The sequence below is a fragment of the Stigmatopora argus genome, chromosome 22 (genome assembly GCF_051989625.1).
Source record: "Stigmatopora argus isolate UIUO_Sarg chromosome 22, RoL_Sarg_1.0, whole genome shotgun sequence".
Taxonomy (NCBI): Eukaryota; Metazoa; Chordata; class Actinopteri; order Syngnathiformes; family Syngnathidae; genus Stigmatopora; species Stigmatopora argus.
The window spans coordinates 1,287,403-1,359,491 of record NC_135408.1 but is presented as its reverse complement, the minus strand read 5'-3'; the positions used below and the strand labels follow the sequence as shown (position 1 = coordinate 1,359,491).

The window sequence follows — 72,089 nt, the reverse complement described above, 5'->3', positions numbered from 1 at the left end:
TTGATCCAACTGTGTGGAGTTTGCATGTTCTCCCCGGGCCTGCGTGGGTTTCCTTCGGGTACTCCGGTTTCCTCCCACATTCCCCCAAAAAACCCATGCATGGTAGGCTGATTGAACACTCCAAATTGCCCCTAGGTATGTGTGTGAGTGTGCATGGTTGTCTGTCTCCTTGTGCCCTCCGATCAGCTGGCCACCGATTCAGGGTGTCCGCCGCCTCTGGCCCGGAGACAGCTGGGATATGCTCAAGCACCCCCTCCGACCCTAATAAGGATAAAGCGGTTCGGAAAATGAGATGAGATGAGAAGATGGTTATTGGGCCAGTCAGGTCTACTGATGAGGTGTACTTTATGTTCCTCATTTTTACTAGTTCTTACTAGTTTTCAGATCCTACCTAGTTAATCATTTAGAAGGGCCACCTCTGGTGTAGTTGTCCTGAATAATGAAGAAGGGCAAATACTTTAACATTCTCCGACTCTGTGGCCTCGCATCCCAAGTACGTCGGAGCAGATGTTATGTAGCTAGCAAAGTCAACTGCATACTCGTTAATCACGCTTCCATGACGCCCTGAAAAAACGGTCCACATTCCTTGGCTTCATCATGGTCCCACGTGATGAAGCGAACTGAGGTCTGTGATCTCCCTCCAATTTAATGATAAGCATCACTTGTTGTTTGAGTGCTTTGTGAGTAATTGGTCTGTGCCTTTTGCTTGATTAATCTGATTGCTGCATTTTCACTGCCCCCCACCCTCCTGCTTCCCCCTTGCCTGATGATTATGCCTGTGCTACAGGTGCCCAATTTCTTTAATTACCTAGCTAATTACTTTGGAAACATGCTTCGCACAACTTTGTTCTGCTGACAACTCACCATAATTGTGGCTAAGGAAATCTTTCTTTCTTGTTAAAAGTTGATGCTCTTTTTATAAAACAAAAGGTCTACCAGTCTGACCATTGAGTTTTCACGTATGCAGCATCATTTTAATGATTTGATTTAATGATTCTTAATTATGCCATATACTTTGCTTTGCTTTGTACTTTGTGCTTTTGCTTTGTTGTTCTGCGGCCTTTGCGACTGTATTGCCTAACTTGTAACTATGTGTAACTATGCCTTTCCTGTATCTGCATTCTCACCCTCTTGCTACTGTAACAATGAAATTTCCCGAATACCGGAAGGAATAAAGTTATCCAATCCAATCCAAAACTCACTTTTGTGTTGTCAACTGTTTAGACGGCAACGGCAAAGTGTGCATTGACAAGATTTTCACTCTGAAAGTTTTCAAATGTTTGCGTTTTCAGCCACCCATCGTTGCCATGTAAACGATAGGGCTCGGTGGAAAGGCCTTTCCATTTTCTTCCACATTAGCGTTGTCGTGTGAACTGTCCCTTATTCTCTTTTCAGACCTGCTTTCCAGTTGACAAAGCAAATATATTACATAGCCTCATTGTTTGACATGTAGCTTTGAAATAATCTGTGGCATATATATATATATATATATATATATATATATATATATATATATATATATATATATATATATATATATATATATATATATATATATATATATATATATATATATATATATATATATATATATATATATAACCCTGCCATTAAAAAGGTTCCCAATACAAATGGTTGCCTTTTGCCACAATTGCCAGCCAGAAACAAAATTATCAGTTTTCTACACTTCAGTCATTGATTACAGAACCCGAGCCTTTCAAGCATAGTCGAAGGCACCGCGGTGGGGAAGGGGGAAGGGTGGGGCTAGCGCTTGACTTCAGTCTGTCACAAACTATTTAGAAGGCGATGGATAGCACCAGCCCCTAATGAGATTTGAGGTCACGCTTGGATTAGTCACGACCCATTCGCACAGGCAGTCCAATTGGTTGTAATGGACATCAGAGGAGTGGCAAGGCCGTTGTTGACTTTCTGGGGGTGAGGCGCTCGGGGTAATGAACGCATCCGAGTGATCTCAGACAGTTCAATCGCATTTTTCTTAATGTCTGTCAGGCTGCTTTTCCATGGATTCAGTAGCTGAATGTTAGGCCGAAGGAAACTATTTTTCAATGGTCCGAGAGATATTTATCTGTGAAATCAACTTTTTATTTGTTTCCAAAACAGTGGGTATTGCTGAGCATTTTATATGTCACGCCTTATTGAAGGTTACTGTAAAAGATAATCAAAAATTGTATCTTTAAAACTGGCTTGCAATTGGACCATTTGATTGGACCATTTGAATGAACACATTTAAGACACCCTGTGCCTAATGTTGCAAGGCAACCTTGTAAAATGATCTAATTTAAAGTGTCAAAGTGTGTCATTGCAGATTATTTCTCCTTCTAAAATGTATCAGTAACACGAAATTACGTTTTAACCTCACAAAGCTGCCAAAAGCTTTCACAGTGCATCAATCAGTGATTACCACCTTCCGCACACACAATTGCTCTCCATGATGGCCAGAAAACCCAGAGTGAGGGATTAATTGATGAGTGCCAAACTGAAACCAAGGACACATGATCATTTGCAAACAAACATATGTATGAGCAGCAGTCCAAAGCTTTCAATCATATAGCACTACCGCAGGGTCTTGACTTGATACCCTCACATTAAGGTGTCCTGATAATACAATTCCTCATGATTGTGACAGCTGGAGAGGTCAGGCACTGGGGGAAGCACCACTTTGACGGGTTTGATGATGCACAACACACCTCTTCGTAATCACTAAATCATATGTAGAGTCCTGAAATGTTGGGAATGTCACCAGGAACAATGATATCTTGACCAATCCCTCATGCGGGGTAAAATATTTGACCTCAAAGTTGTCAGTAAACCTTGGAAACATAAAAGAGTTTCTGATTGTTCAGAAGAGGTTGGTGAACAGATGAGCCATTTCACTGAAACCAGATACCTGGTTTGAAGAAATTAGAAAGAAATCTTCGTAGCTGATGATGCGAAAACAGGGTACATCATGAATTCAGTTCATCTTGAACCTCCCTGGCCTGATTGTCCTGTTTCTCACGCATCTCTTATGGAGATACAGTAGAATTATTTCAATGAACTATTCATTATATACAGTATACCCCCATATAGTCATGATCATGACCTACAACGTCACCTATTTGCAGACTTAAAAAAATGTATTTTTTTTCGTAATTTTTGAGAATAAATTTAGGGGTGTGGGGATTTATTATCTTTCCTCAATGCATTTCAGTTTTTAATATTTAATTTTCTCAGTTCGTGGTCCATCTCTATTATGTACCTATTTCTATATATCTAATTTGCTCCATCAAGATGTAATCATTTGACCACAGCAGCCTCCTATGGTAAATTACGTTGTTTTGAGGGAAAAACTTTTTTGCAATTGTTTAATAAGCCAGATGCTGATTAGATATTATCATATAATCGCACATTTTAGAAATTTAAAATCAATTACCGCATTTACTCGCATATAAGCTGCACCCTTAAAATTGCCTCAAAATGATTGAATTTGACAATTTCTCATGTATAAGCCGCCCCCTGATTCATAAATTTCACCTCCATATTTATGGTTTTAACAGGGAGTACAAATGTGTTACTTTGAAGGGAAAATCTCACACAAAATCATCAAACGTGGTGTTTCTGAGATACTGTATGAATCAAAAGCATATTATTAGGGTCAATATTATAAGTTAATATGCCTGTCTTTGTAAATGCACAATATCAAATTATTCAATTCGAAAAAATAAATAAGTCTATCCTGATGAGAACCTGATGCTTTTTAATGACATAAATTACAATTTTCTTACCAGAAGTTGTGGTGGCCAAATTGCTTCTAATGTCAAAATATCTCGATTTTTTTGATGGCTCATATTTCTGAAATAGTTTTCACTTTCGAACAAGAAATAAAAAGAAAAAAAATCAAAGCGGAATTTTGTTTTATTTCGTAACAACCAGGGGGCCCCGGCTTCGCAGAAGCACTCGTCTATTATGCTTCAACGGCTGTTTCCGGCCAATATAAAACATTTCAACTCTTTTGTTGGACGGTTTGGACAAACGTAGCGAGAGAATCTTAACATACACACACACATCCATCCATCCATAAATCACGTTTTATACGGATTATAGATCACACGTGCAATAATTTTCTTTCTGTGTTCCGAAAGGGAGGGTGTTGTCTGCAATTATAAAATACACATTACGCAGGTATCAAGGTTTATATTTTAACGATCGACCGCAAGACCATCGATCACCAATAGCAATAGCAAGAACAAGTAAGTGTACTCATGTCTGGCCAGTCAGAGCATGTCTAACTACGGTAAGATGGCGACGCCCTGAGCGAGGAGTGACTGGCACAAGTGAGCTGTTTCACGTTTTATGCAAGATTCAGTTTATCTTTTCCTTGAATTATATTCATAGACATCAAAATACATTTTGTTTAGCGTTTCATCTGTTTACCTTTTCTCTATTTTGAAATAAATGACCGTGTCGGCCTGCATGACATCATTGCGTCATGGCGTCGTCAACTTGCAGTGTCGTGCATGTCATGTTTTTATGCACATATAAGCCATACCCTTGATTCAGTCATCATTTTATGTAAAAAAAGCGGCTTATATGCGAGTAAATACTGTTTTATATTATATATATATATATTAATTATATAAGACTCAAACACACCATAATTTTGTTATTGAGGTTGTAAATGCAAAAACAATTTTTCTTAGTAATCAAGAATTATAAGGTTAACAGCAGTCACCTCGTAAATTACATGCTCCTTTAATGCATTGTCTGCTTTTGAGAGGGAAAAAAAACAAGCAAAGGCCATCAGGTTAAAAAAAATTGAGTTGTGAAGATGAGCACAAGAAGGAGGATGAAGAGGAGGTGAGGTGGCAATGGCGAAGATAATGAACAGGGTGAGCGAGAGGTCAGGTTCATGCCTTTCTGATGCATGGTGGTGTCCCAGGAACATGTGGAGAAAGATTTTTTTAAAAAAGTGTTTAAGCTATTTTTCCACTTTTTCCATTTGAATATCTTCAGTTCTATTTCACGTTATCTGAGTATATTTACTTCCATAAAATAATGCATAAGACAGTTTGCTAATTCACCTCCCAGAAAGAGTAGGTCATTATATACCTCTTCTTTTTCTCTCTCTCACAGTTTCGACTTGCAATCATGCATTGAAAAATATAGCAATTAAAATAAATGGCTCCAGCTCTTGAAGTGGGTCATGGCAAATAGGTTCACAGCGGGAACGTGTAACTGCTGGAATCAGAGACAAAAGGTAAAATTTATTTTTGTGTTCAGTAAAATGTATTCAGTTTTGGTTTTGAAAAAATATCAAAGCCACCATTTTTATCACTGTTTTAATGCTTAGTGAAAGCCGACAGAAAGAAATGATGTGGAAAGAAATGAGGCCTATTATGACCAGTTTCATAATTAGGATTGTGAGGTGGAAAAGTGAGATTGCTCACTGTACGAGGTTGTCATCAGATAATTATGTCGTAATAAATTAGCATGCAAGGTTTGTTTAGTAAAATGTTTTTCAAGTAACTATTTGTGACTGCATATTATAATTTACATAGCCAGGCATTTACTCAAATGTATTTTTGTCTTTAGATTAAAAAAAAAAGTACAATTACGTTTAAATCTTAGCTCATCTTATTTGCTTCCGCTTATCCGACGTCGGGTCATGGGGGCAGCAACTTCAGCAGGGAAGCCCAGACTTTCCTCTCCCCAGCTACTTCATCCAGCACTTCTGGGAGGACCCCAAGACGTTCCTGGGCTAGCCGGCAGACATAGTCTCCCCAGCTGGCTTCTCTCGATCCGGAGGAGCAGCAGTTCTACTCCGAGCCCCTCCCGGATGACCGAACTTCTCACCTTATCTCTAAGGGAGAGTCCGGACATCCGGAAACTCATTTCATAGCTCATGACCATAGATGAGGGTGGGAACGAAGATCAACCTGTAAATTCGCCTTTTGGCTCAGCTCCTTCTTCATCCACGATGGACTGGTGCAGAGTCCGCATCACTGAAGACGCCACCCTGATCCGCCTGTCGATCTCCTGCTCCATTCTTCCTTCACTCGTGAACAAGACCCCACAAACTCCTCCACGTGGGGAAGGACCGGATCCCTGACTCGGACAGGACATGCCACCTTTTTCCGACTGAGGACCATGGTATCAGATTTGGAGGTGCTAATTCTCATCCTAACCGCTTCACACTCGGCTGCGAATTGTTCCAGCAAGAATTAGAGATCATGGCCTGATGAAGCCAACAGAACCATCATCTGCAAATATGGGATGCAATACTGAGGCCACCAAACTGGACCCCCTCAATGCCACGGCTGTGCCTAGATATTCTGTCCATAAAAGTTATGAACAGAATCGGAGAGATAGGGCAGCCCTGGCGGAGTCAAACCCCCACTGGAAATGGATCCGACTTACTGCCGGCTACGTGCACCAGACTCTGAGGCCGGTCATACAGGGACCGGACCCCACCTATCAAGGGTTCCGTAACCCCATAATCCCTGAGGACCCCCGACAAGACTCCCTGGGGGACATGGTCGAACGCCTTCTTCAAGTCCACAAAGCACATGTAGACTGGTTGGGCGAACATGGTCCACTCGGACTCAATATACCCCGACTCTTTCCAGACACGTGAGAAGCTCTCTCGGAGGTGGGAATTGAAACTCTTTCTGACAGGGTACTCCGCCAGGCTTTCCCAGCAGACCCTCACGAAACGTTTGGGTCTCTCGGGCCGCACGGGCATCCACCCCACCATCGGAGCCAACTCACCACCAGGTGGTGATCGGTTGGCAGCTCTGCCCCTCTCTTTACCCGAGTGTCCAAGACATGCGGCCGCAGGTCCGAGGACACGGCGACAAAGTCGATCATCAAACTGCGGCCTAGGGTGTCCTGATGCCAAGTGCACATATGAACACCCTTATGCTTGAATCTGGTCATTATTGTAAGTCCACGACGAGTGCAGAAATCTAACATAAATCCCAATCACTCCCCTCCAGGTCATACTGTCGTTACCCACGTGAGCATTAAAGTCCCCAAGCAGAACAAGGACCTCCAAGGACTCCAAAGAGCGTGGATACTCTGAACTGCTGTTTGGTGCATATGGACAAACTACAGTCAGGTGCTGTCCCCTCACCCAAAGACGGTGGGATGCTACCCTCTCATCTACTGGGGTAAATCCCAACATACAGGCACTGATCAAGGGGGAAATAACTATTCCCACACCTGCTCGGCGCCTATCACCATGAGCGACTCCAAAGTGGAAGAGTGTCCAACCCCCCTCGAGAGGAGTGGTATCAGAACCCAAGCTGTGCGTGGAGGTGAGCCTGACTACATCAAGCCAGAATTTCTCGAGCTCACGCATTAGCTCAGGCTCTTTCTCAGCCAGAGACGTGACATTCCACGTCCCAAGAGCCAGTTTCTGCAGCCGGGGATCGGACCGCTAAGGATCCCTCCTTTGGCTGCCGTCCAGCTTTCAACGCACCCAACCTTACGTTTAAATGTCCTAAGAAATATTTGTTTTTTTCCTGATGTAAATTACCTAATTTTTTTCTCACAATTCCACCTTCAATCAACTTTTAATAAGTGTTAATGGAAACATGTTTCTTGAGTCAATTTAACACATTCTTCCTATTTCCATAAAAATTGCATGCTTTTTATTTCGCCTGTCAAATTAATTGTTTACAATAATCACAAATGACGTATCAAAACATAGATGAGCTACAAGCATCATAATTTCTATTCAGCACAGGAGTCGTGGAAAAATGAATAATACATTTGATGTGTTTATTTTTCTTTTTTGTGGCTTGTTCATACAAACATTTTGAAATAGGTTTTGATGATACACAGCGGCATCCCAGCAGCAGTTCCTATGTGACGGCTAATTAGCACGTTGTTTATGAAAGGCAAGTGCTTTTTCATGCTGTTACACAACAAAACAAATACAAATAAGAAATTTTCAGCTGGATTGCGAGCACAGTGAGTGGAAAGTTTTATTTTATTTTCTAAAGGTGAAGAGAAAGCCAAAAATATCTAAATGCATTGTACATTTAAGATTTTTGTACCTTAACATCAGTAGTCCTCTACTGTCAATGTGTGTCAAATTTCAATAATACAGTACAGTCATACCTTGAGATACAAGCTTAATGCGTTCCGGGACTGAGCTCCTATGTCGATTTACTCTTATCTCAAAACAATGTTTCCCATAGAAATGAACTAAATACAATTTGTTCCCTCCCTCTGAAAAAACACACCAAAAAACGGGATATTAAAATGGAAAAACATATTTTTGATTGGTTGTAATTCATCATCTACTAAGAGAGTAACAAATAACTAATGGTTATGATGTTTAATAATAAAATGAGGCATTATTCAATACAACCAGGAGTTCGCTGATTGGATTGGATTGGATTGGATAACTTTATTAATCCCGTATTCGGGAAATTTCGTTGTCACAGTAGCAAGAGGGTGAGGATGCAGGAATAGGAAAGGCATTTTAGACATAAATAGATAGGTAATAAGTAAGTTAATAAATAAATACATGAATAAATATATCAATAAATAAGCGTGTTGCTTAGCACATATATACATACATACACATAAATGTACATGCATGCATACGGTAGGTCTTAACACTCAGCCATTTTTTTGTTAAAGAGCCTGACAGCTGATGGGAGGAAGGATCTGCGGAAGCGCTCCTTCCTGCAATGAGGGTGCCGCAGTCTATTGCTAAAGGAGCTTCGGAGGGACTCCACAGACTCATGTAGGGGGTGGGAGGTGCTGTCCATGATGGACATCATCCTGGTCAGCATTCTCCGCTCTCCCACTTCCTCCACAGAGTCCAGAGGACAGCCCAGAACAGAGCTGGCCCTCCTGACCAGCTTATTCAGCCTGTTCCTGTCCCTCTCCGTGCTCCCGCATCCCCAACAGAGCACTGCATAAAACACTGTCGATGCCATCACAGTGTCGTAGAAAGTCCTCAGCAGTGTCCTGCACATTCCAAAGGACCGTAGACTCCTCAGTAGGTAGAGGCGGCTCTGCCCCCTTTTGTACAGGGTATCTATGTTTGTGGACCAATCTAGTTTGTTGTTGAGGTGAACACCCAGGTACTTAAAATTCTCCACGATTTCAATGTCTGTACCCTGGATGTTCACCTGAGTGGTCTGTTGAGGATTCCTCCGAAAATCGATGACCATTTCCTTTGTCTTACTGGTGTTGATGTAGAGGTGGTTTTGCCTACACCAGTCAACAAAGGCTGTGGTGACTCCCCTGTACTCCAGGTCGTTCCCGTCGGTCACTCGTCCAACAATAGCGGTGTCGTCAGAGAACTTCTGGAGGTGGCAGGTGTCTGTATTATGTTTGAAGTCCGATGTGTAGAGGGAGAAGAGGAGTGGAGAGAGCACTGTGCCTTGTGGGGCCCCCGTGCTGCAAGCTACCACATCAGACGTACAGTCCTGGAGTCTCACATATTGTGGTCTGTCAGTGAGGAAGTCGATGATCCATGCGGCTAGGTGGTTCCTTACTCCAGCCTCTTCCAGTTTCCCTCTCAGTAGGACCGGCTGAATGGTGTTGAACGCACTGGAGAGGTCAAAAAACATCATTCTCAGCGTGCTTCCCGTGTTCTCCAGGTGCGAAAGAGACCTGTGCATCAGGTAGGTGGCAGCATCTTCCACACCAATGCCTGGACGATAGGCGAACTGCAGAGGGTCCAGCTCTGCATTCATCAGGGGGTTGAGGTGATTGAGGATGATTCTCTTCAATGTCTTGATCAGGTGAGAGGTTAATGCTACTAGAGAGAGAGACTTGATGGATGCGATTGAAACGTAACATAAGCTTTAAATTTAACTTAAATGAACTTAGATTCTAATACACACACTTTACAAAAGTTTTAATCTTCTGTTACACTAAATTTAAACCTTCTTGTATTCCTCCATGGCTTTCGAGGCGAACATCCTGCTTCTCCATATATATTGGCAAGCCAGCTCAGTCATGCACACACTATAATGTTTTTTGATTATTTAATATCGATTGTCATCATACACCTTCTCTTTGCACTACCCTTCATTGCACCGGCTTTCTTTGGATCCATTGTTTCCCTTAATTCTGCACTGACTAACACAACCCCCCCCAGAAAAAATGCAACACTCTGCCCAGTGCTCGTAGAGATCTTTGCACGAGGTATATGCAGCGAGAAAGACAGTTCGCTAAAATCATAAGCAGCCTCTAGCGGCTGTCTCGCATGCTCGTATCTCAAAAATTGTCTTGCATCTCAAAGTAAATATTTGAATTTTACTCGTATCTCAAATTCTCCGTCTTTCGGGGCACTCGTATGTTGAGGTATTACATTATTCATTCATTTCCTGGACCACTTTATGCTCACTTGGGTCACGGGGGTTGCTGGAACCTATCCTGGCTGACTTCAGGCCGGAGGCGGGGGACATCCTGAATCGGTGGCCAGCCGATCGCGGGAGGAGACGGACAACCATTCACACTCACACCTATGGCCAATTTTAAGTGTTCAATCAGCCTACCATGCATCTTTTTGGAATGTGGGAGAAAACGGAGTACCAGGAGAAAACCCATGCAGGCCCAGGGAGAACATCCAAACACCACACAGGAGGACCGACCTGGATTTGAACCAAAGACCCCAAAGCTGTGAGGGCGATGCGCTAAACACTCAATCCCTAGGCCACTGAGTCATAATACGTACAAACAAGATAAATGGTCAATGTTGGAATAATGATTCAAACCTTTTAAATCATTATTAGTAATATTTAACTAAAAAAGGAAAAACATCTTTCAACATAGCTCCTTACAACTTGCAAGGAGTTGCCTTGTGACGTCGTCTCAGTCCACAAAGCATTCTGAATTGCAGTAACTGAATCATTGTATTTAATCGCGACATTCGAAAAACATGTTTATGTAATCAGTACAATAACACCCTAGATGTTTAGAAAAACAACAGTGTGAGGAATGCATTATAAGGTAAACAAAGTAGTATTATAATGTAAACAAAGCCGTATTTTCAAATCTGCTGCTGGAGTCTCGTCATAACAGTCTCATTGGGTCCTGCCGGAGAAGTGTCCGAAACAATGTGTCCTCGAGCTTTGGCCTTGAGGAGACGATGATGTGGAGGAAAAATGTCCATGTTCCCATGACTGTTTATAGCCTTACTACTTATTAAAAAAATGCTTACAACACATATAGAATATTCCATAATAATTCTAACAGTCAATGTGAGTGAATGCAAACATAGGGTTATATTGAAACCAGATCCCCAGAGCTGTGAGGCTGATGTGCAAACCCAGGGGTGGGCAAACTGGTCGTCGGGGGCCACTGTGGGTGTAGGTTTTTGTTCCAACCAATCCAGCACAGACACTTTGACCAATGAGATTTTTGCAAAAAACAAGAAGCACCTGATTGCAATCCACTGACTGCACTTGTAGGACACCAGATTGGTGTATAATATGCTCATTGTTTCATTTTGTAGCTTGCTAACCAAGCAAAACCAATTGCACTACATTTTCAGTGTAATTATTCTTTAACAAAGTATTATAAAGCTAAGCAATTCGTGTTAATGTATTTTTTATCTTGATGAACTTTTTTATCATCTTTTATTGCACTGACAATATTTTCAATCTAAATAAATAAATAAACAAAAAAGTTATCACAGTACATCTTTTACTCTCACTGGGTCCATTAAGCAAGGGAAGTCGTCCTTTTAAATATGACATACCCTCTACAGCAGGGGTCTCGAACTCAATTTACCTGGGGGCCGCTAGAGGCCGAGTCTGGGTGAGACTGGGCCGCATCAGGATTTCCACAAGAAAAGCACTGATAAAACTTTCCAACGTTATCAAATATCTTTATTTTTTAACAAAAAATAATGAATTAAATAAATTAACTTAAAGATGAATAAAAAATAAATCAATCAGTAATATAAAACCAAATAATACTAATGAGCATACAGTAGATATATACTGGCTGGCTAAGTAGAGAAAATGAATTATTTTTATTCCGTTTCAAATGTCTGTATTAACAGCTCTTTAACCTTTAACTTTCTGAACTTGAATGGAACATTGAACATGAAATATTCTGAACACGGCTTCTTTTGCCTACTCCTTGCTGCTAGAGACCTGGCAGCGCTTCTTCTCACATAGTCACATTTGGCTTGAGGGAGGAAGCATTGGAGACCCTCAGTAGAGCTTGAAGATGCTCATCAGTAAGTCTGGACCTGTACTTGGACTTATTGAAGTTCAAGGTGGAGAAGAGCTTCTCACACAAGTATGTGCTCCCAAAAAGGCACATGGTCCGCTTGAACCTTCGGGAAAGTTCAGGGAAGCTGGGGGTCAACTCTCTCAAAAATTGCCCAAGCTTGTCTGCTTCTCCACTCACCTCCCTGAACTTGGCTTTGAGTGCAGAGTTGCACTGCAGGTCAATGAGCTCCATTTGAAGCTCAGGAGGGTCATCTTGCACATCAAAGGAGAAGGGGTCCGCAAAAATTTGAAATGTGGCTTTGTGTGTCTTGAAGTCTGCAAATCTGTGATCAAATTCCTCCTGTAGCTTTGAAATGGCCTCAACATACTTCTCACCACTGAATGGTGTGCCTGCATCCACGAGAGCCTTGCATGCTGGGAAATGGCAAAGGTTTGTCTGAGAGAGCTGGGCTTTCCATAACACAAGTTTAGTGCAGAATGCTCTCACGTTGTCATAGGCAGCACTGACAAGTTGCCCCTGGCCTTGTAGCTTCTTGTTCAGTACATTAAGCTCATGTGTGATATCAACAAGAAAAGCCAAGTCCATGAGCCATTTGGGATCACTTAGCACAGGATCAATCAACTCACAAACGGCGTAGCTAGCTTTGACTGCTGCATTACTGTCTTTGGTAGCCTTCTTGAAGAGATCCTGTTGCCTCAGAAGACGTGTTTTAAGACTGGCAACCTGGTTGGCTCTCTCATCTCCCTGGTATTTTTCGTACTCCTCAGCATGTCTCATAGTACAATTACGTTTCAAATTGTATTCCTTGTGCACCGCAACTTTTTCAGTGTAAATGAGACACGTCGGGGTGCCCCTGTGTTCAACAAAGAAATATTGCACTCCCCACTTTTCTTGAAACTGTCTGTGCTCATCACCGACCTTTCTCTTCACGGCAGGCTTTGAAAGAGACATCTCTGGGGCTCTGTAATATGTTTTTCCACTTGGAATGAGTCTCGGGTTGATCTTTCACATTCAGTCGCGCGGGTTTGTGGCGCATGTGCACTTTCGCTCTCCGTTTCAATCGCGGAGATGGCTACAGACACTGACACAGGCTGGATCACGGATCATAGCGCCTCATTCAGTTCTATGCTGAGAGCAGCGGAGGAGTGTGCGCGCCGAGCGGAGTGATCGGCCTCACGGCTTCTCCTCCGCCCAGCTGATTGGAGGAATGAATGAGTGAGTGAGGCACTGGACAGCCCGGCCGATGTCCCGCCCCCCAGAGCCGTATACCTCACCGTGATTGGTTCATTCAGCTCCGAACCAAAGTTCCCTCTAATTTTTTGTTGGTCTGAGCAGAAAGACAACCTCCCTGAGCGCACTGAGTACCAGTGTGAGCGACATCATCGGTACTCGGATGATTCGCCTAAAGACGTTTCGCCGACGGACGTTTGACAGACGGGCAGGTCGCCGAATGGACGTTCCACCGAACGTTCATTCGGCCGAACGGAGGTTTCGCCGAAACGGGATTCGAACGCTCGCCCCGCCGGATCGTGTGTGTACAAGTTTTTCAACCTCGGCCCGCGGGCCATATACGGCCCGTTAGGATTTTTAATCCGGCCCGCCGCCGGTGTTGTCCAAATTATAGTAAAAATCAATGTTCGTCTACCTTCAATGGCAGTCCGGGAATAAGCACTCTTGGGCAGGCAGATGTAGCAGAACCGAGCCGTAAAATGACAGCAATCGGGTCAAATCCATCCTAAAACAGCATTTAATGATTAAATACAAATACTGGATGATATCGCGATGGAGGCAAAAAAACGTCTATAGACGTCCATTCGCCAAACGGCTCAAAATGCTCTCAAATTCGGTCAAATCCAGCTGAAAACAGCGTTTAATGATTAAATACAAATACTAGTATTTGTATTTAATCATTAAACTAACAAATACTAGTACGACCTGTCCGTCTGTCAAACGTCCGTCGGCGAAACGTCTTTAGGCGAATCATCCGGTCACGACATCATCATTGCTCGCTATCGGCACACCAGTATCACACCTGCCACAAGCAGGTGCATGTCAATGTTCCCTCTAATTTTTCATGTAAAACATGCTGTAAAACAAGAAAAACATGAGTGGACAGAGCTACTGCCACTGGCTGCCACTTAAACGGCGCCATCATGGGGAAAGGGGTAAAAAAAAAAAAAAAAAAAAAAAAAAAAAAAAAAAAAAAAAAAAAAAAAAAAAAAAAATCGATCTTTCATATTAAGACGGGGGCCGCAAATTATCGTCCCGCGGGCCGCAGTTGGCCCGCGGGCCGCAAGTTTGAGACCCCTGCTCTACAGTGACAAGATCAACATTTGAATTATACGGCCATCCATTTCCCTTTAGTAAATTATTTTGAGTAATGACTATAGGGTGTCGGCACCTAAACCCTCACCACTCTCGACCAATTATGACAGTCAAAATACTAAAAAGAGATCCAAATGTTATGAATGTTATGAATTATTATCAATGTTTGAATGTTATAATTCATTATTATTTAAATGTTGGGTTCTGAAGGTGACTTCATTTCATTCCAGGTTATTGCCTCATACATCAAAAATGGAGTTGGCCTGGCTTTTTTGTGTGGCTGAATGTGAAAATGATTGCTCGTCACCAGCTAATAACTAGTTTACTGCATGTGGAAATGTTACGATCGGGGATGGAGGACCCCAAAGCAAGCAAGGGCAGCAAGTCTGGATATCAAATCTTTATCAGAATCGTCCAAGAGATGGGCAAAGGCACAAAAGGGAGTAGAGTAGGCGAGTAGATAGTCGTGGAAGGGAGGTCGGTAACCGTGGAGTATGTCGTGGAGTCCAGAGTGATGAGTGAGAGCGAAGTCGTTGTCCGTGGTCCGTGGTCCGTGGTCCGTGGTCCGTGGTCCGTGGTCCGTGGTCCGTGGTCCGTGGTCCGTGGTCCGTGGTCGTGGGGCTGAGCGTGGTCGGGATCCTGGGAGCAAAAACAAGAGGTCGTAGATTAGTAGAGGCAGGCAAGGAGACAATACAAGAGGGTACTTAACAGTGAACTGATTAAGATGATCCAGTAGCGTGGTCATGTTCTTCTTGGCTTTAAATATTCTCCACTGGCTGATGAATCACACCTGGAAGCGTTTGAGTGATTAGGGGCTGGGCCTGTGATTGGGTGGCAGGGCCACCATCAGTGGCAGCCATTTTACATAAAGCCTCAACAATACAATTCTTAGCTTCTTAATAAGTGCATACATTTTTAGGCAATGCCATGACATCCAACATTTGTTAAACAATTCACGCTTGTGCTGAGAAAATGAATCCTATATGAGCTGCTGATTTACCATATTGCCCCGATTATAAGACAATGTTTTTTTGCTTTGCAATAAGACTAAAAAAGTGGGGGTCGTTTTATTTTCGGAGTCTAGACATCATACTCATTTACAACGCTAGATGGCGCTGGATATCTTTAAAGTGAATGCTGAACTTAACTCCCTAGGCCAGAGTAAACCCCTGTCACAAAGAACAAAAATAAAAAGAGCGGTAGCACAAAGAAGAAAAATATAAAATAGCAAAGATAAGAGAGGAAAAGAAGAGAAGAGATAAATGGAGAAATGTAGCGAGAATCTGAAGAGAAGTGGGTCGAAGATCTACCAGGTTAACCGGCAGCTGAGGAGAAGATATGATGCAAACTTCCAGATGATGGTGATAAATGAGGCAGAGTCTTCAAACAATTGTAAAGCGGCTGTGAAATATGGTGTCACAAAGTGTAATGTACAGAGATGGAGAGCTCAAATAGATCGCCAAAAAAATGCTCAGTTAGAGAAAAGCTTTCTGTAGTCCTCAGAGCGGCCGCTTCCAAGAGCTCGACAGGAGGGCGTGCGCGTACTTGGACGAAAAAACGAAAGGACGGGATGCCTATCAGCAGACCCGTCATTCAGCTCAAAGCCGTGGAAATAGCCAAAGAGCAAAACATACCCACCGCTGACTTCAATGCAATACTCGGCTGGTGTAAATGAATGATGCGGCGTAACGGTTGCCATTATTGTACGTGCCCAGCAATGTTCCCTCTAATTATTTGTTTGTCTGGGCAGAAAGACAACCTCCATGAGCACACTGAGTACCAGTGTTAGCAACACAATTGCTCGCTATGGGCACACACCAGTGTCACACCTGCCATAAGCAGGTGCATGTCTACTACACATAAATGATTTAGTAATAATAAAATGTAATGATTAATATCTATGAATGGGCGGCCCGGCGGATGCGTGGTTCGCGCGTCGGCCTCACAGCTCTGGGGTCCTGGGTTCAAATCCAGGTCGGTCCACCTGTGTTGAATTTGTATATTCTCCCTGGGCCTGCGTGTGTTTTCTCTGAGTACTCCGTTTTCCTCCCACATCCCCAAAAGATGCATTGTAGGCTGATTGTACACTCTAAAATTGCCCCTAGGTATGGGTCTGAGTGTACATGGCTGTCCGTCTCCTTGTGCCCTGTGATCGGCTGGCCACGATACAGGGTGTCCCCTGCCCCTGGCCCAAAGTCAGTAGGGATAGGCTCCCCGCCCAAAGTCAGCAGGGATAGGCTCCAGCACCCCCGCGAGTGATAAAGTGGATAAAGCGGTTCAGAAAATGAATGAAAACATATCTATGAATAAAACATCTTCATAAATGCCATTAGAATATGCACAAATCCGACTTAAATTTTACCTTATTTTAGACATCTGTCCTTCTCACTTCTTATTCTCGTTCAAATGACTTTTCTGCTGAACGTGTCACTTGAGATAGTCAAGTTTCCATTTATATGCAATATTTTTCCATGATTTTGCTTTGATTTATTTAATAAGGGATAGCACATATTATTTAACATATTTATATTTATGTTAATGAACATATATATGTAAGATTGTAGCCGAGGGCTAATTTCCATTTATAGTCCATTTTGTAAGTTGAAGACAAATGATCACACATACTAGACACACAGACGCGCACGCACGCACATAGCCACACACAAAGTAGATTTAGACAGTTCTCACCCGGTTTCACCGCTTGATAAAAGGGCTGTAAAACACGAAAAACATAAGAGTGGACAGAGCTACTGCCACTGGCTGTCGCGTAAATGGCGCCATCATGGGGAAAGGGGTAAAAAAAGTTTGGATTTTATTTACTGCGCGCCATATGATTGCTGCTGTGTGAAGAAGACGAGAGTAGTGCGCAATTGCGCACGCGCGCAGCTTAGAGGGAACATTGGTGCCCAGGAAAAAGGCTGGATGGAAACCAAGCCTTTAGTGGACTGGCTCAAGGTTGTGTGGAGCAGACACCTTTGGAGACTCAGTAAAAAGAGGAACATGCTGATTTTGGATGCATTTTGTGGACACTTGTTTGATCCAGTCAAAAAAACAAGTGAAGGCAATGAACGGCAACTTGGTGATCATTCTGGGGAGAATGACAAGTCAGCTGCATGTGTTGGATTTTGTGGTCAACAACCATTCAAACACAATCTGCGAAAGAAATACAGAGAGTGGCTCCTGTCTGGTGATCACCCCAACTGGACTGGAAAGATTCAGGTGCCTCCGGTACATTTGCTCTGTGAGTGGATCCTCCACGCATGGGATGCAGTTTCCTCAAAGAGCATCATCCACAGGTTTAAAAAATGTTGCATATCAAATGCCCTGAACGTCAGTGAAGTTGACGTGCTCTGGAAGGAGCCAGAGAATGGCAGTGAGGACAGTGACACTGAGCACAGCAAAGAAGACGATGTTTGTGAGGAGTAATGTTCTGACATGACAGATCTGAGCAACTCTCAAGTTGTAATCAGTTTGCCTTATTTTATTGCAATGTTTTTCCATATTCAGATTTCTTTTAAGGCTCTTGAATATATTGTTATATTTTGTGTCAGAGGTACTGTAATAATTTTCTCTATAAAAAATTAATTTAGTGTTCAAAAAATCTTTTTGCAAATTTGAGTCTTAAAAAAGAGGGGGTCATCTTATAATTGGGGTCGTCTTATATTCCGTGTCGTCTTATAGTCGGGCCAATACGGTAGTTTGAGTGATGGTGGCACTGTCTTTGTTTTATGGTTGTTTGTTTTCTAGTTTGGACTTATGGCTGCAGTCATTACTGTGAGACATATTTTTAACATCTTGATCTGAAAGTATTTCAACAATATACATATATCACAGTGAAAATGCACTGGTAAACTCACTCCTGCATTTTGAGTTTGCATCACGGAATCAGTCATAAAAACATGATTAAATAGATCATTAAAATTGCCACATTTGGCTTCAGATGTAGACATTTTATTCTGTTATGATTTCATGACGATATAGATGTCTGTGTTTGGTCATTAAAGTTTCAACAGAGCTGTTGTGGCAATAGATTTCAGTGTGTGATTCATCTAACTGTCCATCTTGCGAGTGGCGGAATATTTTCTCACTGTATCTACAAGATAGATCCACATACAAAACAGATTTTACTGTACATACACTGCTTTAAAATGTCATAAGTTAGCAGTGTTGTCCTATAACTTTGCCTCTCACTAAACATCAATCCAGAAATTCAAAAACTCCAATTACAAAACTAACCATTGTACTACAGTAATACCTTGACATACAAGTGTCCTAACATACGAGAAATTTGAGATATGAGGAACATTCTGAGCATTTTTTTTGCCTTGAGATACGAGACAAATTTGAGATTCGAGCATACGAGATGGTTCCTGATGCGGCCGTCCGGGTAGCCGAGTATGCGAGAGGCTGCTTATGAGAACAGCATCGCTCTGTCTTTCTCGCCATATCTCCCTCGCTTAAAGATATTAACGAAGCATACAAGTTGCATTTTTTACTGGAGATAGCGTGACGGAGTCGATAATCTGCGAAAAAGCCAACAGAATCTACATGGATTTGAAAGCAAAGTGAGCATTTCAAAAAGATACCAGCTGAACCCTTAAAAGCGAGTTGTGGCTGGTTCGATAATTTCAAAAAAATTAACTGGGATACACTTGGTTCTGAGGCATGGAGAAGCAGCAAGTTCCAAATAGAAAGCCACAGTGGAATACATTAACATCTCCTCGGTTATCACACGAGGTTTAAATGTAGTGTAATGTAAGAACAAAACTTATTTTTAAGTGTGTGTGTAGTAATCTAAGTTCATTTGAGTTAAATTTAAAGTTTATGTTATGTTACAAGCGCGTTGCCGTCTGTCAAGTCTCTCTCCTGTCCTTTCTCTCTCTCGTCCGCACACCCCGCGTTAAGTCTGTAATGATAGTCACATTTTAGTATTGAAGATCATAACCACTAGATAGGTATTTGTTACTTTTTGACAAGGTGGTGAATTAGAACAAATAAAAAATGTTTTTCCATTGTAATATGCTGTTTTTGGTGTTTTTTCAGAGCTAATTGGTATTCGATAAACTTTTTTATGATAGTGTCTGAAAGCAGTTAAAAATGTGCTGCCTTATACAGACATATGACTAATCATGAACATATAACGTTTAGACAAGCCCCCTGCCCCCAACACACACACACACACTCTCAACACTCGGCTGCAAAAAGGCTTGCTGATTCATGCAGAAAATTGTTCCTTCCTCCCAGCTCTACTCCAACCACTTTTTATCTGAACCATCCATTCCTTAACTGATATACTCTTCAATCCCAATGCAAACCGCTGGCCTTTATCACTCAGTGCTGCTGAGCTCTCTCAACTTGGGACTGGCAAAGACGCTTGGAGCCCTGCGAGGGGTCCAGATAGTCATGGAGGACAGAATATATTAACATTTTTGGAAAGTTGGGAGGACATTTCAACAACACAGTGAATAAGTTGACAGCAGCTAACGCTTGAAACCATCTGGCATATTATAGCTTATATAGACTCTTATAGAACATTATCTAAAGTAAAATAGGTCTATGTCCATATAGCCTGCAGAACCAGTTTGAAAAGCATTGGTGCTTTAGCCTGAGGAGCCCAACCCTCAAGGCTGTTTGGATTTGTCAGGATAGTGTACTGCTGCAAGATGTGTGTCAGAAAATGTGGTTTGTAGTGTAAATGACATAGCACTTTGAGGGGCCACAGCATGGTCAAATACTTGCATTCACAAGCACACGCAATTATGCGTCAGAAACAAAACGTGAGAGCTGTACATATTTCATTTAATCTGCAGCCAATTTATCACCCAAAAGGAACAAGGCAAGAGTAACTTTTTAAAAAGTGGATGTGACACGTAATTTAAACTCAACTGCAGGATTTGTGTGGTTCACTTTGACATGAGAGCACATACGCTGTGGGCTATAAAAAATTGAGTTTGGTTACATTACAGTCTTAAACCTCACATAACCTTAGGACAGAGTACATAGACATGGATTAAAACCTACGTGAACAAAAGCCTATATGATGCATGAACATAAGTATTTGCTCTTAAGTCAACAGAAAAATTGCAAGTACTAAAATAATTCAGCCTTCTAGAAGCATCAAAGAGAGGCCTTTGCCAAACTATTTATTTATTTCAAATGGAATTTAAAACTAAATGGCCTATAGGAAGGTATACATTTCATGTGTGAAATGCAGAACAGTTTTTTTTATATTTTTTGTTTTAAGGTGAGTACAGTAAACCATCGAATATTACGGATAATGTAGACCAGACATGGCCGCCATAATCGAGAAACCGCGAAGTAGGATCACCTCTATTATTAGTACCATAGGACGTTTTCGCGCCTATGCAAAAATACAATACAATACATTCTACCAGGGTGGAAAGCCGTCCACTTTGTAGTACTACATACATTTTAGACTTTAACGTGTGCCCTGTGTGTGTGTGTATATGTGTGAAAATATGTGCCACATTGCATTTGTGTGAAGATTCAACCAGAAGCTTGCCAGAAGTTTGTGGATGGCTACCAAAAGCGCCTAATTGAAGTGAAAATGGCCAAGGGACATGTTACCAAATATTAGCGCTTCTGTATGTATATTTTTGACCCAGCAGATTTGATCACTTTTTCTGTTAACCCATAATGAAGTCATAATAGAACCAAACTTCATGAATGTTTTTTGTGACAAAGAAGTATCTGTTCCAATCACTATCAGAGAAAAATCAGAGTTGTAGAAATAACTGGAAACTCAAGAGAGCCATGACATTATGTTCTTCACAAGTGTATGTAAACTTTTGACCACAACTGTATATATATATATATCTATATATATATATATGTATATATATATATATATATGTATATATATATATATATATATATATATATATATATATATATATGTATATATATATATATATATATATATATATATGTATATATATATATATATATATATATATGTATATATATATATATAACTTTTTTTCTGTATAGTTTTGCTGTGTAATTTAGTGAGTGACAGGTGTCCAGCCAACAATAGGATACGATGCAATTACGTCATGTACCTAATCACAGCATTGACAGTTCAGTGTGGCGGAGTTAATTGACGCTAATGCTAATTCGGCTAAAGTGACTGTGATAACGTCAACTCCTCAAACAAACGTAAAAAAGAACTGCAGTTCTTTCAAGTTGGAATGGCTGTCAGAGTATGTGCAAATAGAAAAACAAGTGGAGAACCTGGGTTTGCTCTTTTCTTTTTTCGAGTGAGTAGCATCTAATCTGCAAAACATGCAGCAAAGGTAAAGTTGTACGCGAATTTTCCGTTGGAAAAATATGGACTAAATAAAAGTTTGACTACCTTAAGCAACACATTCAGGATAAAAGTCATTTGAATGAGAATGAGAAGGGAGAGGAGACGTAAACAATAAGGTAAAATTTAAGACAGATTTGTACATATTCTAATGACTTGTTTTATTTATATTGTATTCATGAGTAGTAGAAATGCACCATCTGATGGCAGGTGTGATACTGTTGTGTGGCCATAGTGAGTAGTTCTAATGTTGCTCACAGTGGTACACACAGGGAGGTTGTCTGTATGCCCAGACATGAAAAATTAGAGGGAACATTGTTCATAATGTGGGGCGGCCCAGTGGGGTGAGTGGTTAGCGCGTCGGCCTCACAGCACTGGGGTCCTTGGTTCAAATCCAGGTCTCGTCCGTCTGTGTGGAGTTTGCATGTTCTTCCTGGGCCTGCGTGGGTTTCCTCCGGGTATTCCGGTTTCCTCCCACATGCCAAAGACATGCATTGGATTGGATAACTTTATTCATCCCGTATTCGGGAAATTTCATTGTCACAGTAGCAAGAGGTGAGAATGCAGATACAGGAAAGGAATTTTAGACATAAATTGATAGGTAATAAGTAAATAAATAAATAAATAAATACATGAATAAATATATAAGGTAGGCTGATTGGACACTCTAAATTGCCCCTAGGTATGGGTGTGAGTGTGCATGGTTGTCCTTTGTCTCCTCGTGCCCTGCAATCGGCTGGCTTTTGATTCCGCCTCTGGCCCGGAGACAGCTGGGATTGGCTCCAGCACCCCCTGCGACCTAATGAGGATAAAGCGGTTCAGAAAATGAGATGAGATGAGATAGTTCATAATGTGTAAAAAGTAGATAAAATACATCCACAAAGACAAGAAACACAATCAAGAATATTCATATTAAAATGTGTGATCATCTATTTACAAAATGCTGATGTTAGGCAAACTGTCATGTACTATATTTTCAAATAGTGGTAGCTAATTGATTAAGGTTACTTCAGCATATCAAATGACATTCAAGATTAAAACTGGCCGCACGCCTTTAGTTTGACACGTTAGACAGATGGGGCCGGCTTAATCACAGCTGCACTGTGTCAAACACGGCCATCCGACTCCTACTGCCAGGGAAGCATCTGACAGGTATTCGGGGCTTCTTAGGGGGGACTTCTCTCCTCTGATTCCTGGCTGTCGAGACGCTTCCAGGTCTTTTTCTTTTGCATCAGGTGTCCGGGGAATTGTTGGCATAGAACAGTGGTTCCCAAACTGGGGGGCGTGCCCCCCTAGGGAGGCGTAAAGAGAATTCAAGGGGGGCGTGAAGTCATCTGCTAAAACAATGTTTAAATAGATTATAAGAATAATAAAATCAAAGAACAAATATCTGCCATTAAATACATGCAAAATATGATTATAGCAGTCACTCCAATGGTCCAACCCGTTTTCTATTAACAGAGATCTGTTTTCCTGAACAATGCTAAGAAATAAATGCAATAAAACAAAATAAGTTCACATGAGCAAAAGAGGAAGTGGGAGGGGGGGCGTGCGGGTCTACTGGAAGCAAGAAGGGGGGCGTCAGGTAAGATAGTTTGGGAACCACTGGCATAGAAGGATTAAAAAAAAATGCAGGAAGGCTACAGCCACAAGAAGAGGTCTTGCCCTTTGCTGTTTTTGTTTCTTGATACATAAGCCCCCAGTGGGGACATGAAAGTATCAACAACAACAACTTCTAGGCCTCATCAGCTGGCTCCTGCAAGTTTATTCTGATTATATTGGGCAGCTTTTTAATAATGCAAGTGGAGTCCAAATAAACACAGACCTGGCTGAACAGCCAACTTTTCTGTTGATTTTGTTAAAGCCATATTTATGCTACCTGTATACACAAAAAAGTTAATAAATACAATGCAATGGACAGGTGGAAACCGTTTCACAATAATGGTGAAGGAGGGGCTAGGTTTAGGGCCAGTATATAGCCCCACATAAAGCCCAATATCCATTCAAAAATACATATTTTTTTTCTCCTGCAGCTTTGTTGTAGTCTTTTTGCTGCACCAATTAACCTCGGACAGGAAAACAACGACCCCCCAACCCCCCTTGTTATTTACCACGCAGCAAAATTTTCTAATTGTTATTTTCCTTTGGTTTGATAGAGTAACCGCGCGTCGGACGCCTCCTCCTAACTCTTTGCTGTCAGCTAATTAGCTTTTGGTCTAATGTCGTGCTTCAGAGTTAGCTTATCGTTCTTATTGCTCAGGCACCGGTGATCAAGTGCAAGGAATTGCACATTCTGATTGTCCGCTAATTAAATCTCTCACATTGTGTACTACTAATTAATTATACCGCATTCACATAGTATACTGTATGCACATGTTTTGTTGTTGTTGTCATGTTTCACTTCACACAAAGAGTGCATGTTTTAAAGGTTTTCTTGGCAACCATGTGTGACTCAACATAGTAGATCTCAAACCATGAAACCAAGAATAAAGTACAAGTACAAATTGTGGGTGGCTCCGTGGATGAGTGGTTAGCGCATCAGCCTCACCCTTCTGTGATCGAGGGTTGAATCCTAGATACAAAGCTTCCTGTGTGAGGTTTGAATGTTCCCCCTGGCCTTGTGTGTTTAGCCAGGGTACTGTAGTTTCCTACCACATGCTAAAAACATGTATGGTAGGCTGGCTGACCACTTTAAATTGCCCCGAGTTATGAGTGTGAATATGAATGTTTGTTCGTCTCCTTGTGCCCTGCAATTGGCTGGCCACCAATCCAGGGTGTGCCGTAGTTATCTGGGATAGGCTCCAGCATCCTTGTGAAGTGTTATGAAAAATCAATGGAAATAAAAGTACAGTCTCTACTTACGAAATTAATTGATTCCAGAACTTTTTTCGTACCCTAAAAATTTCGTAAGCACAACTACCAACTAAACCCTTTAAAATTGGTCAAAGTGTCTCAATTTTGTATGAAAGATGTGAGAAACACAAAAATGAGCACGTGCACTTCCCTATGACTCGATGGTGTCAGAAAGCCGTCCACTTTGTAGTACATTTTAGACGTTTACGTGTGTCCTATGTGTGTGTGTGTGAAAATATAAGCCGCGTTGCATTTGTACGGTTTTTATCGCTTAATAAGGGGAATTGCAGTTATTAAGAAGGGGAACATTTAGCCGAGGTTGACATGTATGTAAGAGAGAATCTTGAAACATGGATAGTGATGGTTGCGACACAGCCAATGAGAGCCCAGTAGAGTGTAGCGATGTTCTGAGGTGAGAATCAATGCATCCGCGACAATATTTTCAAAATAAAATAGCATAAGGAAATGCATTTTCTTTTTGGGGGTTCCTAACTTGGATCTTTTTCGTATCTCGGGGCACTCATTTGCATATAAAAAGCTTTGTAACCTGAACATTTCATTACTAGAGGCATTCGTCAGTAGAGGTATGACTGTAAAAATTGTATAGACTAACATTTTTTCCAAAAACAATGTTCAATTACGGCCCATGGGTTGAATCCATCTCCCCTGCCACTCTAGCTCTCCAACACTTGACCTCTCGGCTTAAATCTAGCTGGCTTTCATGATGTTTAAATTACGGAAACGCCGCCCTTTGTACATTTGTGTCATCTGTTTAACCATGACAAAATTACACCCGATATTTTAAGAGAAATACAATTTCAAAGAAAAAGGCAAAAACATTCTAAATGGGATCATGACAGAAGACCTTAACATTTGTAAAATTGAGCAGGTCTTTTTAAGGGCTCAATATCAAAGGCAACTTTGTTCACTGACAATATGGCAGTCGTAATCCATTTTCAAACATGTTGAACAACCCATAAAAATGCTGACCTTTATCAGACAAGCTACTCACTTGACATTTGTGGTGACGCGAGTGCCTGTGTCATTGTGCCGTTACGGCACAAGTTGTAAAAGAAAATCAATGTACTGTGGATGGTGGAGGGGGTGCAGCTGGGTATTATCACAACCTGGCAGGTCGACATAAAAATAAAAAGAGCGAGCAGAAATAAGGTGAGACAAGCTGTCAATTCCAACAATCTTTATAAGATCATGTATCACACATCAGGAGCTGCAAGCTCACATGCTGTTTTAATAAAATGCCTTTGTGAAAATGAAATTAGAGACTGCTTCATCCACTTATTTTTAGAATATAGCTGGATTTCACATGATTGCCTTGCAAGAAACATTTATAGTACGACTTGCTGAAAGCAAACACTGAGCATTAGTAAAGCATGGCAGTTTGATGATAACACAATAAAAATGCCATAACAATATTAAAATTAATGTAGCTATACTTATAAACTTTTTTTCCCAAGATGGCACCATTCACGCGGGAACCAGTGGCAGTAGCTCTGTACACTCTTATGTTTTTCGTGTTTTACAGCCCTTCTATCTTTTTTTTAATTACATTTTAATATTTCTTAATACATTCCTTTTTACTTTACTTTGTACTTTATACTTTTTACTTTAATGTTTTTACAACTTTCCTTGTTCTGTTAGCCTGGCTTCTTTCGGCTACTTCTTTTTTGGAACCATTCAGCCATGCCTACTCTGTCACACACATGGGACTAGCTGTTACAAAACAGAAGGAGCAACACCTCGGTGCCGCCGGAGTTTCGGAGCTGGACAAAAGTGCTGGGAGAAGAGGCAACGCTTCTGACCAACCATTCCATCGTGGGATAAGATGGAAGAGCTGTCGGCGCTTACCAGCAACGGAGTCGAGGTGCCCTACTCTGCTACTGTTGTCTTCAGCTCCAGACTACTGAGGAACTGTGTGGATAAGCTTGGAAGAGTGACTGCATATTCTCTACCTCGGTCACAGTCTGCAGAAGTTCCCCATCTCGTGGAAGACTTCCTGTGTGTGGTTCCAGTTTTTGTCCAAGTTTACAACGTCTTTTTGAGTCTATCCGTTTTTACTACCGAAACCAAGATGGCGCCGTTCAAGTGGCAGCCGGTGGCGGTAGCTCCGTCCACTCTTGCTCGTTTTGTGTTTTTGCTGCTTTTCTGTCTTAATGATTTGATTTGGTGATTCTTAATGATCCCATTGACTTTGATTTGCTTTGTACTTTGTGTTTTTGCTTTTGCTTTGTTGTTCTGCGGCCTTTGCGACTGTACTGTCTAACTTATAACTATGCCTTTTCTTGCTACTGTCACAATAAAATTTCCTGAATACGGGATGAATAAAGTTATCCAATCCAATCCAAACTATTAAACAACTTGGGGTTGATTCCAAATCGTGGCAACATGCGCAGAAAGAAAAATAATTCCAGACTTGTATCCTTCATATGAACATATGACTGTGAAGGAATTATAATTGAATTAAAGTTGAATTATTGCCATAGTAAGACAATATCATTAGGGTAAAAACTAGAAAATTTGAAAATAGGCGAATTGTATAAGTTTAATCCATTCATTCATTTTCATTACTGCTTATACTGGTTGGGGGCTGCTGGAGCCCATCCCCGCTGACTTCAGGCACGCTAAACTGTTCGCCAGTCATTCATAAGGCACACACAGAGACAGATAACCATTTGCACTCTCAATCACACTACCTTTGAGTAGGAATCAAACATACACAGCTCACACCAAAGTCAGGCGAAAGAACCACTGCATCATCTGGTTGCATTTGTAAATGTTGTAATACAAAATAATTAGGTTGAATTCTGGTAATACATGAGATTTTATAACATATAGACAAAAATCAATTTGATTTCAATAGTACAAGATAGATGAAAAAGTGATCGATAGAGTGGTTAGCACGTCCGCTTCACCGTTCTGAGATTGAGAGTTCAATCTCTGGTGGGTTCCGACCTTCCTGTATGGAATTTTCATGTTCTCATTGTTCCTGGTTGGGTTTTCTCTGTTAATTTGGTTTTATCCTACATCCCAAATTCATGCATGGTAAATTGGTTGAATACTCTAATTTCCCTGTAGGTATGTCTGTGTGTGCTTGGATGGTTGTTTGTCTCCCTGTGCCCTGCAATTGGCTGACAACCAACCCATAGTTGGCCAAGAGTTGGCTCCAGCACCCCTGTGACCCTAATGAGGATAAGGGTCATTTTCACATAATTCAGCAAATAACGGTAAAGACACTTTCAGAAAATGAATAATTTACAAAATGCAATTCAAGCATTCTGATTATCTCTAATTAGCAACACTAGCACTGCCTGGAAATATCTTAGCTGGAACTTTAATGAAAACATAATTAATTAAAATTTAACCTGGATTTTACTAGTCTGAGCTCCTTGTACTGGTGAATGATACGATATTGGTGCCCCATAAGAGCCACAAGGTCTTTCTCAAGGTCATCACAGAGTTTCGCAATGGTGACAGATTTTTCTTTCTTCTGGATGACAACAACATCAATTGGCCCATTATTTGTCATTCTGGTCTCTACTCCCTTCTCCCATTCGTGGTATAACACTTGCTCCTTTGATTGCCTTATGTCATCAGTTCCATCCCTGTAGATCTTTTTGATGTATTTCTTGCAGACAGCACAGTTTCTAAACATACAACGGTAAAGACAAAATTTATTAACGGTAAAGACACAACATTCCACCTCAGCCTTTGACATTGGTAGATGGTATTTCTTGGCACTCAGTAAATGATAGTGTTCTGCATGCATACACCATGCCCAGTTCATTAAAAAGCAAAGTAATTATGTTCACCAAGTTTTTAGGACATCGGTAAAGACATGGAATTGTTACGACATTTCACAGGTATGGTCCTTACCTTGGTTTTAGTTTCATTCTCATGGCTTCTGCTTAGCTGGCGTTGACAATATGGCTGACAACATCCTGGTACTTCTCCCACACCAGCCACCTGGTGTATTTACTGTGAATTTTTTGGTGTATTTCTCATGTGATAACGGTAAAGACACACTAACTGATATGAAAGGTACATCAGTAAAACTGTTTGCAGTTGCAATTCTTTTGCATTTTTCTCAAAGACAACTTGAGTGAAAATACTATTGAAACAAATCTAAACAACACATTCTAAATAGAGACAAACAAATAAATCATAACCCGACTTTTCATTCCTATAAACTGTGACACTAGATTCTGGACATCTAACGGAGTGGACAAATTCAACATAAACTGGCTCTCAATGTATTTGTGTCTCAAATAGATTTCTCTTAAAATTGGTGCCAAATGTAGTATAATATGTGGCAAACAAAGCAGTAGTAATTAATTTTTATAACTTTGTAACACATAAAGGGAAAGTCCAGGGCCATATCTTTACCGTTATTTGCTGAATTATGTGAAAATGACCCATAAGCGGTATGGAAAATAAATGATTAGTACAAGATATTCTCAATTTTTACGAAAAAAATGATGTCCTTCAAAAAGAAAAAAGTTCAAATATTACCTCAAAATGTTATTTCAAATCTATTTCTATTCCATTAGGAAAGGGTGAATTATCCCAGGAAAAAAACGCAAGTAATGCAGGGATGGCCAAACCACTCCTTGAGGGCCGCTGTGGGTGCAGGTGTTTGTTCCAACCGTTCCAGCACAGGCACTTTGACCAATGAGATTTCTGCAGAAAACAAGTAGCACCAGACTGCAATTCACTGATTGCACTTGTAGGACTCCAGATTGGGGAAAAGGTGTCCTTTTGATGGGTTGTAATGAAAACCCGGACCCACTGCGGCCCTTTGTGGAATAGTTTCCCCACCCCAGAATTAATGCATTCTTTTTGTAAAAATGGATTTATAAAAAGTTAGAATAATCTATATGTTATGTGTACAGTGGGGCAAATACGTATTTAGTCAACGGCCAATTGTGCAAGTTATCCTACTTAAAAAGATTAGAGAGGCCTGTAATTGTCAACATGGGGAAACCTCAACAATGAGAGACAGAATGTGGAAAAAAAACTGAAAATCACATTGTTTGATTTTTAAAGAATTTATTTCCAAATTAAAGTGGAAAATAAGTATTTGGTAACCTACAAACAAGCAAGATTTCTGGCTGTCAAAGAGGTCTAACTTCTTCTAACAAGGTCTAACGAGGTCTCCACTCATTACCTGTATTAATAGCATCTGTTTTAACTCATTATCAGTATAAAAGACACCTGTCCACAAGCTCAGTCTATCACACTCCAATCTCCACTATGGCCAAGACCAAAGAGCTGTCAAAGGACACCAGAGACACAATTGTAGACCTGCACCAGGCTGGGAAGACTGAATCTGCAATAGGTAAAACGCTTGGTGTAAAGAAATCAACTGTGGGAGCAATTATTAGAAAATGGAAGACATACAGACCACTGATAATCTTCCTCGATCTGGGGCTCCATGCAAGATCTCACCTCGTGGCGTCAAAATGATAATAAAAAGGGTGAGCAAAAATCACAGAACCACACAGGGGGACCTAGTGAATGACCTACAGAGAGCTGGGACCACAGTAACAAAGGCTACTATCAGTGACACAATGCGCCGTCAGGGACTCAAATCCTGCACTGCCAGAAGTGTCCCCCTGCTGAAGTCAGTACAAATCCAGGCCCGTCTGTGGTTCACTAGAGAGCATTTGGATGATCCAAAAGAGGACTGGGAGAATGTGTTATGGTCAGATGAAACTAAAATAGAATTTTTTGGTAGAAACAGGTTCTCGTGTTTGGAGGTGTTACTCAATTTTCATAATGGTTAGATGAGATGACAATCGTGTGCGGTCGATTGGTCGCCGGTCTTTTGGTCGCATTTTTTGGTCGCAGTCTTTTGGTGGCGGTCTTTTGGTCGCCCCGACCACGACAACGGCAACCAAAAGACCGACGACCAAAAGACCGGCGACAAAACAAGGTAAAACAACACGGTCTACACATCAATAAAAGCCAACAATGGCCATGAGCAGTTTCACCAGTGGTGGGCCGTCAGGGCCTTCAAGGCCTTCTCTGCTTGCCTAAGAAATATCTGAATCATATTATATTTTGTCCATCAATAATTATTATTCCAAATGGTCTGTTAGCTTCCTTTCATTGCTTTCCCCCCTGGTTGCACTGCTTCCAGATGTGTGTTTTCATATTGAAGCATTTAACCAATCACATTTCCGCCATTATTTGTAGCCAGATCAGATCTGCCTCGAAGCCTTCACAATCAGTTCTTGCGGGCTCTGCTGCATTAAACTAGACTGTTGCTTTTAACCAATCAGATTTCGAGTTGGCAACCCCACAATGATTTTTCATAGGCGTTAGCATTTTGCTGGCTGGGACATGTCATTGCTTTCACAAACTATGATTGGCTAGTAGGCGGGCCAAAGCAGTACCCGAGGCAGCCGAGATCGCAAACTCCACCCACAGTGGCCGACAGAAGCAAAAACAAATGGATTCTGTTTGCTCACAAAGCTATTTTCCAGACGGACTTTTCCAGAAAAAAATGGACATCATTAAGAAAGGGCGGTCAACTCCGAAGCTAGCAAGCCTGTTACAGCCGGGAAAATGGTTTGTGGGGCACTTTCAGCGCGCTAACTTAGCTCCACAAGCAAATAGTTTATTGTTGTGTTGATTTAAAGCTATTTTCAAAACGGACTATGCCGGAAATATGACAGGACAGGCTCGACTTTCATCATTAGCTTCGATGGCGATAGGAAAGAAGGAAGAAAGAAAGGAGGATGGATATTGTGTAAAAAGGATTTTTGGTGAGTAAAATATGGCTATATTCCTAAATAATATTTCAATTGTGAGCCAAGTTCTGATATCTGAAAAGCTCCAGTGTTTGTATTTAATCACAAAATGCTGCTAGGAAGTGGATTTTACCCCAGTTTAATTTTTGGCGTTTCACCATTGACGTCCATCGCTGTCTTTTCCCGGGAAAAATCACCCCCCTGGCCTGGTTTTAATGTCTCAAAAGCTCCAGTATTTGTATTCAATCAATAAATGATGCTAGAAAGTGGATTTTACCTAATTTTAGTGCATTTTTTGTCATTTCACGTATGGACGTATCAACGTTCATCGCTGTCTTTTTACCGGGGAAATGATACTCCGGGTCCGGTTCTGATGTCTAAAAAGCTCCAGTATTTGTATTTAATCAATAAATGCTGTTTTCGGCTGGATTTTACCCCATTTTCGGGCAATGTTTGCCCGTACGCCATTGACGTTCATCGCTGTCTTTACCCGGGAAAATCACCCCCTGGCCTGGTTTTAATGTCTGAAAAGCTCCAGTATTTGTATTTAATCATGAAATGCTGCTAGGAAGTGGATTTTACCCCATTTTTGTGCATTCATTTATTGATTATTTTTTATGTGTCGCAGCTGTAGCTGCAGTAGAGGTTTTATAGCCATAACATAGTTTTTGAGGGTTGGATTGATGCGTTGAAGGCGCTACCAGAAAATGCACCGCCCGCCACTGAGTTTCACTGAGCCGATGTGTGAGTGTATAAGAGTTTGTATGTACATGAGTTGTGGGTCTTAGCAAGTTCCCCAACAAAAAACAATAAAAGTCTGGGAAATTTTGAGCTTTTCTTTAGCCTAATAATTAATAGGGCATTAAGTATGACTAAATAGTAATTCACAGTTTGTATTTAGGGAATTTGAGCAACGATTTAAATGGTAATTATCACTTACCTGCCGGGCGACCAAAAGACCGGCGACCAAAAGATCGGCGAACAAAAGACCGGCGACCAATCGACCGTGTACCGATGACAATATACGTATATCTTCGAATTCATATGATACTCCACTTCGCGGCTTTTAGATTTGTGGCTTCAGTACATTGCGGATTTTATATTAAGTATTTTTTAAAAGTTTCTGAATAGAAATATGTTCATTAATATGTGCTGTCCCTTATTAAATAAATCAACCTCAAACTCAAAAAAGTCAATATTCACGCTGAAATCTCAACCAAAAGACGGGAGATGAAAAATGGCAGAAGTCAGGTTCCCGCTTCTTCTTTGGTGCTGTTGTTGTTGTTGTTAGGTCACCCAGGCGCCTGAGGATTACCCTCAGCAGCGCTAGAGCTGTCACTGGAACGCGGATTAGTTCATCCAGGGGGTAGCCGGAGGTGTGGGGCAGTGCGAATATCTCCGGCTAGATGAAAAACGTAGGGCGCCACGTTCCTGGGTGGCAGCTCTGGGTGGTTTTGTTGGATTCGCAGGCCGCGACGGGCGGCCTCTCGGGAGACACCTCGTGAAGGTTCCAACTGTTGTCTCCCCCTTTGGTGCTGAATTGGGTGGCACTCTGCTCCAAAGAAGGATTTCACCGCAGAAGAAGAATGACGCGCCGAGGAAGAAGCATTTTACTGCAGAAGAATGACACGCAAAAGAAGAAGAATTTCACAGCAGAAGAAAGACGCGACGAATATTATAAAAGGCCGAGTAGTACGAGATCTTGCCTTCTCCTGTGTTGTTGCGAGTGAATTTCGCATTGAGCACATTATCACTTGGATAAAGACAACGCCGATACTTTTCCAGCTTTGTTTTGATTTTGAATCATCGTTTAAAATGCCTCCTGTGGAAGAATCATTCCAAGCCAACGCCGCCTCCCCGTTGCAGAGCGGGGACTTAGGGTGAAAAGCGGAGGCCCAGTGAGGGGCCGGTTGGGCGGCGCGTGCCGGCAGCGAGCGAGGTCTGCCCCGCCACCCGGCCCCGGCCGGAACAGGCAGCGACACGATACGTAGAGAAAGAGTTCCAATAACATAACTGAAGATAATGGTTATCTTCCGTGTTTTTTTCCCTTCCTGGACATTCCATTTCGGAGGGAGGAATAAAATCATCGTTAGGATAGAGAAGCTTAGCTCCTCATGAAGACACTGAACCTCAGCCACGTTCCAGTGCCTTGAGTGAGTCTCCTCGGCCGGCAGACCGGGAGGTAGCATAACGCTTCGCAAGGAAGAGTTCCCTCACATAATTTAACAAATGGTTGGTTATCTTCCGGAGCAAGGGGTCTTTTTGGAAGAGGGGGCCTTCACGGACATTCTTTTTCAAAGATGAACTGAAAGTGCCGGGGATCACATGGATCGCCCGACGCTCATCATGGGTGGGGAAGCTGCTGGCTGGCTTCATGATAAAACTAGCCTTAATCTACAAGTTTGACCGTCCTTATGCTATAAAAAAACAAAGCCTTGCTGCCTATCTACTGGATGAGCAACCGGAAAGCCTGGATCCCAAACGCAACGCTGTACGTCGCTGAGAGGGGCCTTCCCTTCATGGTCTGGGCGGTGCAGGGGGACTTGGACTAAAACTTCCATAAACCTGTTTTTGAGGGTTTATATCAAGCGGAGAGGAACAATTTTCACTGAGTACAGTATTTTAAGTATTTAATTTTTTTTAAAGATAGATTATATTTAGATATTAGGGCGGTGGTTAGCGCATCGCCCTCACAGCTCAGAGGTCCTGGATTAAAATCTAGGTCAGTCCACCTGTGTGGAGTTTGCCTGTGTGGGTTTCCTCCGGGTACTCCAGTTTCCTCCCACATTCCAAAAAACATGCATGGTAGGATGATTGGACACTCTAAATTTCCCCTAGGTATGGGTGTGAGTGTGCATGTTTGTCTGTCTCCTAGTGCGATCGGCTGGCGACCGATTCAGGGTGTCCCCCGCCACTGCCCCGGAATCAGATGGGATAAGATCCAGCACTCTCTGGGACCCTGATGAATGAACATACAATGAATGAACGAACTAACGAATGAATGAATGAATGAATGAATGAATGAATTTAGATATTAATACATTTGTCTTTTTGTATGTTTATAACTGTAATATTTAACATATACACTTTAAGTTTAGTGTAAGGTTAGATTAAATTTATTTTTGAGTGTGTCTGCATCATAATCCAACTTCATTTACATTTTTTTATGTTATGTTACGAGCGTGTTGCCATGCAACCCCCCTCTCCTCCCCTCTCTCTCTGTCCGTCTCTCTCCCCTCTGCGAAATCCATCTAATTTTAATAATATTAAACACATTTTAGTACGTATACGCCATTCGCATTGACTAACGGGAAAAAAACACTGAAAAATGCAACGCTCCGCCCAGTGCTCGTAGAGACATTACACGAGGGAGTTGCGACCAGAGAGACATTACACAAGTTAGTTGCGGGGAGAGAAACAGTGCCCATGATGTTCTTATGAGCAGACTCTCGCGTCCGTTGTTTGCTCATATATCAAAATAAATAAAAATCTCAAGATAAATATTTGCCCGAAATTTTACTCGCATCTGAAATAGCTCATATGTCAGGGCACTCGTATGTCGAGGTACCACTGTATACATATATATGTATTTTTTTTATCATTATTTTTTCGAGATGACGCCGTCTGGCGGCAGCCGGTGGCAGTCGCTCTGTCCGCTCTTATTCGTTTTTTTGTGTTTTACAGCCTTTCTATCTTTTATAAAAAATTACATTTTAATATTTCTTAATACATTCCCTTTTACATTAATTTGTACTTTATACTTATCACTTTAAAGTTTTTACAACTTTCTTTGTTCTATTAACTTGGTTTCTTTCTGCTAGTTCTTTTGGGAACCATTCAGCCATGCCTCCGCTGTCATACACATGGGATCAGCTGTGAAGAATACGCAGCAGAAAGAGCAACACCTCAAAATAAATGCCGCTGGAAATCCGGAGCTGGACAAAAGTGCCGGTAGAAGAAGCGACGCTTCAGACCAATCATTCCATCTATTATTATGGGGAAATTGAGATCCCTCCCAATGTTCCCTCTAATTTTTTGTTTGTCTGGGCAGAAAGACAACCTCCCTGAGCACACTGAGTACCAGTGTGAGCAACATCATCATTGCTCGCTATGGGCACACACCAGTATCACACCTGCCATAAGCAGGCGCATGTCTACTACACATAAATGATTTAGTAATAATAAAATGTAATGATTAATATCTATGAATGGGCGGCCCGGCGGATGAGTGGTTAGCGCGTCGGCCTCACAGCTCTGGGGTCCGGGGTTCAGATCCAGGTCGGTCCACCTGTGTTGAATTTGCATATTCTCCCTGGGCCTGCGTGGGTTTTCTCTGAGTACTCCGTTTTCCTCCCACATCCCCAAAAGATGCATTGTAGGCTGATTGTACACTCTAAAATTGCCCCTAGGTATGGATCTGAGTGTGCATGGCTGTCCGTCTCCTTGTGCCCTGCGATCGGCTGGCCACCGATACAGGGTGTCCCCCGCCCCTGGCCCAAAGTCAGCAGGGATAGGCTCCCCGCCCAAAGTCAGCAGGGATAGGCTCCAGCACCCCCCACAAGTGATAAATTGGATAAAGCGGTTCAGAAAATGAATGAAAACATATCTATGAATAAAACATCTTCATAAATGCCATTAGAATATGCACAAATCCGAATTAAACTTTACCTTATTTTACACATCTGTCCTTCTCACTTCTCATTCTCGTTCAAATGACTTTTCTGCTGAACGTGTCACTTGAGATAGTCAATTTTCCATTTATATGCAATATTTTTCCATGATTTTGCTTTGATTTATTTAATAAGGGATAGCACATATTAATGACAAATTTATATTTATGTTAATGAACATATATATATATATATATATATATATATATATATATATATATATATATATATATATATATATATATATATATAAGATTGTAGCCGAGGGCTAATTTCCATTTATAGTCCATTGTGTAGGTTGAAGACAAACAATCACACATACTAGACACACAGACACGCACGCACGCATATAGCCACACACACAGTAGATTTAGACAGTTCTCACCCGGTTTCACCGCTTAATAGAAGGGCTGTAAAACACGAAAAACATAAGAGTGGACAGAGCTACTGCCACTGGCTGCCGCGTAAACGGCGCCATCATGGGGAAAGGGGTAAAAAAACAAAAAAAGTTTGGATTTTATTTACTGCGCGCCATATGATTGCTGCTGCGCGAAGAAGACGAGAGTCGTGCGCAATTGCGCACGCACACATCTTAGAGGGAACATTGATCCCTCCCCGATAAGATGGAAGAGCTGTCGGCACTTACCAGGCCGGAAACGGAGTATCAGGAGTGTGTACTCTATTGCTGTATATTCTTCAGCTCCAGACTACTGATGGGCTGTGCGGATAAGCTTGGAAGAGTGATTCTGTTACGGTCGGGGACGGAGGACCCCAAACCGGGCTTGTCACGACTGGCTTTACCTGAGAAACCTGAAAGGTGGGGTGGCTGCGGAGGGGAGTTGGGAGCTTGAGGTCCATGGCGCATGGGTTTATCATACTTTCAATTTAGTAGGGGCTGTCAAGTTCTCTCTACTTTCTTCAAATTTTGCCCCAAACTTGAAAAGGGGCCCCGATCTTATCAACGCAGGAACAACTCAAATCCTTCCAGTTTACAATTTTATTGAAGTTTATGGTGATAGGAAGTGGTTAGGTTGAAAACCTTAAAGAAGGGGGAAAGAAGGAAGCATGTGACATCATTCCAGTTTCACGTTACTATGGTGATCAAAGTGTTGCTCTTGAGTTTACTAGTAACATCTTGAATTTACTACAGAAAAGCAGGAGAGCGTTGAAATGATAGAGTGGAAATGCATGGGTACATTAACTGATTGAGTAAATCAAACACAAATATTCACTTTACAGAGATAGGTCATAAGAGTAATCCAAGTTAAGGGAAAATACAAAGAATGCAACTTAAGGTTGTGAGAAGCAAATTAAGCATCAATCAGCTGGCATCTAGGTGGTACTTATTTTATCCTACCAGTTGCGTGTGATCGGGTCTGAAGGGTATTCCTTGCTCCTTTCTCGCCTGTCTACTTTCAAGGCTTGAATCTGAATTTTTATATCCTGGCTCATGCCCTACGATCTCAGGCAGGAAATGAGGTGAGGTGACTTTGATTTGGGTTTTCTTTTCTGCCCCCTGTTGGCCTGGAGGAGGGGCAGACATATCTTCTCCAAAGTTGACTTGACAGGGCCGATGAAGCGGGTGGACAGCTTCCAGGACTCGGTCCTAAGAAGGAGGTCTCGGGTGGACAGCCAAACCTTTTGACCGATGACGTAGGCAGGTGTGGGGGCATGACGGCCAATGGCCTGTCTTTGGGCACGGGTGGAAGAGTGTTGAAGCGAAGCCCACGTTTTTTTCCCCAGATATGGCCACATCTTGTCTAGTGTGCCTGGACGGAGGGCACAGCAATATCTGCCACCGGGGATGGAAATAAGGGGGTTGACAGCCAAGGGAACACTCAATTGGGGACGGGTTGGAGGAAGAGTTAGGGTGGGAATTGTGAGCATACTCAATCCAGGGCAGCTGGTCGCTCCAGGTGGTTGGGTCAGCATGGGTGGTGCAGCGAATTGCCTTTTCCAACTGCTGATTGGTGCGTTCACACAAACCAATATTCTGAGGATGATAACCCAAGGAGAGGCTCGCTGTGATTTTAAGGGCTGAATAGGAAGCAGACCAGATGTGAGAGGTGAATTGTGGACCCTGGTCAGAGACGATGTCAGCAGGGATTCCATGCAGACAGAAAACATGCTGCGTAAGGTCGTCTCCTGGGGCTGAAGGTAGTTTGCGGAGGGCGATGTGCAGCTTTGGAAAACCTGTCCACTATGGTTAGGATGACAGTGTTACCCCGGGATTTAGAAAGGCATATGACAAAGTCGATTGCAATGTGAGACCAGAGATGACTAGGAATCCGGAGTGGACGGAGTAGACCAGAACTCGGCTTGGTGGAGAACTTGTTGTGGGTGCAAACGTGGCAGGCAGACATGAAGGATCGCGTATCCTCTCTTATTGTTGGCCACCAAAAGCGTTGGCGCAACACCGCCAGTGTGCGGGCAACTCCTGGGTGGCAGGTCAGGAGGAAGGTGTGGGCCCATTCAAGCACTTTGGAACAGATTGGAGTCGGAACATAAAGGTCATTCTGCGTACCTTGTCGTGGGTCTGGCTCAGAATATTGGGCACTCAGTACCTCGGTATCCAGGCCAGTCCTCATACTCGCCACAATGCAGGAGGGAGGTAGAATAGTTGGGGGCTCCTCCTCCGAGTTTGTGGGTTGCAAAACGCGGGATAACTCATCAGGTTTACCATTCCTAGAACCTGGGACATGTCGCCATTCCTCTAGGGCCATCTTCACCGCGAGCAGTTCCCGGTCCCCAATGCCGTAGTTGCGTTCTTTTGGAGAGAGCCTATAGAAAAAGAAAGTGCAGGGGTGCAACTTTCCATCCGTCTGTTTGCGCTGGGAGAGGACAGCGCCGACCCCTACCTCCGCGGCGTCAACCTCCACCTGAAACTGGAAATTTGGGTTCGGGTGGAGGAGGATGGGAGCAGAGGTAAAACGACACTTTAGATCAACAAATATGTTTGCGCTGCGTCCAACCAACGGAACGAGAGTTTTGTGGATATGAGTGCTGTGAGGGGGGCGGCGACCCGGCTATAGTCCCTGATAAAACGCGTATAGAAATTTGCGAACCCCAAAAAGCGTTGTAACTCTCTCCTCTCCTTGGGCCTAGGCCACTGAGTGATGGCTGCCACTTTTATGGGGTCCATCCGCACCTCCCCGTCGGCCACCACGTACCCCAGAAAGGTGGTCTGCTGGACATGAATATCACATTTTTCAGCCTTGACGTATAGGCGGGTTTCCAGGAGGTGTTGCAACACCTGGCGCACGTGCTGCTCATGCTCTTCAAGGCTACGTGAAAAAATCAAGATATCGTCCAGATAGACGAATACAAACTGATTCAGCATATCTCGGAGGACGTCATTTATCAGGGACTGTAACACCACCGGTGCATTGCAGAGGCCAAAAGGCATCACTAGGTATTCGAAATGGCCCAGGGGGGTAGTGAAGGCCGTCTTCCATTCGTCCCCCTCGCGAATACGGACAAGATGGTAGGCATTCCCGAGGTCTAACTTAGTAAAAATGCAGAAACCATGAAGCGGGGTAAAGGCTGAGTCGATGAGAGGTAAGGGGTACCTGTTCTTGACTGTAATCTCATTCAGGCCTCGTTAGTCGATGTAGGGGCGGAGCGAACCGTCCTTCTTCTCCATAAAGAAGAAGGCAGCCCCGACAGGGGAGGAGGATGGGCAGATGTGTCCTGCTGCTAGTGCGTCAGAGATGTATTTCTCCAGTGCCTCCCGCCCAGGCCTGGAGATGTTGGGAAGAGGAGCGCCAGGCAAAAGGTTAATGGCAGAGTCATACGGGCGATGCGGAGGAAGTGCCATAGCATGGTCCTTCCGATATCCAACTATATCACAATATTTTGCCAAGACCCCACAATCACAATATGCTGCAAGCATAACTATATCATAGCAAAAACCCATTTCTGCCCTCATGTTTGCTTCAGCACCCCCAAGGCCAATTATTGTAATATTCTCCACGGAAGGGGTCCCCCAAAAATTTTAGTCGCTTGTGCGGTCCGCGCGCATACTATACTGTATTATAATGTCTAACACCGTCAAATCAGCCGCACCAAAACAGAGCGCTTCCCCCGCAATCGACGCATTATTTGGCAAGTTTAGAGTATGACAAAAACGCAGTTTTGGCAACCCCGCTAAACATTTAATTTGCCGTTTTGTATTTCTGTTAACCAAAATATTCCCGCTAGCAGACGGGAACGAAACCAGGATAAGCCACAATAAGCCATTTCATTCCAGTACGTTGACAGTACATTTAGTTACTATTGACAAAGTATGCCTAGCACTTGGAAATAACCATTTTTATTGCTGTTTTACAACTTTCAGCATCACACAAAAAATTCCAATTGAATTCATTCACAAAGAATGTGATCTCTGGTTTAAAATTAGCTCAACATCCTCATGTTCAAAATCCTCATTCAAATCATTTTGAGCAGGCCTGCCTTGTTTTAGAGACCTTTTTGTCCAGGCAATCACGCGATATATGCCCCAATTCTCCACAAACCCAGCACATAGCATTTTTGAAAACCCGATTTCTGTTTAACCTCATTTGTTTTTTCCAACCCCTTGGTAACATTTCTATTCTGTCCCCGTCAGCCGAGGTGGCCGCGCTATCTCTTATTTTTTCACACAACGGACCCGTTTTATCACCCTTCTTTCTGTGGAACAAGCCGCCTCGCTTGTATCTCCCTTCACATATTATATATAGATTACTTCTATGCTTAGTGCGTATTTTATCCTGCAGGTTTTAATATTTCATGCATATTTAAGCTGGCCAGCAAACCCATATTTGTTTATCCATAAATTTAGGTGTTTAACCCTTGTAGCGCTTTGATTTGCAACAAATTACATCTTTACACGGCAGACACTGTTTCGGATCGTCGTCGCTAGCCGCTTTGATATTTGAGCTGCCCATTTTGAAGGGAGCTCGCGTGCACTCAGTTATCAGTTAGCAAATTTCTTTTCCGCGGAACGACACACGTAACACACGCAACACAAATGTATACCCTAGCGCAGGGGTCGGGAACCTTTTTGACGAAGAGAGCCATAAACAATTCATATTTTCTAATGTTATTCCTTGAGAGCCATACTCCGAATTTTAAAGTCAAAATACATGTAAATGGGTGCCTATGTTTTTAGTGATTTCACCACTTTTAAAGTAGAAAAAAACTACTTTTGACATTCTTGTGCAGTTGCTAGTAAATGAGTGTGCATTCCAGAAGAATCTAATGCAAAAAATGAAGATTAAAGCAGCTCTAGATGTAGTATATGGTTTCCATGTTTTAGCTCACAGGTTAGCGGAGAGCCAGATGCACCCATCAAAAGAGCCACATGTGGCTCCCGAGCCATAGGTTCCCTACCCCTGCCCTAGCGTGATATACTGTCAGAGCTATATTTGTACCTTCCGTACAGGACACCCCGAACTGCCCCAAGTTCCTAATGTATAACCTAGCGTGAAATATTGTCAGAGCTATATTTGTACCTTTCCGGACCGTGGCACAGGACACCCCGAACTGCCCCAAGTTTTATAGACTCATGCTCTGTCTCTTTACCTGGCAGCGACTAGTATACCCAGGGTTTTAAAATCGCCATCCCCATGACGCGAGCCTTACTTCTCAAAATAAGGCCATCGCGTGTGATGCCCTTCGCGCATTTGGAACCCGTCAACAATATGCAGCCATCACACGCGGACTCAGCAGAAATGTCGATAGATGCTCACCCAGAGGATAGTCGTCAACCGATCAGAATCCAGGCGCTGCTGAGAAATAATCCAGCCTGGAAAAGGGATTCTCGCCGTGCACGGTCACTCCAGATATTGAACTGCAGCGTCTGGATTCCTTATCGGTGTGTTGACCCCGGCTACTCGAAGGACCAAATGTTGGAATAATGATTAAAACCTTTTGAATCATTATTAGTAATATTTAATTAAAATAGGAAAACATCTTTCAACATAACTGCTTACAACTTGCAAGGAAAATCGCTCCCAACGTGACTTCGTTCGCAAGAGCATTCTGACGGGCGGCATACTCTTCGGTCCATTTAGCGGCACATAACCAAAACATTCAAAGGTAATCTGCTTTAAACAATTGCATAAGCAAAAACAACTGTCTCAACTGTTTTGAACAATTGTATAAGCTTAACCGAATAACATCATGAAGGTTATAAAAACAACTGTCTGGGAACAAAACAAGAGGTCGGAGATCAGAAGAGGCAAGCAAGGAGGCGAGAGGGTACTTAACAGTAAACTGATTAAGACGATTCAGCGGGGTGGTCATGTTCTCGGTGGCTTTAAATACTCCTCGCTGGCTGATGTCATTAGAGGCTGGGCATGTGATTGGATGGCAGGCACAACCAGCTACCATTCTGGTCTGGGGCCTGACAGATTCTGCAGATTTTCAACCCCGGTCTCAGTCTGCAGAAGTTCCCCACCTTGTGGAAGACTTCCTGTGTGTGGTTCCAATTTGATCTAACTCTAAAATGTATTTTTCTTGTGTCTGTATCTGTATTTGCTACTGCAACCAAGATGGATCCGCTCAAGTTGCAGCCGGCAGCGGTAGCTCCGTCCGCTCTTGCTCGTTTTGTGTTTTTGATGCTTTTCTATCTTTTTTAATTGCATTTTAATATTTCTTAATTCTTTCCCATATACTTTCCATTGTACTTTGTGCTTTTTGCTTTGTTGTTTTGCGAACTTTGCGACTCGACCCCCAGTCGCATGGCTTGGTCTGTACTTGCTAATGTCTTGCTACTGCAACCAAGGAAATTTGAAATTAAATAAAGTTCCAATCCAATCCAATTCCTCCTTCCAAAATTGAATCCGAGGAAAAGGCATGGCATCCGTCTCGTTAGTTTTATTTGGCATGCCATTCTTCTTCTTCAGCCAGCCTTGAGTGCCACCCATTTCAGCGCCGAAAAAGCACTGCTTTGATTTCCGCCATTTTTAATCGCCATTTTTCACCGGCATTTTTCATCTCCTGTCTTCCACTTATGAGTTTCAGCGTGAATTTTGACATTACACAGGACGTTTAAGAGGCATTTTCAAAGCCGATTCAAAATCCATGCATTGCTGGAAGAGGTCTTCCTGTGCACAATGCAAAATGTATGTAATGTAATCCGAAGAAAAGGCACGATGCTTTTTGTATTTTCGATACATCATTCTTCTTCTATGGTGAGATTTCACTTCTTCTGTGCTGAATGCCGTTTTCCCCACCATTTTTCATCTCCTGTCTTCTTTCTGCTTGCAAGTTTCAGCGTGGACATTTTATGATTTTTTTTATACTTAAGATAAAAAAATGCGGTGTACTGAAGTTGCGAAGTGGTGAAGGATCACAGTATATTCATGTACTTGTTTTATCTACGTGGCAAATAAGGGTGAGAAATTGTTTTTGCAAAAACATTAAATATTATTAAACATTTATTAAAATGGGTTACAATCTCCAATTTTTTTTGCAAATCAAATACATGCATTATATGGTGGCATATAGCTATCATGATATAAAATATATCATCGATAAATTATAATAGAATATATTCCCATATCGCACCCAACTAGCCTGGAATATCCTCACGTTGGCTATTTTGGTAGTCAGCATGCAAATCAAAGTATAATTCCAACTTCCCTACTCCCTGCTGTATCAGTGCTGCAGAGGACCCCGTGCTGGTCGAACAACGGCGGGGTTTCCGCACCACAAAGGCTAAGGTTAGCAGTTAGCTTTGATAACACATCTCATTTTGGTTGCCGCTGTGTGAGTTCCGGCAGGCTCGGAGGCTTGTGAATGATTCATGATGACACGCATTGCTCACCTTGACCGACTCGGAATGACAGCTCCTCTGCAGGGAAGCGTGGGAGATTTGCCAATGTGGGTTAGATTTCCACAAACACTGCGGTGGGTTTTGCTTTTGCGCTGACAGAAAGACGTTCGATGAAGCCATCCGCCACGCAAGGCTCATTCAGCCTCGAGCAGGGTTGAGAAAGACAAAACATTGGTAGAAAGCCACATTAATTAAACTTATGCGTAATGGTGTAGTTGGATCGTATAGCTGCTTTGAAGTGGGGTGTACCCTGGACATGACGAGCCTCATCTGTTCATTTGAATTTTTTTAATAAAAAGCAGATGGCTCGCTCCAGGTTAGGCTGTGTTTTTGGGATAGTGCATTGAAAGTATTCTAGTTCCAAATACAGTGCTCCTCAGTTGTTTATTACTTCATCACTTCGCGGCTTCACTACATAGCAGAATTTTTTCTGAAGAAAAAATGTTCATAAATATGCCAAAATCCACGCTGAAACTCACAAGCTAAAGCCACTTCCCTGTCTTCTGCTTGCCACTAAGAAAATGGCGGAAGACAGAGAACTGTTTCTCAATTCAGCACCGAGAAAAAAGATGGCGGGCAGCGGGTGGTGGCCGTCATTTTGATCCGAAAATAGTGTGAGGGTGGATTTTTATCAGAAATGCGAGATCGTGCGACCTTACGCTTGCGTGCGCTTATTTGAAAATAGAACTTGCTCGGTGAATTGGACGGCAGAGAGCATTGGCGAAGGGGGATTTTTTTCAGAAATGTGAGCTCCGGGCGACGTTACGGCAAACACTGTGGTCCTAAACCGAAAATCGGACTCGCTCAACAGACTGCGAGCCTCGTGGTAGCGGAGCTGACGGTGGAATGTCTCAGAAATGTTTTTAAGTGCAAGCGCTGGGCGACGTTATGGCGGACGCCATCGGCCTTGTCCAAAAATAGAACAGTTTATCCGGCGAGGATGGCAGGTGTTGAGATTTCATTGAAATTGGGCATAGAGCTGACGTCGTTGCACTTATCCGAAAATAAAGCTCCTGGGACGGCTAATTGGCGGTTGGACTGCGCAAAGGAGCAAGTGGAAGTTTAATTTCATGGCCGGTCGACCGGTGATCAAGCGGCGAGCGAGGTCTGCCCCGCGACCCGGCCCTGGCAGGAAAAGGCAGCGACAAGTTCTTTGGAAGAGAATGCCTTCCCGGACATTCTTATTCAAAAATGAACCGAAAGTGTGTAGGTATTCTGCTGGCTGGCTTCATAGTAAAGCCAGCCTTAATCATTCATTCATTTATTTTCTTAACCCCTTCATCCTCATTAGGGTCGCAGTGGGTGCTGGAGCCTATCCCAGCACGGAGGCCCGGGTAGAACATGCAAACATCACACAGGTGGACCGAACTGGATTTGAACCCAGGACCCCAGACTTGTGATGCCGACACACTAACCACTCAGCCGCCGAGCCGCCTCAGGAAGTCAAAAAATCAAATCAAATCAACAACAACCAGACATGGCCACAAGATGACAAAATTAACATAATACAATTATCTGATTTGTTTATAACATACAATAGTGTTTTTGTTACTTGACATATTTCGATCCTACGCTAAGTTAGGCAAGTACAGTAATCCCTTGAATATCGCAGATAATGTACACTAGACAGGCCCAGAAGAAGACAATATGAACTTAATACAACTAAGAAAAAAACCTTGCTGGCTGTATACTGGATAAGAAACCAAAAAGCCTGAATCTCAAAAGCCTTCGTAAACTGTTTCATTCCGAACGCAAAGCTGAAAGGGGCTCCTCTTGAAAGATTTGGACTCAAACTCCCATTAACCTATTTTTGGATTTATATCAAGCGGAAAAGAACTTTTTTCAATTTTCACTGTGAGTACAGTACTTAAAGTACTTACAATTATTGTTTATACATACCGCATTTACTCGCATATAAGCCGCACCCTTAACATTGCCTTAAATTTTTTGAATTTTACAATTTCTCGCATATAAGCCGCCCCCTGATTCACAATTTTCACATCCATATTCATGGTTTTAATAGTGAGAATAAATGTCTTACTTTGAAGGGAAAATCTTAAGACAAATCATCGCAGGTGGTATTTTTGAGACACTGTATGAATCAAAAGCACATTATTAAGGTCAATATCATACATTAATATCCCTGTCTTTGTAAGTGCAAAATATCAAATCATTCAACTAAAAAAAATAAATAAGTCTATCTTGATGAGAACCTGATGCTTTTTAATGAATTACATTTTTTTTACCAGAAGTTTAAGATGTTGTAAAGGCCAAATTGCTTCTAATGTCGAAATAGTATCTTGATTTTTTTTTCGATGGTTCATATTACTGCAATAGTTGTCACTTTCGAACAAGAAATAAAAAGAAAAAAAAACAAGGCAGAATTTTTGTTCATTTTATAATCACAAATGTAGAATTTCCTTTCAAAACGGAAGTAACGTAAGCACAACTAGGAAGTGTGTCCGTACCGTTTCACCAAGTCTCTGGTTGCAATAATAGCATGGGATACACATTATGCACATAATACGAGACTCATTTTGATATATGAGCAGACAGCGGACGCGAGAGGCTGCTCATAAGAACATCATGGGCACTGTCTCTCTCCCCGCACCTCCCTCGTGCAATTCTCTACGAGCACTGTGCGGAGCATTGCATTTTTTCATTTTCTTTTTCCCATTAGTCAGTGCGAATGGCATATATACTACTTCTCGTTGGCAAGTGGTCATGCGTTATCCTATTGTGAGGACATTTGTGTACATCGTTTTGGGAATATTTTGAATGGAATACAAAATCAAACAACACTCGATATTGTCTGAAAGTCAGTGTGGAGGTGGGGCAAATAGAGCCATTCCGGGAGAAGAAAGGTATCAAAATGTCGTGCTCCACGTCGCAGTGACCGTTCTTCTCCACGAAGCGCTGCCGCTTTCACTTGACCACGTGTGTGCCATTGTTCACTGCCCGAACCTCGCATCTAAGACACTCCAACTCCAAGGAATAAAAAAATGAACCAGCATTATGATGGATTTACGCCGTAGATACGTTGGCAAGACAATAAGACGTCAACACACTGCATTGGGCCACTCAGAAGGAGACTGAAGACAACATTGATAGATGACGGAGGCGTTGAATTTTACAATTGTCTTGACAGTGTCAAGACAACAACAACAGCAATATTTGTACAAGAAAAATGCCCTTCGAATTTGACGAAGAGGACTTGGACTAAAGCTCCAATAACCTGTTTTTTTTAATGATTTAAATCAAGCGGAGTGGAACTATTTTTAGAACTTACAGAACTTAAAGTATTTACATTTTTTAATTTATAGATTATATTTAGATATTAATTCATGATAGTGTTTTCATATGCCTGTAACGGTGATATTTAATAAATACACTTCTTGATAATTGTACTTGGCTACTTGTATTTTCGTATAGGCGCGAAAACACAATAATAGGGGTGATTCTACCTCGCAGTTTTTCGATTATCGCGGTCATGTCTGGTTTACAATATGCGCGTTATTCGAGGGACTACTGTATTCTGTTTGGTGTCCACTCAGATTCCGATTGAAGGGTGTCGTAGAAAAGCAGTGGTGAATAATGTCATTGATTAGGGATTTTCCTCATGTTTTTTTTTTTCATTTTGTTTGGTTTTTTTTGGCCACAGCCAGGAAGTCATCATCGGCATCCAAGCTGGAGACATTTGAAATACCTTTGCCCCATTTCTTTAGATCCTGCCAGTTTTGGCGGAGGTGTTACTGCCAGGCTTTCTATCTTTTGTATTTCGCAGCATATGAGCAAGGATTTGTCTCCTCTTTTTAGGGTTTATTACCAGAATCTCTGGATTACTTACTGTTTTGATACTTTCCTCAGACTTTACTTGGAGCATCAAAAACTCAAAGGATATGGACTTCAACCTAGCCAACCTGGACCATTTAACGCATATTGTAGAGTTATATCATTTATGAAAAGTTGTAACAATCTGAGTTCTGAAAATAAACTTGATAATTCCTTGGAAAGATTTTCCCAGACGAAATTCCATAATGATATTTTAAGAAAAAAGTCCTGATTTCTCATTTGAGAATTTTCATTGGATGAGGCCTCATTGAGGTCAAATCGAACATACGCATTTTCAACTGAAAAATAAATTTTAAATCTCTAATCTTTCAATTTTTGGGTAGGGCTTCGTGTTTTAATTTGAAATTGGCACTAAAGTCATGACTAGATGGCAACTAATTTTTGAAACATCGTCTCTCTTTCTAGTTGCCGGCTGCAGGCCAGCTGACATTTACTGCCTCTTCTTTTGTGTGTGTGTGTCTGTCTGTGAACTGAAGGGTAAAGTCAGAGGTAAACATGATTAAATCTAACAAACCGCCCTGACCTTTCAGCTGCGTCCCCGTTTGGGAAGTGGAACTCAAAAGCGTTGAGGTTTTTATTTTGAAAGAGAGAATGTTCATGACAACATGATTTTTTTTGTGCATGGATCCCTAAGAACGTCTAGTAGTCTGGAAACCTTGTTCCACTCATGCACTGAATTGTTCTACTAGCAGGGAGAACGGACATACTAGTACATGGGCCCCAGATGGGATATTGAGTGATTTATGAATAAATGTTAAAAACCTATTTCTGGCGTCTCGGCGGCTGAGTGCTTAGCGCGTCAGTTTCACAGCTCTGGGGTACTGGGTTCAAATCCAGGTCGGTAGGCTGATTGGACACTCTAAATGCCCCTAGGTATGGGTGTGAGTGTGCATTGTTGTTTGTCTCCTTGTGCCCTGCGATTGGCTGGCCACCGATTCAGGGTGTCTCCCGCCTCTGGCCTGGATTCAGCTGGGATAGGCTCCAGCACCCCCCGCAACCCTAATGAGGATAAAGCGGTTCAGAAAAGGAATGAATGAATGAACCTATTTCTCATAGCTGCACTTGTGTGGCGTGAGGGGAAATTATGCACTAGCAAGTCAATGTTGAATTCTATAAGTACTATTTGGGACGTATTGGATTGGATTGGATAACTTTATTCATCCCGTATTCGGGAAATTTCATTGTCACAGTAGCAAGAGGGTGAGAATGCAGATACAGGAAAGGAATTTTAGACATAAATAGATAGGTAATAAGTAAGTTAATAAATAAATACATGAATAAATAGATAAATAAATATAAATAAATAAATAAATAAATAAACGTGTTGCTGAAATATATATATGTATATATACATATACGCATACATACATATACATACCAGTGGCGGTCGGTGCATTTTCTGGTAGCGCCTTCAACGTATCAATCCAACCCTCAAAAACTATTTTATGGCTCTAAAACCTCTACTGCAGCTACAGCTGCGACACATACAAAACAATCAATAAATCAATGCACAAAAATGGGGTAAAATCCACTTCCTAGCAGCATTTCATGATTAAATACAAATACTGGAGCTTTTCAGACATTAAAACCAGGCCAGGGGGGCGATTTTCCCGGAAAAAAACAGTGATGAACGTCAATGGCGTACGGGCAAACATTGCCTGAAAATGGGGTAAAATCCAGCCGAAAACAGCATTTATTGATTAAATACAAATACTGGAGCTTTTAAGACATCAGAACTGGGCCCGGAATATCATTTCCCCGGTAAAAAGACAGCGATGAACGTCGATACGTCCATATGTGTCCATACGTTAAACGGCAAAAAAAAATGCACTAAAATGAGGTAAAATCCACTTCCTAGCAGCATTTATTGATTGAATACAAATACTGGAGCTTTTGAGACATTACAACCAGGCCAGGGGGGTGATTTTTCCCGGGAAAAAACAGCGATGGACGTCAATGGCGAAATGCCAAAAATTTAACTGGGGTAAAATCCACTTCCTAGCAGCATTTTGTGATTAAATAAAAACACTGGAGCTTAAATACAAACACTAGAGCTTTTCAGATATTAGAACCGGGCTGCCTCACTATGGCTTTGGCCCGCCTACTAGCCAATCATAGTTGGTGAAAGCAATGACGTAACAGCGGAATGACAAATTACAAGTCCGTAACTTACACTTATTTAGGTCTTTTGCCGATTAAACCTAGCTTATGGAGAAGCACCATCAATTTCATCACACGCAGTTTCTGCGGGTGATGACAAGTAGGCTTTTTTTGTGTTGTGGTAATGACGACATGGCCTATGTCCGATTATTATTATATTATTATTATTATTATTATCCCACCCAGCAAAATGCCAATGGCTGCGAAAAAGTATTGTGGGGTTGCCAACTCGAAATCTGATTGGTTAAAAGCAACAGTCTTGTTTAATGCAGCAGAGCCCGCAAAACTGATTGTGAAGGCTTTGAGGCAGATTTCTGATCCTGGCAACAAATAATGGCTGAAATGTGATTGGTTAAATGCTTCAATATGAAAACACACATCTGGAAGTAGTGCAACCAGGGGGAAAATTAATGAAAGGAAGCTAACAGACCATTTGGAATAATAAGTATTGATGGACAAAATATAATATGATTCAGATATTTCTTAGGCCAGCAGAGAAGACCTTGAAGGCCCTGACGGCCCGCCACTGATACATACACATATATAAATATACATATACATACGTACTTACACATACATGTATACATACGGTAGGTCTCAGCCATTTGTTTTGTTAAAGAGCCTGACAGATGATGGGAGGAAGGATTTGCGGGAGCGCTCCTTCCTGCAATGAGGGTGCAGCAGTCTATTGCTGAAAGAGCTTTGGAGGGACTCGACAGACTCATGCAGGGGGTGGGAGGTGCTGTCCATGATGGACATCATCCTTGTCAGCATCTTCCGCTCTCCCACTTCCTCCACAGAGTTCAAAGGACAGCCCAGAACAGAGCTGGCCCTCCTTACTAGCATATTCAGCCTGTTTCTGTCCCTCTTCCACACCAATGCCTGGACAATTGGTGTGGAAGATGCCCTGTTGAATAGTTGAGAAGGACTTCTCGAAGTTGTAAAAAGAAAAGATAAGACAAGTTATGACCGTATAGTGAACGGCGGGTGTAATTGTACATTATGTTTTGGGTTCTAATGTGTTGCTAATGTATAATAATTATATATATATATATATATATATATATATATATATATATATATATATATATATATATATATATATATATATATATATATATATATATATTGAGAAGCAACAACGAATCACTGTTCTGATTATTTCTCCCTGTGTTTCAAGATAAAAAGCAGGGTGGAACACGTACCTTGACCCCAGCACGGTAGACTTCATATCAGTAAAGTTGGATTGAGGAAGCAACAACGAATCACTATTGTGATTATTTCTCCTTGTGTTTCAAGCATAAATACAGAGTGCAAGATTTAATTTGAGAAGAAAAGTTTCTGAATGTGGATACCTGACTACAAAACACAATGTCGGACACAACAGGTGAGTTAAAGAATACCATGTCAATAAGATGCATCTGGTTGTGTTTTAATTTTGGAGTGTATGGCTCTTTCTACAGACAAAAACAAAACAAAACAAAAAGAGAAAAGAGACTCTTATTTGCTTGCTCTTTGTTTTTCTTGGTGGATGTTGTTACCAAATCAAAACAAATTCTATCACGAAAACAGTGTTTCTACATTTCAACAGCAAAAAAGAACTGTTATTGACTGAAGAAGCAAAGGTCATTTTTTTTGTAGTGAACCGGGGCAACTGTAAAAGCAGACTGGCCTTATAGAACTTTGTTTCTATTATCGTTACACACAAAGCATTTCTGTTTTTCAGAGACATATTTGATAATCATGAAAAAATATATATACAAAAAAACCCAACACATTTGTTAATAATGATATAGGTCTCAAATACATTAAAGTATTACCAAGCTCATTTTACAGCAGTTCAAATTCAGGTTGTTTACAAAAAAAGCAATATGTAACTGAAATACAATTTGGTGAAGTCGAATTACAGTTCTGATCTTAAATATTTCTAGTATAGCATTTTGTCAAAACTTCCTGATTTCTACAATCATACGTCTAGCTACATTCCAACGATCCTAAAAACCGGTCCATGATACAATGGACAAAATGAAACTTTAGTAAGCACTTTTCTTTTGCTTTGCAGATTCTTCACTGTTGCCTGAAATACGAGTGGTGATCATTGGTGCTGAAAGGGATGGAAAAAGCTCTGTTGCCAACACCATTCTGACTAAAGAGCGATTCGAGTGTGGCAGGACTCGAACAGCTCAAAGCGAAGCTCGACATGAGATCGTGGAGGGACGGAAGCTGGTGGTTGTTGACGTACCAGGATGGAAGAACTCTCCCTCTCTCAGGGAAATCCCAGAAAGGGACAAGGATCAATTTAAGATGAATCCCTCCAAGTGTCCGCCCGGTCCGCATGCTTTCCTTCTTGGCATAGCCGTCGATTCAAGGTTTTCGTCCGAGAAAAAAAATACCCTGCAAGAATATATGAAGTTGCTAGGGGATCGAGTTTGGCAACACTCCATTGTGCTCTTCACCTTTGGGGACTATCTGGGCCCAAAGACCATTGAGCAATACATTGAGAGTCAAGGTGAAGCACTCAAATGGGTAATAGAAAAGTGTCACAACAGGTACCACGTGATCAACAACGAAGACAGGAGCAACATAACGCAGGTCACGTCGCTGATAGACAAGATTGATGAGATGGTGAGGGCCAATGATGATCCCGTCTACAGTCTGGACAACCATATCTTCTCAGCCATTAAGAAGAAGCAAGAAAAAATAGCAAAGAGGGCTGTTGAAAGACACAGGCAAGCCTTGGAAATAAGAGAGCAAATCAAAGCCAGAATTTCAGGTAAGTAGGAAAAAACTGTTTATTCGTAGTTTTTGTTGAAGGTGATTGCAATTTATTCGGCAAATTGTATCATTATTATTATAATTACCATATTTTCTCGCATATATGTCGTGTTTGTCACTAAAAAAAATGATGACTGAATCGACGGTACGGCTTATATGCGAGCAAATTAGACTTGACATGCACGAAACTGCAAGGTGACAATGACGAAATGCAATAAGGCAAGACAATGTCGAAACGGTCATTTATTTCAAAATGGATAAAAGATAAACATATAAGACAAAATTTATTTTGACATCTACGAATGAAATTCAAGAAATAAAACATATTTTGCATAAAATGGGAAAAAACTCACTTACTGGGGCCTGCCATTGCTCGCTCAGGGCGCCGCCATCTTACCTAGGGATGACAAACTAGACCGCTACGAACACACTTCCTGGTTGTACTGCTCACTTGACTTCCTTTTTGAATTTGTCTACATGCAGGCAACCCCGTTCCGGAATGCGCAATCCAGCAGACGATTTTTTCGATTGATACGTTATCTTAGAAATAACACCTGCGATTATTTTTCTTAAGATTTTCCCTTCAAAGTAACACGTTTGTTCTCCCTCCATGAATATGGAGGGGGAAATTGTGAATCGGGGGACGTCTTATACAAGAGAAATTGTAAAATTCAACGATTTTAAGGCAATTTTAAGGATACAAGCTTATACACGGAGGCGGCTAATATGCGAGAAATTATGGTACTTATATTCTTGTGATAAGTGATTCCGAATACTAACACTTGAATGAATTTGACAGTCATTTAAAGAAACTCATTCAATAGCATGTTCATGAAGTACCACGGTTGTCTTCGTCCTGTCCCAACTCAACAAAAACAATCTCTTCTTTTTTCTAATTATATTAGAAAACCAACCCATCAATACACTTCAGATGGTTCTCCTTGGCAGCAGATTTGTTGGAAAAACCTCCGTAGGCAAAACCATTCTAGGTATCAAAGACTATGAAAACGAAGAACCGACAACATTATCCTACATCCTCCATGGCACAGCGGACAATACAGAGATTACAATAGTGGACACACCAGGCTGGAGGAAAGGCTTCCCTGCATCCGACACGCCCCAAACGATTAAAGACGAGGTCTTGCTCAGTTTATTTAAGTGCCAGACGGAGCCCCACGTCTTCTTACTGGTCATTGACGCAGATGCCTCATTCAACTACAGTCATCTGGATGCAGCCATCACTCATGTGGAGTTGCTAGGGGGCAGCATATGGAAACACACGATGGTGGTGTTCACCCGAGGAGACTGGCTGGGGTCACGCAGTATTGAAGAATACATTGAAGGCGAGGGGAGGCCACTGCAATCTCTAGTGGAGCGATGCGGTAACAGGTATCACGTCATGGACAACATGAACGCAAATGATAGCAGTCATGTTATAGAGCTACTGGAGAAAATCAAGCTAACTCTGGCGGGGAACAATTTCCAACCGTTTACACCCAATATGAAGATGCTAGATAAGCTGATGGAGAGAGAAGAGAATGTGAAAAAAGCTGCTTTGCTGAGAAACCAAAAGGGTCACAGAGTGCAGAAAGGTAATGCATTACTCTTCAACACGGTCTAAAAACAATGGTCTTGTTGTGTAAGTTTTACATTTGTATTCTTATTTTCCTTTGCCAGGTTCTGCCAAAAAGTTGAACGAGGTTCGAATTTTGATACTCGGCGAAAAAATGTCAGGGAAGACAACCGCAGCAAATTGCATCCTTCAGCACAAAGTGTTCCCCACTCAACTGTATGGCGGATGTTTGGCTTGTCAGGCACAGGTTGCCGGCAGGAGGGTCACAGTGGTCGACACCCCGGGCTGGCACACAGAGGCCGAATGCACCCGGGAAAAGGACAAGGACATCGTCCAAGGTCTGACTCTGAGCACTCTGGGGTTCCACGCTATTCTGTTCGTGATTTCCTTGGACATGAAATTTAACGAGGTCAATAAGAAAATGCTGGTAGACCACGTGGAGCTCTTTGGAGACAATGTATGGGATCACACAATGGTCCTGTTCAGCAACGTGGACACCTTGGCCGACAGATCCCTCGAAGAATTCATCGAGAGGGAACCCGAATCGCTTCATTCGTTGATTGACATGTGCGGAAACAGATACCACTGCCTGGATGTCACGGACAAAGACAATGTAAGCCAGCACACGCAGTTATTTGAGAAAATAGAGGAGGTGTCAGCAAAAAACCAGGGTCGCCTCTTCCACCCCGACATCAATGACATCCACCAGAGGGTTGAGGAAAAATTCCACAAGAGGAAAATCCAAGAAACGATGCAACATATAATCAGGAGCCGAGAGCTGGAGCTGCATAGGATGTTCAAGCAGAAGCTCGTCGACCTGCAACGGGACATCAAGGAGATTGTTCCACTGTCATTGGGTCGGTATACCCATAAATTCCATTATTGATCATTTGAGTATTCCAATATTTTCACCTTTGTTCTTCATTCAAGGTCCAAAGGGAAAAGGCAAGAAGAAATGTATCCTGACTGATATTGAAGAGCAGATTAGTCAGATCGACACCATAATTTTGCAATCATCGAAGCAAGAGCGGAGAAGCATGGATTTCTTGCCCCCCACCTGTGTGTAAACTATGATTATTTCATTCCATTTGGTATCATTCAAGCTTTCAAATTTTGTTCTGCCCTTTGTTTGGCTTAATTAAATACAAGTTCATGAACTTGTTCGGATTTTGGCCAAACATGAACCGAACATGGTTAGAATAATAGTTCTTATTGGAACAATGCAGTACAACCCAACAATATGAAGAGATAACATTCCGAAATCTTTTTAAGTAGTATCAAATAATATTAAACCGACTGATGTATTGGTTAAAAGCCTGGTTTATAGACTACAAGCCTACTCTAATATATTGTGTACAACAATAAGTATTTTAAGGGTACTAGCTCACGGAAGCGCAGTATTTTCTTAAGAGAACAATGCAACAAATTAATGTTAATAATGGTGAACTTGATTCAAAAGTCTAAATTATGAACAAGTTGAGTTTGAAATTAATTACTTCTTCATTTAGAAAATTAACCTTTCCAAAACAGAATTTAGGCCCATTAATACACACCCATTTCTCATGTGAAATCTTCCTTGCTGTCTTTTCTTTCTTTCCATACAATACATACATCCTATCAAACAAATTCTAATATATTATGTTGCTTTTTCATTTGCAGTGAGTGGATCTACCCAATCCATGGATAAAATTCTGCACTGGCTATCGATGAATCCAACAAGTTCAAACTCAGCCTCTAAGCTATATCAGTCACAGTCATCGGGCTACAGCTCTCAGTTTCACTTTGGCGAATGAAGGGCCTACATTTCATCAACAGTGGACTAAAAATATTATACAAATTCAAAAATTAGGATAAGCCAAATACCTTTGCTAGCAAACCGATAGCCCCACTTTTCCATTTATGTCCATTATGAAAAAAGATATCGCATTTGTTAGGGTTATTAGTCTTACATAATTAGATATTTGCTTGCAATGAAGAATGCTTTGCTTTACTCAGTTAGACCAAACAACAGGAAGGTCGAATCATCTTAGACTGCTGGAATGCGGAGAAGAACCTTCGGCTCAACATGACCTTCATTTGTTTCGAGGGCTAAAACTTCTATTGACTTCTCACGCCTGTTTTCGCCTTGAGAGCTGAGATGTCCATTGTAACTTGGGTCCTTGAAGCTAATAAACAGGAAAAAGATGCGTGTAACGCCAGAATGAACCTGGACGAAGGCGGGGCGGTTCGATTCTCTCTTGCAAGAAAACCACAGATGATTGTCCCGTCTCTTTTATTTGTGCGTGCATTTGGGAATGCTTATTGGTGAACGTAACAGTTAAGTTTTATTTTTTGATGTGGCCTGTTTGATTTGTGTAATTTTTTTAAATTTGAGTTTTTCTTAAATTGAATAGTATTGAAACTTCAAAATGCAATTTTCTGATTTGCTTCATGCTTTTTATTGATCCTCTTGAGTAGAATATGATAATTTAAACTAGACAAGAAATGTTTGAGTATTTTTATGCATGTGCTGTAAAATATAAGTTAAAAAAAAGTACATTCAGGAGGACATGAGCACAGATATTCTTTTATAAAACTCGGGTATTTTTTTTCAAGGAAGAGCCTTTATAGTTATATAATAAATTGGCTTTTAAGTAGATAAATTCAATAAGTAATTTTTTTTAGTTAAAAATATTTAAAAAAGAACACTGGTAGATAGAACCCGTTTTTTAATCGTTAAAATAAACCATGCTTTATTCTTTTCTTAAGTGAAACTGAATTAAACTTTTATTCCCCCCAAAAAAACTGTTACACAACTTGGCCACACCTGCAGACATTCTTAACACTCCTTAATCATCACAAAATCATAAGCACTTTGATTGCAGAGCACTGCTGTTGTTTTCAGACTCATAACTGCTATGGATGTTTCATTTTAGAAGAAAAGTTTCTGAACGTGGATAACTGACTACAAAACACAATGTCGGACATGACAGGTAAGTTAAAGAATACCATGTCAATAAGATGCATCTGGTTGTCTTTTAATTTTGGAGTGTACTGCTCTGTCTGCAGACAAAAAACAAACAAAAAAACTGAAAAGAAACTGTTATTTGCTTGCTCTTTGATTTTCTTGGTGGACGTTGTTACCAAATCAAAACAAATTCTATCAAGAAAACAATGTTTCTACATTTCAACAGCAAAAATGAACTGTTATTGACTGGTAGTGAACTGGGGGAACTGGAAAAGCAGACTGGCCTTATAGATTCTTTGTTTCTATTATCGTTACACACAAAGCATTTCTGTTTTTCACGAACATATTTGTTACTAAGGAAAAAAATATACACAAATATATATATACCAAAAACAAAAGACATTTATTAATAATGATATAGGTCTTAAATACATTAAAGTATTCCGAAACTCATTTTACAGTAGTTAAAATTCAGGTTGTTGACAAAAAAGCAATACGTATCTGAAATACAATTTGGTGAAGTCGAATTACACTTGAGTTCTGATCTTAAATATTTCTAGTATGGCATTTTGTCAAAACTTCTGAATTTCTATGATCGTATGTCTAGCTACATTCCAACGATCCTAAAAAAACGGTTCATGATACAATGGACAAAATGAAACTTTAGTAAGCACTTTCTTTTGCTTTGCAGATTCTTCACCGTTGCCCGAGATACGAGTGGTGATCGTTGGTGTTCGAGGGCATGGAAAAAGCTCAGTGGCCAACACCATTCTGACCAAAGAGCGATTCGAGTGCGGCAGGACACGAACAGCTCAAAGCGAAGCTCGACATGAGATCGTGGAGGGACGGAAGCTGGTGGTTTTTGACGTACCAGGATGGAAGAAATATCCCTTTCTCAAGAAAATCCCAAAATGGCACAAGGATCAATTTATGATGAATCCCTTCAAGTGTCCGCCCGGTCCGCATGCTTTCCTTCTTGTCATAGCCGTCGATTCCTGGTTTTCGCCCAGGAAAAAGAATACCCTGCAAGAATAGATGAAGTTGCTAGGGGATCGAGTTTGGCAACACTCCATTGTGCTCTTCACCTTTGGGGACTATCTGGGCCCAAAGACCATTGAGCAACACATTGAGAGTCAAAGTGAAGACCTCAAATGGGTAATAGAAAAGTGTCACAACAGGTACCACGTGATCAACAACGAAGACAGAATAATATTAAGCCGACTGATATATTGTTTAAAAGCCTGGTTTATAGACTACAAGTGCTCGCAGGCTACTCTAAAATATCGTGTACAACAATAAAAGTATATTAAGGGTAATAGCTCACGGAAGCGCAGTATTTTCTTAAGAAAACAACGCAACGAATTAATGTTAATAATGGTGAACTTGATTAAAAAATTCTAAATTATGAACAAGTTGAGTTTGAAATTAATTACTTCTTCATTTAGAAAATTAACCTTTCCAAAACAGGGTTTAGGCCCATTAATACACACCCATTTCTCATGTGAAATCTTCCTTGCTGTCTTTTCTTTCTTTCCATACAATACATACATCCTATCAAACAAATTCTAATATATTATGTTGCTTTTTCATTTGCAGTGAGTGGATCCACCCAATCCATGGATAAAATTCTGCACTGTCTATCGATGAATCCAACAAGATCAAAATCGGACCCTAACCTATATCAGTCACAGTCATCGGGCTACAGCTCTCAGTTTCACTTTGGCGAATGAAGGGCCTACATTGAATCAACAGTGAACTAATCGCGAAAAATATTATACAAATTCAAAAATTAGGACATTCCAAACAGCAATGCTAGCAAACCGATTGCCCCAATTTTCCATTTATGTCCATTGTGAAAAAAGATATCGCAATTAATCGAAAGTATTCATTCGTTCATTTTCTGAACAGCTTTATCCACACTAGGGTTGTGGGGGGTTCTGGAGCCCATCCCAGCTGACTTCAGGGCATGGGCAGGGATTTTTTTTATTTTTTTTACCTAGGTCTACAGTGTCTTGTGTGTCTTGTGTCTGTCTTGCTAGTGCAACCAAGAAATTTCCCAAATACGGGATGAAATAAAGTTCTAACCTAACCCGGAATTGGTGGCCAGCCAATCGCAGGGCACGAGGAGACAAACAACCATGCACGCACACACTTAAACCCAGTGGCGGTCGGTGCATTTTCTTGTAGAGCTTTCAACGTATCAATCCAACCCTTAAAAACTATTTTATGGCTATAAAACCTCTACTGCAGCTAGAGCTGCGACACATAAAAATAATCAATATATCAATGCACAAAAATGGGGTAAAATCCACTTCCTAGCAGCAGTTCATGATTAAATACAAATACTGGAGCTTTTCAGACATTAAAACCAGGCCAGGGGGGCGATTTTGCCGGGAAAAGACAGCGATGAACGTCAATGGCGTACGGGCAAACATTGCCCAAAAATGGGGTAAAATCCAGCCAAAAACAGCATTTATTGATTAAATACAAATACTGGAGCTTTTTAGACATCAGAACCGGGCCCGGAGTATCATTTTGCCGGTAAAAAGACAGCGATGAACGTCGATTCGTCCATACGTGAAATGACAAAAAATGCACTAAAATTAGATAAAATCCACTTCCTAGCAGCATTTATTGATTGAATACAAATACTGGAGCTTTTGAGACATTACAACCAGGCCAGGGGGGTGATTTCCTCGGGAAAAGACAGCGATGGACGTCAATGGCGAAACGGCAAAAATTAAACTGGGGTAAAGTCCACATCCTAGCAGCATTTAGTGATTAAATACAAACACTGGAGCTTAAATACAAACACTGGAGCTTTTCAGATATCAGAACCGGGCCCACAATTGAAATATTATTTAGGAATATAGCCATATTATACTCACCAAAAATTCTTTTTAACTGTACACAATATCCATCCTCCTTTCTTTATTCCTTCTTTTCTATCGCTATCGAACCTAATGATGAAAGTCGAGCCTGTCCTGTCATATTTCCGGCATAGTCCGTCTTGAAAATGGCTTTAAATAAACACAACAATATGTTTGTTTGTGCAGCTAAGTTAGCGCAATGAAAGTGGCACACACACCATTTTCCCGGCTGTAACAAGCTTGCTAGCTTCGGAGTTGACCGCCCTTTCTTAATGATGTCCATTTTTTTCTGGAAAAGTCCATCTGGAAAATAGCTTTGTGAGCAAATCTGCAACCAAATCTGTCAGCCATTGTGGGAGGAGTTTGCAATCTCTGGCTGCCTCCACATCCGGGCTTTGGCCCGCCTACTAGCCAATCATAGTTTGTGAAAGCAATGACATCTCCCAGCCAGCAAAATGCTAACGCCTATGAAAAATCATTGTGGGGTTGCCAACTCGAAATCTGATTGGTTAAAAGCAACAGTCTTGTTTAATGCAGCAGACCCCGCAGAACTGATTGTGAAGGCTTTGAGGCTGATCTGATCTGGCAACAAATAATGGCTGAAATGTGATTGGTTAAATGCTTCAATATGAAAACACACATCTGGAAGCAGTGCAACCAGGGGGAAAAGCAATGAAAGGAAGCTAACAGGTCATTTGGAATTATTTAATAAGTATTGATTGACAAAATATAATATATGATTCAGATATTTCTTAGGCCAGCAGAAAAGGCCTTGAAGGCCCTGACGGCCCGCCACTGCCAGAAATACGACAGGACAGGCTCAACTTTCAGCATTAGCTTTGATGGCAATAGAAAAGAAGGAGGAAAGAAAGGAGGATGGATATTGTGTACAGGTGAAAATGATTTTGGTATATAAAATATGGCTATATTCCTAAATAATATTGCATTTGTATGAGGTTATTATTGTTGATTTTTTATGTGTCGCAGCTGTACCTGCAGTAGTGGTTTTATAGCCATAAAATAGTTTTTGAGGGTTGGATTGATTCCGTCAGCTGAAGGCGTCGCTAGGAAATCCATGGACCGTCACTGCTATATATATATATATATATATATATATATATATATATATATATATATATATATATATATATATATAAATATATATATAGTATATATATATAAATATATATATAGTATATATATAAATATATATATATATATAGTATATATATATATATATATATATATATATATATATATATATATATTTCTAAATATATATATAGTATATATATATAAATATATATATAGTATATATATAGTATATATATATATATATATATATATATATATATATATATATATATATATATATAACTATTTTATGGCTATAAAACCTCTACTGCAGCTACAGGTGCGACACAAAAATTAATCAATAAATCAATGCACAAAAATGGGGTAAAATCCAGTACCGAGCAGCATTTAATGATTAAATACAAATACTGGAGCTTTTCACACATTAAAACCAGGCCAGGGGGGCGATTTTCCCGGGAAAAGACAGCGATAAACGTCAATGGCGTACGGGCAAACATTGCCCGAAAATGGGGTAAAATCCAGTCGAAAACAGCATTTATTGATTAAATACAAATACTGGAGCTTTTTAGACATCAGAACTGGGCCCGGAGTATCATTTCCCCGGTAAAAAGACAGCGATGAATGTCGATACGTCCATACGTGAAATGACAAAAAAATTCACTAAAATTAGATCAAATCCACTTCCTAGCAGCATTTATTGACTGAATACAAATACTGGAGCTTTTGAGACATTACAACCAGGACAGGGGGTGATTTCCTCGGGAAAAGACAGCGATGGGCGTCAATGGCGAAATGGCAAAAATTAAACTGGGATAAAATCCACATCCTAGCAGCATTTAGTGATTAAATACAAACACTGGAGCTTAAATACAAACACTGGAGCTTTTCAGATATGAGAACCGGGCCCACAATTGAAATATTATTTAGGAATATAGCCATATTTTACTCACCAAAAATCCTTTTTAACTGTACACAATATCCATCCTCCTTTCTTTCTTCCTTCTTTCCTATCGCCATGGAAGCTAATGATGAAAGTCGAGCCTGTCCTGTCATATTTCTGGCATAGTCCGTTTTGAAAATGGCTTTAAATCAAAACAACAATATACTATTTGCTTGTGGAGCTAAGTTAGCACACTGAAAGTGCCGCACACACCATTTTCCCGGCTGTAACAGGCTTGCTAGCTTCGGAGTTGACCGCCCTTTCTTAATGATGTCCATTTTTTTTTCTGGAAAAGTCCGTCTGGAAAATAGCTTTGTGAGAGAAATCTGCAACAGAATCCATTTGTTTTTGCCACTGTCGGCCATTATGGGTGGAGTTTGCGATCTCTGGCTGCTTTGGCCCGCCTACTAGCCAATCATAGTTGCTGAAAGCAATGACATGTCCCAGCCAGCAAAATGCCAACGCCTATGAAAAATTATTGTGGGGTTGCCAATTCGAAATCTGATTGGTTAAAAGCAACAGTCTTGTTTAATGCAGCAGACCCCGCAGAACTGATTTTGAAGGCTTTGAGGCAGATCTGATCTGGCAACAAATAATGGCTGAAATGTGATTGGTTAAATGCTTCAATATGAAAACACATCTGGAAGCAGTGCAACCAGGGGGGAAAGCAATGAAAGGAAGCTAACAGACCATTTGGAATAATAAGTATTGATGGACAAAATATACTATGATTCAGATATTTCTTAGGCCAGCAGAGAAGGCCTTGAAGGCCCTGACGGCCCGCCACTGATACATATATATATATATATATATATATATATATATATATATATATATATATATATATATATATACATATACTATGTGATTCGAATGTCTTGGCAGGCTCACGAGTGTTTCGCTCCTTCTTAACAAGTATATATAGTATATTTAGAGAGAGTATCATTTTTATGTTTAAGTATTAAATAATACAAATGAACAGCACTCCTTGAAAAACAATATTACCAAACTACCAATTTATCATCCGAAAAAATCTCTAATTACCCTAAATTTGGTTTTTTGGTTGGCTTTTAATTATTGTACTACTCTTTGTATGCATGCATTTATTTTTCATTTGATTTCAACAGATTATAGGTCACATTAAAAAATTAAAGCCTTTTTAAATGATTGAATGAATGAATGAATTAAAATGTCTTGCTCTACTGGTTACAGTGTCTCTTCTTTGTCTTTTTTTCAATCACTAAATCCTTGACTTGACTGCGCAATTTTCCATCGTTAGCATTGCAGGGAGCGGAACGGAGGCTACACAGCTGGATACTCTATTTATGTTGTTTATGACAGCTATAAGTAATGTATGTTGTGTGAAAAATAAGCTAAAGTAGGCCCTCTGGCTACTTAATTTTCCCTGCACTCTTCCTCATTATTTTCAGCTAATTTGGCTGCCGGACAATATGTATGTAGTGCCATCTGTGCAGTTTCATTTCTTTCAGATTAAACACTTCTTTAACATTTGCAGGGTTTGATGAAGAAGAAAAGTTCATCACACGCAGTCAGTTCATCTTAGAACTGTGCTTTTGAGCACAGTGCCACCTTTACTATTTGCGTATGACATCTTGTCTTGTCTTCACGTTAACTTTCTTTTTTTTCTTGGTGGCTTCATCTGTATTCAGATTCTGTATATTTGAATGGATTCTGATTGGTCTGGGTCTGTTTTGTTACTCCAGGACATTTACAACTCGCTCTGATTGATGGAATTGTGATTTCTGCTTTTTGTCAGAAAATCCAGAAAGAGAATTTCTGTCCATGACCGCAAGCTGAAGCTGAAGTAGTGGAGGTAGTGGTAGTAACTGTGACAGTAGAGATGATATATAAAAAGAGTTATTTATCCCTCGTAGCAGCCATCCATCCCACCATCCACTTTATTATTTCCCCTCGTTTTCTTACATCAGCCTCGAATCATCTTTTATGCGACCTCGAACAAGAGACTTGCCCTTAATTACCGTCCTACAGCCAGAACTGGTGCTGCTAGTGCTATCTATAAAGCATTTCCATTCCAAGGAGGCCAGTCCCTCTACCCCTGTCTTTTGAAAGAGTGACGATTTCAACACACACACAAGCAGGTGAAAACCAATGGGGTATTCGGACATAACCAGATTTCCATTAATAATGCATTGAGGGTCCAGTGTCAGAAGCAGTGTGACAAATTCATCCACATGAGTTGGGACTATAACAAGAGGAACAGTTAGGGGCCACAAGTATGTGGACTAAAGGTTGGTCGGTTGGATTCTGGGTTGAAATCCAGGTCGGTGCCCTGCGATCGGCTGGCCACTGGTTCAGGGTGACCCCGCCCATGGCCCGGTGTCAGCTCAGATAGGCTCCAGCACTCCCCGTGACCCTAATGAGGATTAGTGGTTCAGAAAATGAATTAATGTGTGTGTGAGACAGTCTCATCATTACACATTTACCATTGAAAAGATGAAAATTATATAAAGCTACATAGATCCTTAAGTGATTATGTATGACTATGTGTGCTGCATGATAACATTTCATATTCAGAAGTAAACTTTTGAGGTCAAAGTGAAACACTTATGTTCATTTTTCCACTTGCCTGAGGACAGAAAGATCTAATCTGCGTTTCGACCATCAACGCCAAGATTTGATCAAATCTAGATTCATCCTCCAAGACTTGTTCACACTCTTTTCCCTTCACATGTTGTAAAAAGGTATTTCCGCAGTATGTATGCTCACACATACCGTGTCATTAAAAAAATACATTACTGTGATCCTTCTTGACTTCATGCCGCCAAGTTTTGCGGGGTCGGCCGGAACTTTGGTAGGGCTTCGACGGCCCATGCCCTCGGTGTCGGCCGTAGATTCGGCGGTGAGCGAGCTCTGCCCCGGAACAGCCACTGACAAGTTTTTTAGAAGAGGTTTTCCGGACAATTTTATTTAAAAAACAAACTGAAAACGCCAGGCGTCACACGGATCGCATGTGTGTGGATGCTGCTGGCTGGCTACATGGAAATGCCAGCCCTAATCAACAAGTTTGACCGTTCTCATGCTTTAAAACACAAGAACAAAGACGATGTTTTGACAGATTCATTTATAACAGACAATGGTGTCTTTTTAAAAGTAGTTTTGTTACCTGAAATGTTTAGTCAGGTGAGTACAGTAATCGCTCGAATATCGCGGACAATATACCCTTGGCCATCAGATGACAATGGACTTGGACTGAAACTCCCATTTACCAGTTTTTTTTATTTACTATATAAAGCGGAGAGGAACTATTTTCACTGTGAGCACAGAATTTAAAGTACGTATATATATATATATATATATATATATATATATATATATATATATATATATATATATATATATATATATATATATATATATATATGTATATATATGTATATATATATATATATATAGATATATATATATATATATCAAAGAAAGGCATATTAACTTCCTTATATTGACCCTAAAAATGTGCTTTTGATTCATACAGTATCTCAGAAATACCATGTGTGATGATATTTTTCAAAATTAGAGTGGAGAATAAGTATTTGGTCACCTACAAACAAGCAAGATTTCTGGCTGTCAAAGAGGTCTCCACTCGTTGCCTGTATTAATAGCATCTGTTTTCACTCATTATCGGTATAAAAGACACCTGCCCACAACCTCAGTCCCTCACACTCCAAACGCAAGTATGGCCAAGACCAAAGAACTGTCGAAGGACACCAGAGACAAAATTGTAGACCTGCACCAGGCTGGGAAGGCTGAACCTGCAATATGTAAAACGCTTGGTGTAAATACATCATGGGGCTCCATGCAAGATCTCACCCCGTGGCGTCAAAATGATAACAAGAACGGTGAGCAAAAATCCCAGAACCACATGGGGGGGACCTAGTGAATGACCCACAGAGAGCTGGGGCCACAGTAACAAAGGCTACTATCAGTGACACAATGCACCGCCAGGGACTCAAATCCTGCACTGCCAGACGTGTCCCCCTGCTGAGGCCAGTACAGATCCAGGCCCATCTGCGCTTCGCTAGAGAGCATTTGGATGATGCAGAAGAGGACTGGGAGAATGTGTTATGGTCAGATGAAACCAAAATAGAACTATTAGGTTGAAACACAGGTTCTCGTGTTTGGAGGAGAAAGAATACTGAATTGCATCCAAAGAACACCATACCCACTATGAAGCATGGGGGGTGGAAACATCATGCTTTGGGGCTGTATTTCTGCAAAGGGACCAGGACGACTGATCTGTGTAAAAGAAATAATGATGGGGCCATGTATCGAGAGATTTTTGAGTGAAAACCTTCTTTCATCAGCAAGGACATTGAAGATGAGACGTGGCTGGGTCTTTCAGCATGACAATGATTCCAAATACACAGCCAGCGCAACAAAGGACTGGCTTCGTAAGAAGCATTTCAAGGTCCTGGAGTGACCTAGCCAGTCTCCAGATCTCAACCCCATAGAAAATCTGTGGAGGGAGTTGAAAGTCCATGTTGCCCGACGACATCCCCAAAACATCACTGCTCTAGAGGAGATCTGCATAGAGCAGGGGTCGGGAACCTTTTTGACGAAGAGAGCCATAAACAATTCATATTTTCTAATGTTATTCCTTGAGAGCCATACTCCGAATTTTAAAGTCAAAATACATGTAAATGGGTGCCTATGTTTTTAGTGATTTCACCACTTTTAAAGTAGAAAAAAACTACTTTTGACATTCTTGTGCAGTTGCTAGTAAATGAGTGTGCATTCCAGAAGAATCTAATGCAAAAAAATGAAGATTAAAGCAGCTCTAGATGTAGTATATGGTTTCCATGTTTTAGCTCACAGGTTAGCGGAGAGCCAGATGCACCCATCAAAAGAGCCACATGTGGCTCCCGAGCCATAGGTTCCCTACCCCTGGCATAGAGGAATGGGCCAAAATACCAGCAACAGTGTATTAAAAGCTTGTGATGAGTTACAGAAAACGTTTGGCCTCCGTTATTGCCAACAAAGGGTACATAACAAAGTATTGAGATGAACTTTTGTTATTGACCAAATACTTATTTTCCACCATGATTTGCAAATAAATTCTTTAAAAATCAAACAATGTCATTTTCTGTGTTCTTTTCTACATTCTGTCTCTCATGGTTGAGGTTTACCCATGTTGACAATTACAGGCCTCTCTAATCTTTTCAAGTAGGATAACTTGCACAATTGGTGTTTGACTAAATACTTATTTGTCCCACTGTACTGTCCCGCTGTTATATAGTGGCGCACAGTGGAGATATGCCATTCTCACTTGTGGTAGCATGCTAACATGTGACACCACCCTCCCCATCCCTTCTGTTAGATTAATCCACCTCTGTTGTTACAATAAACCGCCGTAGGCTAATTGACGCTCACATAATAGCAGCCATGCGAAGTTCACTCTGCTCTATAAGATAAAAGGTGAAAGCTTTCTTCGACCTCCCTTCGCCATCGTATTCAAATTCATAATTCAACATTATGTGTGTGAGTTTTTTAACCTCCCGGGGAAATGAAGTGATAAACCCTGAAGGAGAGCAGACAGTTGAGGTTAATTGCACAGTGGAAGGTCAAATCCATTATTGACATACACGAGATGGGTGAAGAGGTCAAGGGAACTTGAACAAAAAGATCTGTGACCCCCTTCTGCAAAGCAAAGAACACTCAGCTACCTACAGGAATGCTCGTAACCTTGATTGGAAATTCAATTAAAATGGATTATAAGTATCCACAGCAACCAACAATGTTTATTTCCATCAATCATTTCCTAAAGATTTATGACCTATGGTTCATTCCACAAGGTTATTTGTCAATTTGGCATAGAGACATTTTTGGAGCCCTAAAGAGGCTCCACTCGTAAATTGAGAAGCATTCCACTTTTAAGAATCCTCAAAACTGAGAGGAAAATATTGTGAAAATGCATACAAACAACCTCCCAAAGCACTTTAACAAACAAGGTGAACTTGGTTGTTGTCACGCACTAGTGAGTTTTCTTCTTTTTCCCCCTTGATATGTGTATTGATTTACTGCTTGAAAATAATGTGTATACCTTTGGAGGTTTTTCCTGGAAGAAAATCTATTATTTTGTTGATGAAAATTTTTAACTAACTTTTGAAATTTGTTTTGTACTGCTTCCACAGTTTTATTGTATTGAAATGTTGCAACTTCTCATCTCATTTTCTGAACCGCTTTATCCCTCATTAGGGTCGTGTGGGGAGCTGGAGCCAACCACAGCTGTCTCCGGGCCAGAGGCGGGCGACACCCTGAATCGGTGGCCAGCCGATCGCAGGCCACAAGGAGACGGACAACCACGCACACTCACATGGATACCTAGGGGCAATTGTGAGTGTCCAATCAGCCTACCATGCATGTTTTTGGAATGTGGGAGGAAACCAGAGTGCCTGGAGGAAACCCACGCAGGCCCTGGGAGAAAATGTAAACTCCACACAGGTGGGACGTGACATTTACAACTCCAGGACATTTACAACTCACTCTGATTGATGGAATTGTGATTTCTGCTTTTTGTCAGAAAATCCAGAAAGAGAATTTCTGTCCATGACCGCAAGCTGAAGCTGAAGTAGTGGAGGTAGTGGTAGTAACTGTGACAGTAGAGATGATATATAAAGAAAGTTATTTATCCCCCGTAGCAGCCATCCATCCCACCATCCACTTTATTATTTCCCCTCATTTTCTTACATCAGCCTCGATTCATCTTTTATGCGACCTCGAACAAGAGACATGCCCTTAAGGACCATCCTACAGCTAGAACTGGTGCTGCTAGCGCTATCTATAAAGCATTTCCATCCCAAGGAGGCCAGTCTCTCTACCCCTGTCTTTTGATAGAGTGACGATTTCAACACACACACAAGCAGGTGAAAACCAATGGGGTATTCGGACATAACCAGATTTCCATTAATAATGCATTGAGGGTCCAGTGTCAGAAGCAGTGTGACTAATTCATCCACATGAGTTGGGACTATAACAAGAGGAACAGTTAGGGGCCACATGTGGACTGAAGGTTGGTCGGTTGGATTCTGGGTTGAAATCCAGGTCGGTGCCCTGCGATCGGCTGGCCACCGATTCAGGGTGACCCCGCCTCTGGCCCAGAGTCAGCTCAGATAGGCTCCAGCACTCCCTGCAACCCTAATGAGGATGAGTGGTTCAGAAAATGAATTAATATGTATGTGTGTGAGTGTGAGACAAAGTCTCATCATTACACATTTGTGAGTAGCTGGTGAATTAGAACAAATAAAATATGTTTTTCCATTGTAATATCCTATTTTTGCTGTTTCATTTAGAGCAGGGGTCGGGAACCTTTTTGAAAGAGAGAGCCATAAACAATTCTTATTTTCTAATGTTATTGCTAAAGAGCCATTCTCAGAATTTAAAAGTAAAAATATATGAAAATGTGCATATTTTTTTGTCATTTCACCACTTTTTAATCACAAAAAGTCTCTGAATTCTTTTGACAACATTTTTATGCTGTTGCTAATTAATCAGTATCAATGAGATGATACATGCAGAAGAGTAATAAAAACTAAATTATGATTAAAGTGGTGCTAGAGCTCGTCTCAACGCCACAGTGTCAAGGTGACGCTCCTATTGGTGCGTTCGGGACTCTGCTCTCTCATCAGTGATTTCCATATTTTACCTCACAAGTTAGTGGAGAGCCATATTGACCCATGGAAAGAGCCACATATGGCTCCCGAGCCGTAGGTTCCCTACCCCTGATTTAGAGGGTGGGAACGGATTATTTGTATTTAGTTGTTTTCAATTGGAAAATTTGATTTGAAACATGAGTAAATTGACATACGAGGTCAGTCCCAGAATGCATAAAGCTCGTATCCAAAGGAATTACTGTACATGTTTCCGTTCCATTGTAATATTCTGTTTTTGGTGTTTTTTCAAAGGGTGGGAACGGATTAATTTTTATTTAGTTATTTTCTATGGGAAAAATTGATTTGAGATATGGATAAATTGACATATGAGCTCAGTCTGGAGCGCATTAAGCTCGTATCTCAAGATATTACTGTACATGTTTCCGGTCCAATGAGCCTATGAACCCTATAGAAAGTGTTGTTATTGACCGTTTCTTGTGTTACAGTAATACCTTGACATACGAGTGCCCAGACATGCGAGGAATTTGAGATATGAGTAAAATTGAGCAAATATTTACCTTGAGATACGAAACAAATTTTGAGATACGAGCAGTGGGCGGAGCGTTGCATTTTTTTCCGTGTTTTTCACGTTAGTCAGTGCAGAATTAAGGAAAACACAATTGATCCAAAGCAAGCCGGTTCAATGAAGGGTAGTGCGAAGAAAAGGCGTATGATGACAATTGATATTAAGCACAAAATAATCTAAAAACATGAGTAGTGTACGCGTGACTGAGCAAGCTCGCCTATACTAATGGAGACTCAACAAAAGCCAAATTGTCGTCATACCCAACTGCGTAAGACGAAATTGGTAGTGCTTCTCCATAAGGTGCGCTTTCCCGGCAAAAGGCCCAAAAAAGTGATAATTTCAGACTCGTTGGCATTCTGCTGTGATGGATACATCGCATAATCCCCCAAGCGGATCACTTACCTCTCACTGTCTCCTCACTTACCTTCAGTCAGCCAGTAGGAGGCAGATCACCGCCCAACGTCTTTTCATGTTACCTCACCCCGAAGTTATTACACAGAAAGGATTGTGTGTCGTGCTACCGCAAGTTTAGAGTCCTGATGGATGTGGGAAACAACTGTCCTTAAGCCTATTTGTACGTACTTTGTGAGACCTGTACCGTCTGCCACAAGGCAACAGCTGGAACAGGTTGTGACCAGGGTGGTATGGGTCCCCGACAATGTTCCTGGCTCTGCTGAGGTAACGAGGGCTGGCAATGTCTTCCAGTGAGGGCAGAGAGCAGCCGACGATCTTCTGGGCAGTGTTAATCACTCTCTGCATGGCCTTTCTGTCTGCAGCTCTCCACAGTAGCTCTATAGAAGGTTACCAGAAGCTTAGTGTCCAAGTTGTTCCTCCTGTTTACCCTGAGGAAATTGGAGTCGTTTCTGGGCCTTCTTCACTACTGTCGTGGTGTTTGTAGACCAGGAGAGCTTAGCCGCGACGTGGACAGCCAGGAATTTAAAGAACTGGATCCTGTCTACACATACTCCATTTATGAGGAGTATTATAGTGTTGAAGGCTGAGCTATAATGAAAAGCATCCTCACGTAATTCCCATGGTGCTCCAGGTGGCTCAGTGCTGTGTGTAGAGCTGTGGCGATAACATCCTCAGTGGACCTGTTTGCTCTATAGGCAAACTGGTGAGGGTCAACTGAGGGAGGGTTTGTATTCCTGATATGGCGGGCGAACAACTTTTCAAAGCAACTCATGATCACAGGCGTGAGTGCAACAGGCCTATAGTCATTCAGGCTGTCAATGGTTGGCTTTTTAGGGACATGGATAATGGTGGCAGATTTCAGGCAGGATGGAATGATGGATTGTTGCAGGGAACAATTGAATTTTTTTGTGAAAACTCCAGCCAGCTGGTCAGCACAAGCTTTGAGCACCTTCCCAGGTACACCGTCGGGGCCAGCATCCTTCCTGGTGTTCACAGACCGCATTACCAGTCTCACTTCATGTTCCTGAAACTTCAGTGTACTGCTGCATGGTGGTGGTGGGGGTGTTGAGACTGGGTCTGATTTGTCAGTCTCAAAGCGGGCAAAGAAACGGTTCAGTTCCTCAGCTAGTGAGGCATCTGCGTTAACAGACATATTATTGTCATATCATATTATATCATTATTATCATTATGTATTATCATATTATATCATAAATGTAATATATCATATAATATTGTCATTTATTGTAATATCCTTTTTTGGATGTTTTTTC

The 72,089-nt window shown here is 41.3% G+C and overlaps 1 protein-coding gene and 2 long non-coding RNA genes across 4 annotated transcripts; 1 reads left to right on the top strand and 2 right to left on the bottom strand.

Moving 5' to 3' along the window:
- Window positions 1-15,155: 15,155 nt before the first annotated feature.
- LOC144067894 (uncharacterized) lies at window positions 15,156-25,839 on the bottom strand. Its single transcript, XR_013298061.1, has 3 exons — window positions 25,731-25,839; window positions 15,248-15,328; window positions 15,156-15,177 (listed from the first exon to the last, which is right to left on the bottom strand). It is a non-coding gene; the product is annotated as an uncharacterized LOC144067894 (long non-coding RNA).
- Window positions 25,840-37,140: 11,301 nt separating this feature from the next.
- On the bottom strand, window positions 37,141-44,255 carry LOC144067893 (uncharacterized). 2 transcript variants are annotated; one of them, XR_013298059.1, is made up of 3 exons: window positions 43,969-44,255; window positions 39,728-39,898; window positions 37,141-39,043 (listed from the first exon to the last, which is right to left on the bottom strand). It is a non-coding gene; the product is annotated as an uncharacterized LOC144067893 (long non-coding RNA). The 2 variants fall into 2 exon arrangements; XR_013298060.1 differs by lacking the exon at window positions 43,969-44,255 and adding an exon at window positions 43,734-43,905.
- LOC144067888 (GTPase IMAP family member 8-like) lies at window positions 43,833-56,590 on the top strand. Its single transcript, XM_077591946.1, has 7 exons — window positions 43,833-43,864; window positions 51,170-51,376; window positions 52,052-52,762; window positions 53,670-54,356; window positions 54,442-55,194; window positions 55,268-55,396; window positions 55,997-56,590. The coding sequence occupies exons 2-7, from the start codon at window positions 51,361-51,363 to the stop codon at window positions 56,128-56,130; spliced, it is 2,430 nt and encodes an 809-aa protein (XP_077448072.1). The 5' UTR covers window positions 43,833-43,864; window positions 51,170-51,360; the 3' UTR covers window positions 56,131-56,590.
- Window positions 56,591-72,089: the final 15,499 nt, after the last annotated feature.

Excerpts from the sequence above, each read along its gene's own strand:
- LOC144067888 (XM_077591946.1), top strand. Across the intron at positions 55,195-55,267 it reads GATTGTTCCACTGTCATTGG|GTCCAAAGGGAAAAGGCAAG; the intron begins GTCGGTATACCC and ends TCTTCATTCAAG. Across the intron at positions 55,397-55,996 it reads GGATTTCTTGCCCCCCACCT|TGAGTGGATCTACCCAATCC; the intron begins GTGTGTAAACTA and ends TTTCATTTGCAG.